This window comes from Microchirus variegatus (assembly GCF_963457635.1).
Source record: "Microchirus variegatus genome assembly, chromosome: 16".
Taxonomy (NCBI): Eukaryota; Metazoa; Chordata; class Actinopteri; order Pleuronectiformes; family Soleidae; genus Microchirus; species Microchirus variegatus.
Window position 1 is genome coordinate 23172598 of NC_139817.1, and position 65262 is coordinate 23237859.

A 65262-nucleotide genomic window follows, 5' to 3' on the forward strand; every position below is an offset into this window, starting at 1 on the left:
TTCATTCTAAATAATTGTATAATATGATCATCTAATGTAACTACACTGTGGCTTTGACCTTTGTTAACTTTAAGATGGAGCTGTTGTGTCTAATAAAAAGTTTTCAAACCAATTAAACTGACAGGTTATATTGTTATAGTTGGTAATAATTATTGAAATGACTGACACAACAAAGATGAGCAGATCAAATGATTGTCATAAGTGCCAAGGCATAATAGTAGCATTAGCTGCTAATATGCATTAAAACTACGGTCTTTCTCTTATCCGTTTCGTCCATTTAAATGTGCTAAAGACAGAATAATTACAAGGAAAACTGTCACTATTGTGTCCGTGTGTACTGTGAGCCATTACATCCCCCCAACCCCCCGCAACCATTCAAAGAGAATATCCACCACACAGCACTTGTTATGATTCTTTTCATTTTGACTATTTGAGAACATTTCAATTAAAATACATAAATAAATCGACTCCTTCACAATTGCCTTCACATTGCTATAATGAGCCCAGCGGAGCAGCATCCCAGAGTTCAGCGAAGCTGCTCCGCTCGACCGGGAAACGGTTCACTTAGCCCGGTTAGCTTAATCCTAGCTAGCTAGTTAGCTTGCACTTCAGCAGCTGTCTTGACACTTGCCCGCGTCTTCATTTCCGCTGACAAAAGCGACGAGCTGCTCAGTGTGAGACGTTTACAGGACACGGGACAGTGGACACTGGTGGGACAGTGAAGACACGACGACGAACGCACACTTACCTTCAGCCCGCCGAGCCCAGCACCAGAACCTCAACAACCTTGGTTTCCCTTTAAAAAACAGCGTTTTCTTAGCAGATGGTGATGCTAACAGCATCACTGACTTCCGCTCTGGATTTTCCAAATAAGATACGCTCGTTCGTACACTTCACATAAAAAAAAACATGTCACCACAAACAAAAGTAGCTGTCATTTAGTGGGAAAATAAAATAGTCTACATAACACAACTTTCTATTTTATTGCTCTTTAATGTATTAGTTGCACATTGTCTTTTGATTTTCGCTAAATTCTTTTTCGTTTTATTTTGGTGCGACCGAAATTGCCAATGAAGTTTAACTGGAATTATATGAAGAATGCAATCACACTGTAACTATTATAAAAATAATTTGCTAGAATTTAATGAACATATCTGTATTTTTAATAATGTAACAATAATGATATTATATGTCAGTAAACTTATGGGTTATGGTGGGTCTTAGTCTCTGCTCATAATAATAATAATAATAATAAAAAAATACATATACAAAACAATACATATTTTAGTTGTACATACTATTTCTTGTTTTTTACAAAATGAATATTAAAGGTGCCATATGTAAGAATGTGGCCAAAAACGGTTACTACATTCAAATTCAAAATACAGAGAACCTTTTAGATTTGGTTTTCTGACGTACCTGGCAACCCGTGGTTGCTCGTCAGCTGAGACTCTACTGACTGCAATGATTGGTAGACGGCTGTAGGTGGCGCCACATGACGCCAAAACATGATTTCAAAACATAAACATGATTTGCAGTCTGCAAAATATTTTTTTAATGCAAATATTTTGTCTGTACTGTTGTTGTTGGTGAGTTCAGTTTGTTATATGAACATTATTCCTGAGTCTCTGTGACATATTAGGAGGATTTTATGATTTATTACATAATGCACCTTAAAGTCAATGGTTTGTTGGCTATAATGTTGTAATAGTTACATAGTAAAAGTAATAGTTCACTATTTGACCAATCTATCCACAGAAATGTAATGTATAATATTTATGTGTGTCACCTTTGTTATTGTTACACTGCAATCCCAACTCTGTGGTTAACATGTTTAAAATATGCTGGGCTGCCACAAATACACTACATCAACGTGGAAAACATTAAGTGTATTTTAGGGCCGGTTTCAACGTCCATCCTGAGAGATCCTGGTAAAAAAATGGGTGATAACTGTTATTAGTATTATTGATTTGTGGTCTCTGTCCTCTTCTATTTCCTCTCTTTGTAAATGTGATGTTTTTTTTGTTTTAATCTTATTGTAAACTTATTTCTGTACACACTGTAAACACTTACTGAACAGGGATCCCGCTAAGGATAGATAGTCAAATGACGCATTTTGCATCACAGAAGGGCACATTTTGAAAATGGAAAACAGATTTTTTTTTACAACTCAGTGAAAAACTGAGGGAGGGAAGCACATTTTCTTAAAAAATACTACTGCTATTCTAGCAATACAAAGCCACATTCAAATCGGTGAAGTATCCCTTTAATCACAGTGCATCTTGTAGTGTCACTAACAGAAACAGTTATCACCCTCTGCTGGATTAATGTGTTCATTGCAGCAGATAATGACGTGACACACATTTACCATTTACATTTGCTTCCTTTGAAGTCATGCACAGTTCACACATTTGAACCACTAATCCTTAAAGGTCCAGAGATTCAGGTCAAATCATTCCCATTTGGCAGACACGTGTTTGCACGGGATATAAAGATAAACATGCATAAAGAAAACACATGATTAGGCTAGAGTTGTGTCCTCACTCCATCAGTTTTAATGAATTGGCAAAGCTTTTCTGCATGTTTTTGCATCCAAGGAAATGCATTTTCAGAGGCAAACGACAAAACAAAACATTTCGAGTTCAATGATTAATGAAGGCCGCTATTGCTGGAGAAGGCAAGGGTGAGGCGAGAGATATTCAGCAGCAACGTATGAAACTTCTTCACCGTTCGTTAGATTTTGCTGGTAATCTTCTGCACCGTCAGTACGACTATAAATACTAGTCAAATGTCTCCTTATCCTCACGTGTTCAAAAAAAGTGACACAAAGTGATTACACATTGCAGTCTTTGTGATCCAAACTGTTGGGATATTTGAAAATAGTAGTAAAAATACTTATGTACTCAGTGTATCCATATTTTATCCATATATATATATATGTATATATATATATACTTACATAGGTCATGTTACACACCAGCCTTTATAGTAACAGAACCATCTGTGTTTATCTGTAAATAACAGAGATCGTGTATGACATCATGTACCTACAGGAACCGGGGATTATAACGTTCATTCTTGTTTTACTAAGCAGCTTTGAGCGGAATTTACTCGATTTGATCTGCAAATCTTGCGGACAACGTTGACTTACGGGGGGGGGGGGGGACCGTAGATGTTGAGAACAGACGATATTAATCCTGGTGAAATGTACGTATGGAGAAATACATTGGTGCCTGCTGTTACTGGGTCATGAAATAAGAAGAAGCAGAAGAAAAAAAGCATTGATACAGTTGGTAAATCTTTCTTCTACATGACAGGAATGAAGCCTTTGAAGTGCAGGGCCAGATACATGATGGAACTGTTTTGTTGTTGTAAATATGACGTGTGATTGGTTGATCACATAGTCGCCTGTTATTCAGTGGGACAGTAATCTGATGTCCAATAAGAGGATTCGGATGCAAGCACAGTTTTGTTGTTGTTTGTTATAAATCCTAATTACTTTAACCGCCTGTTAGTCGAGGAAATGTGTGATAATTACTTCCTTCACTTGAGAATCCTGCACCTGCCTTTATCTTCTTTTATTCGTCCACCAGCCTTAATGTGTTCTCCATACACTACAATAATCATTAAACAGCATCATAAAGAGTTAATAATAATAATTTATCAACACTAACGCAATGAAAGACTCACATTTGTGTTTTCCAACCATTGTCTTCCAATGTGACATCCTTGGTTAATCTGCAGGGATTTCAGAAAGATTAATGCATTACACAGTGACCACACATTCATAAACGTGTGTACTGAAAACAGAGGCCATAATTGTTGACGCTATTGTTGAATCGCTTGTGTCGCACCGCAGATGTAAGTCGTTTTATTAAATAGTTAGAAATAGTAACGGTGGGTGAACTCATGGGAGGCATTTGTTGAGATATATGCCCCACAGCTCGCTTCACGTCAGCCAGACAGATCAGGAAGGGATAATGGTATTTAGATGTCCTGTAAGCATGCGGATCCTCTCAGTCAGCAACATTAATGGGGCCATGAGGCATCCTGCTCATGTCCTCCACGCTTAAGTAACAGGGATATTAGCAGTAATGCTGTCAGGTCTGAGTGCTCTCTCTGCTGTGGAGCCTGGGGGCATCAACATGGGCAGCACCAGCAAGGTGGCCAACTTTTTGAACCGAAGACAGAGTCTCTTCCCAAACTACAAAGTCGCAGACTCGGGTTTAAACCGGAGACCCTCTGATATCGCTTACCCGTTGGCCAAGGAAAGCTGCGTGAAGACATGGAACTCCATGCAGGAGCTGAGCAGAGACATATACGACATTTACGCCGAGTACGATTTTGACGCCGACGACGACGACGACATCGCTCCGTGCACCTTCTCCAAGCAGATCCCGCTCAACAAGAAGAACTACATGATCAACATCAATGTAGGAGGGAAGCTCTTTCAGATAACCTACAAGATGGCGGCCAAGTACCCCAAGACCAGAATAGGACGGCTGGCCACCTACACCGACCACAACATGAAGCTGGACCTGTGCGACGACTACATCGTGACCAACAATGAGTACTTCTTTGACCGGGACCCGGACACCTTCCACAGCATCTTCAACTTCTACAGGACCGGCGTGCTGTGGATCAAGGATGAGTTGTGTCCCCGCAACTTCCTGGAGGAAATCAACTACTGGGGCGTGAGGATCAAGAACACCCACCGCTGCTGCCGCATCTCCTTCGAGGAGAGGCAGGACGAGCTGAACGAGCAGCTCAAGATCCAGCGGGAGCTGGAGGCCGAGATGGAGATCGAGGAGAACGAGGAGCTCTTCCATGACATGTTCATGGGTCACAGGCGCCGAGCTATCTGGAACCTGATGGAGAAGCCATTTTCATCTGTGAAGGCCAAGTTGATGGCTGTGGCCTCAAGTCTGTTTGTCCTCATCTCCCTGGTGGCCATGACTCTCAACACAGTGCAGGAGATGCAGTACAAAACCCACTCGGGTCAGCTCAGCGGCAAAACATACTGGGAATACGTGGAGTCCATGTGCATCGCCTTCTTCACCATGGAGTACTTGCTCCGCCTGGTGTCCACCCCCGACGTCAAGTCCTTCTGCAGGAGCGTGCTGAACACAGTGGACCTGATCGCCATCCTGCCTCAGTACGTGCAGGCAGTCCTGGAGTTCTTTGACAACCAGGAAAACTACGTGAAGCACGAGGCCGACATGCAAGCGGTGGGACAGGTGGGGAAGTTGGGGCAGGTGTTGAGGATCATGAGGCTGATGCGGATCTTTCGCATTTTGAAGCTGGCGCGACACTCGACGGGGCTGCGCGCGTTCGGTTTCACGCTGCGTCAGTGCTACCAGCAGGTGGGCTGCCTCTTCCTCTTCATCGCCATGGGCATCTTCAGCTTCTCTGCCATGGTTTACACTGTGGAGCATGACATGCCACAGACTAACTTCACCAGCATTCCTCACGCGTGGTGGTGGGCAGCTGTAAGTACACCACCTATGTAAGATTTGATACTGTGAAAGACTGTGAGTGAACTAAAGGCTGATATTTGATATATTAAAAACAAAAGTCTTGACTGTATAACTATAATTGATATGTCCTTCAGTTACTTTCAAGCTGACAACTTCATGCACGTGACTTATTCAAACAGCTGATACCACTGTACAGAATTTCTCTCAGCACCTGGTCAGAATTCTCTGGTTTATGTCTCTAAAGCATTGGTTCTCAAAGTGCGGCCCGGGGGCCAATGGCGGCCCGCAGAAACATTTATGGCGGCCCCGCAATGAATTACAGTTGATAGCTTTAATACAGCAGCGACTAAGCTTGTTAAATGTTTATTGGACATTACTGGATACAGACCAATAAGTGTTAACAAAAATACTGGGTATTTACCTGGTTTCTATATGGTGAATTTTAGTGTATTATATAAGCAGGTAGCGAGTAAATATAACAGAAATGTGTTACTTGGTATTAACCTGTAATTAGAAGGTAAGAAAAATGGCCAAAATACTGGGTAATTACCCAGTAAATTATAAAGCGTTATTATATTAATGCTTAAATTACATTATATTAACGCTTATATTACTAAACGCTAAACTGTAGAACTGCAATCTGGTCATTAAAATGATTACAAATGGGATTACTTTCAGTTTTTTTCCTTTGGCGGCCCTCAGTCCAATGTTGGGTTCCTAAATTGTCCCTCAGGTATCAACACTTTGAGAACCCCTGATCTAAACCATGTTCCATTCATCAAATCCTCTTTCCCCACATCGATAAATCCAATAACAGATTGTTCCATGGCGCCAGGCCGAGTGGAGAATGCTACCTCTAATCCCGGGGAAGAAAATGTTAATCCTTGTAAACATTGGAATGGTTACAGGAAAGGAACTTAAAGCAGCACTCACAGCTACAGCAAACCCCTGCTGGAAAAGGACAATATTCTCAAGGGTTTTCCAAACTGTACAGTGCAGATATCAGCTCTGTTAAGAGTTTTTAATGATATCTTTTTAGCTTCTGACTCTGGTGGCTCTGTCATTCTTGAGCTTTTCAAACTAACTGCAGCTTTTGACTCAGTGGACCATGAGATTATGCTCTCTCGTCTAGAGCAGTGGTTTTGGCATTAGGGGTGCATCACTGGAGTGCTTCAGGTCCTATATTCTGACTCCTCTCCTGTGTGGTTCCTCAGGGCTCAGTTTTAGGCCCTCTTTTCAGCACCCACTATTTAAGCAGCGTGGCATTTCCTTCCACTGTTATGCAGATGATTGTCATCTATGCATGCTGCTAAAAAAAAAAAAAAACACTAATTCCTTCCAGCACTCTCTTAGGTGTTTTGGCTTGGATGGCTCTTAACCTTTTAAATTTTAATGTAAAAAGTCCACTGTGATTGTTTTAAAGTGCTTTACAAATAAAGTTGGATTGGATTGACTCCATATCACAACATCTAATGTAGCAATAAAATGATCAGGTCACAGTTATTCCTACATCCTAAATACAATCCCAAAACATGGTTGACAGGTCTTGAGAAGCTGGCAGCCAGTTTGACGATATATATATCTTTGCAAGTCTCTTTCCTGTTCTTTCACCCTGTTTTTGCCTCCACTTCACTGATTCTGTCCAACGAAAGGCAAAATGCCAAAAGAAAAGATACAAGAAGCTGCAGAAAGATGTTTCTCCTGGTGCAGCTGAAATAATAACATTCTGCATAGTCATAGTCATGGTGGAAGCTTGAGTCCTGGCAAATCATGTGATTATTTAAAGGTGCATTATGTAATAAATCATAAAATCCTCCCAATATGTCACAGAGACTCAGGAATAATGTTCATATAACAAACTGAACTCACCAACAACAACAGTACAGACAAAATATTTGCATAAAAAAAATATTTTGCAGACTGCAAATCATGTTTATGTTTTGCTGTCATGTGGCGCCACCTACCGCCGTCTACCAATCATTGCAGTCAGTAGAGTCTCAGCTGCCGAGCAACCACGGGTTGCCAGTTAGGTCAAAAAACTAAACCTAAAAGACCTCGATATTTTGAATTTGAATGTAGTAACTGTTTTTGGTCTTGTTTACTCATAAATACCAAGAATGTTCTTCGCACTAAAATGATGAATCTTATGTCTTTTCATAATTGACATACATTCTGTTTTAAATCTGTGAATGTTATTACAAAAATAACAGCTCCTGACTTGAGGCAGTGATGCAATTTGTCCTGGTTTTGTAAGAGCTGCATTATTTTTCATATTTACTTGTGGGTGAATCAAATACATCCCTATGATTTCTACTTTACCGTCTTCATAAAGGTGCGAAATGCTCCAGTTTAATGGGAAGAAAATAACTTTTATGAATATGAAATTATCTTGTTAACCGCTCTCCCCACTCCCCTGCAGGTCAGCATCTCCACGGTGGGCTACGGAGACGTCTACCCAGAAACCATACTGGGCCGTTGTTTCGCGTTCATCTGCATCGCGTTTGGAATTATTCTCAATGGTCTGCCCATCTCCATCCTCTTCAACAAGTTCTCAGACTATTACTCCAAACTCAAGTCCAATCAGTACACAGCCAACGTAAAGAATCGAGGGAAGGTGAGGTTCTCCAACAGGACGGTGAAAAAGCTCAGCATCTGCTTTGGAAGCCCAGATTGTCCGGCTCACTGATTGTTTTCAAATGTATGAAACATAATATTGTATGTGATGTGTGTGGCAGCTTCTGTGTTTGGGAAGAGCAAAGACACACGTCTTATCTCTGTCATCTATCGCCAATGCCTAATGAAGAGAACTTGTGCAAGTATAATACAATAATATGTTTACTTTTCTATGAATAAAATAATATTTTTGTTACTGAATAGTCAGATGAATGGAAAACATTAAAAATGAGAATTAAATCATCAAAACCTATGTAGTTGGTCTTCAACCACACACAGATCATTTCATAGATTTACGCATTTACGATGTCAGAAAGGAGAAATATAAACTCAGACAAGGTTTGATGCCACAGTCTAAATTAAATGGCTTTGACTATAAATAAAACTGACCTAAAATAAAGAAACCGAAAATATTGCCACAATTTGCACACATCTATACACCATTTAACTCCAAAAAGTGGGTGAAGCTGCACAAATATGGCATATTGTTTGAGCCAATTCTACAGTGTTTTTGAATAAATACACTCAACAAAAATATAAACGCACAAAGAAAAACCTGTAGTTATTGTTATGTGACAAAACAGAGTAACTATCCAAAAATAACAGTACAACTTTATCAATAAAGTGGCTTTAAAGGTGAAGTAAGTAGTTTATAGTGCCATCTAGAGGAGAGGCTGAAATTTACAACAAAGAACTGCTCCTCTGCTCACCCCCTCCCTTCCCTGAGCGCTACGGTGTCCTCAGCCGTTCAAATGTCGTCCTCATCGTCTTTCTCCGTGTCAGTAGATGAGGTTCGTGAGGCGAGGGAGAGTCCCTTTAATTTGCGAGCATTAGGATCAATTTCACAAACAAAAGTCCTGGAGTAACGTTCAGGAAGAACACAACGGGGGTCAATGATCCAAGTTCACAAACTTCAATAACGTGCGTGTCCAGCATTAGCCTCATTAGCCGCTACACCGGCGACGCATGGACATCACTAAGTTGTCAATCGTGGCCTGGAATTAACGTGGAATGATGCATATTCAGTTGTACCAATGGCACGCTCCCTCATGATTTGAGACATCTGTGGCATAATTAACAAAAGAGTCCACATTTTGGTGTGCCCTTTTATTGACCAGACCATAAGAAGTGTCTGTGTACTGGTCACGCACATTGACCACCACTCTGCCATGCTCCATGACTCTCAGGAGTTGAAAAACTCAGATCTGAGATTGTTGTCAAAAGGAGTGGCCGAGTGACACTGAACTACTGGGTTTGAGCAAAACAAATCATTCCGTAAACAAATCAAGCATCAAGAATCTGAGCAAATGGCATGAGCGTTTATATTTTTGTTGAGTATAATATAGTGTGGCTTCAGTGAAGATGTTTTTCACCAGAATCTGAGTGACTTTTTTTTTTTTTTTACTTTTCTGTTTTGTCCACCTGCAGCTGCATCAGTGTGCTTTCACAGGTACAGAGAAGCACAGCGGGCTGTTTTATAAGCAATTTTCCACTCTCAGTAGTTTTGCCTGCAAAGTATGAAGTGTTCATTACAACACCATGCAGTAAAAACGGCCTGTCAATAAACTCTGTACTGCTTATTAAACATTTCTCCTCATTGACTTCATAAAAAAAGTCAGTTGTACTTTTTCTTCTGAGCACGTCTCTACTGACCTCTTGTGGCTGAGTTTTGTGAGTGCAAAAATACATTTTGATGGAAAAACCATATTAAGTAAATGAGCTGTATGTATAGCTGTGTGTATATATATATATATATATATATATATATATATATATAAATAAATATATATGTGTGTGTATATATATGTGTATATATATATATATATATATATATATACATGTGTAATACATGTAAGCATAACTGTATATAACATACTATATATATACATATATACATACATACATATAAACATATATTTATATATATATATATATACACATATATACATATAGACATATATACATATATATATTTTCATAACTTTCCCTCAGGTGTATTTCCATTTCTCTTCAGAGCCTGGGATTCAGCTTTGATCACTGGCATCATCTCAGGCAAAAAGGAGAATATTAGTTGTTATTATTATTATTGATAGTAATATTATTAATATTTTACATCAAATATAGAAAACAATATGAATATCACCTAACAAATGTAAACTTTGTAGAGGACATAACCTGCAAGGACAGCACAGTCCAAAAGGTGGCAGTACCAAATTAATGAGCCCATTGGCTGCTTTGTCACAACAGGGAAGAAGAAGAAGAAGAAGCCACGCCTCTCCTTTTCCCGTCGTCCTCTGCGCTCATAAAGTCACCTCTGCTGCTGTTGGCAGTTCGTCTCTAGATTGTTAAACCATGGCTCCTCCGGTTGCAGTGTCACCTTTGATAAAGGTTTGTGTCTTTTTCGATGTAGTGTAAAACGTAACTGGTTGTATTTCACCGCAAAAATCGCCGCTGCAGTCGCATTTGTATTAGTTTCGCTGCTACCCAGAGCATGCTAACATGCTAATCAGGAGCTAGCTGCATGTTATTGATGTGACAGAGGTTCAGTAGCTACTGCAGTCAAATGAATCACTGCTGTTTTTGATCATATAATAACACATGGTATTTATTTATGTGCACTGCGACACACATTGACGTAAACTCTTTGTTATAAGCGATGAAGCTAAGCTAAGCTTATCAGAGAAACCGCGTCAGCTGCTGCTTGTAAATAACTAAAACATCAACAACATAAGTGTCACTGATCTTGGAGCGACATATATAATGCAGAATATGGCAATCAGATAGATAAATAACGCAGGAATTAGAGACAAATACAAATTAACTTAAAAATACAAGCTCTTAAATGCCCGGATGTCATTCATCTCAAAGCAAGAAATAATTTACTCGCAAATAAAGTAAATACATTGTTTATAGATATACAAGGGGGGCAACATAAAAAAGTACGTTTGTTTCAATGTCGGCGGTTAAATTACAGAGCAGAGTAAAAACGTAAATAAGCTTAAAAGAATATACAAAATACAAGGTTTAAATAAATACAAGGATGAAAAACAGCAGTTTTGATGGATATGGTTGAGTTTAAAGCCAGATGTATTTTTGTGTCGTACTGAGAACATTAACAACTGTGTATAAAATACTGTATGTAGATATTTAGTGATGGGATAATGTAAAGCCTATAAACTGAGTTGTGTCTAATAGGAATATAGTATGTACAAGTTCATACTTTTTGAAACGTTCCGACATGTAAATGTTGTGCATGTTTGAAATAAACTATCTACGACGTTTCGCTTTTGCATCATATGACATCTACCGTCGTGCTAAGAACTGTAAACTATTACTTCAGCTATTAGACGCGCGTTTGTCGACCTGAGTGATTCTTGCTGCTGCAGTCCCGTGACACTGTTGGATGTGTGTATTTATTCCAGCCTAACGTCTGAATATGCATCATTTTCACACTTCTTCTCTTACAGACAGCCAGGTATTCAGCCTTGATTGTCGGCATCCTCTACGGCAAAAGCAGATATGGTGCGTCATCATGTTTACGACAACAGTGCACTGATGTTAATCCACTGTATTGTTCCTTCTTTACAATCATTAAGGGCTGCAACAATGTATTGAATATTAACCGATTGTCAACTATTTTGATTATTGATCAATCGGTGTGAGCGTTTTCTTTTCTCTCTGATTTTTCCACCTTCTTAAATGTGAATATATTCCTGGTTTCTTTGTGCTGTATAATAACGGAATCATTAAACCATCATTTCGACTTTTGAGAAATGCTGATCAGCACTTTTCAAAATGTTCTGACATTTTACAAACCGGGCAAGTACTCGATTAATCTAGGAAAATCATTTTCAGATTAATCGGTTGTTAAACTTGTTTGTTACAGCGGCCCTACAATAATTCTTAAACTAACCTTGCTAATTACAAAGTAAAGGCAATTAAATTTTCTAAATTTACTCAGAACACCTGAAGCCTATCGCTGCTGAGGAGAAGAGGATTGAAGAGGAGGAGAAGAAAGCCCGTGAGGAGACGGAGCGTATTGCCAAGGCGCTAGCAGAGGGTATTCCTTCAAGATCATTCATAAATAAATATACGTTTCCAGTTTGCACATACAGTCGTTTTCATATAACTGCTTTGTAATGTGATATTTCATATACTAATTTCCTATGTTTAACTTTTCTCCCTTTATAGCAAATGAAGACACCATTCTGAAGTAGAGCGTGTGAGGAGGACGTTCCTCTACATGTGCAATTTCCAAAGTCTTTCCTCCTTTTTTTCCCCGGAGTAACAATGAAAAAGTCGAGTCGCCACCAGTCGGAGACTCCTGCGTTGTAAATTAGTTTGCTGTTAACATGAATAATACAACACTTAACTGAGTTCGCCAGATGAAGCGGTTTCATTTGAATCGCTAGTTAAAGCTCTTACACACACCCTGCAAATTCAGCCGCATAAGTTATTTTCAACTTTGTAATGGAGCAACGTCATTAATACAGATGTTACTGATCACTGTAGTGTTTGTCGTCATTTACTAACGTGTTGGCAGCCCATGGCCAAGAGGAAATTGGGCTTGTAACAGGACGGTCGCTAGTTCAATCCTGGGACAGGCTAAGGGCTGGGATGCCCCTGAGCAAGGCACCCAATCACCCCCATTGCTTCCCAGGTGCAGATAAGTGCTGCCCACTAACCTGGCCTATGTGTGTTCACTGGTGTGTAATAAGGATGGGTTAAACACGGAGAATAAATGCAAAAATGACCCATTTCAAGCCATTTTTCATTTGTCTGAACAAGATAAACAAATGACAGGTCAAATTTTGTGATTTTTTTTTTTAAAAAGACGCTAAATGTACAACCTCACTAGAATGTTAATTGTCAACTGATAATAAATGTTAATATGATGAAATATTTTGAAGTGGAAAAAAAATCCAGAATTAGACACAGCCATGACACGATGGTTATTTATGCTTTTTCAGGTTTAGACTTACACATTAATTACTGATTAATTTCTATGATTAATGTGAGAAATACTTATTTTAGGCCGATAATTTCACTGGTGAACTGTCTAGGGTGTACCCCGCCTATTGCCCTATGTCAGCTGGGACTGGCACCAGCGGGGTCCCCCCCCATGTTGAGGATAAAGCAGTAGAAGTTGAGTAAGTGAATTTAACATTTCCCAAGATAATGTTTAATGCTGTAAAAATTAAATCGGTAAATTTAAGTGCCAACTACAAATAGGTTTAGAACTATTTAATTTACATGTCATATGCTCTTTTTTGTGTAACTGTAAAGAAAAAACAGACAAGCATTTAAATTATATGAATGTTTGACTGTGACTCCAGCACAAATTCTGCTCAGGTTGAAGTTTACGACTGCTGAGCAGCTCAGGATACATTTACTGTAGGTTCTAAACTTACTTGATGTCCTCACGACAGGCTGTTGTTATTATTAGAGCAGCAACAATACCAGGGCTGACCAAAATATAAGTGGACTTACGGTCAAGCATTCACCTTAACTCACATTTACTGGAGTTCAAAACAAAAATATCACCACAGACTGGTGACGGGAAAGGGATTACTGTGATCTACTTACATCGGTTTATCCTTACATCACAAAAAAAACAACAGGAAAAACATTGCTGAGCTTATGATGACTAAATAACATTTTTGGTTCAAAAACATGTTCGCTCCTCATCAGCGTTCCAGTTAAGAAAATTAACAATTTTTTCCTACTAAAATTATTTTATTTTTTATACTGAGCCCAAAATTAATTTCCCTTCAGGGATGATAAAGTATAATGTATCAGAGGAAAATGGGGGAAAATCCCCATAAATTTAAAGTGACGGGTGCAACGAAAACCTAAAACGGTTCCACAAAATGTAACATTTTAGATGATGAGATTCAGATGGATACGTGGCATCAAAAAGGAAAATATACAAGTTCATACTTGGTGTTTTGTTGCAGTCTTCTGATGATGATGATGATGATGATGACCACGTGTTCTTAACTTCCTTGAACTCACACCAGCTGCATGTTTCCTGTATGTTAAACCCAGGGTTATAAGATGAAGCTGTGGCTGCATGATATCAGTGCTCTTTAACCGGGTGAGTGACACCAAACGGGAACATGTGACTTTCTGCTGACGTTACATGACAGGAAAACATGACTAAGTGCTTTTCTCCAAGATGTTTCATCACTGAATGTGTCTGTGACGTTTGTCTCAAAGGGAATAACATGATCTGTCCTTAACTTTCATCGAGGTTGAGCAAAAACACCCCCCCACCATGAATAAATAAATAAGAATGGAAAAATAATAAACACGGGTGGATGTTTCTCACACAATTACTACACCGTTGTAAAAACAGGACCTGAACTTAATAGTTGTTGGAAATGTGGGTGCCTAAGCGTCCTTAATATACACTTGATTCAATTATAAGGTTCCCATGTGATCTTACAGCCCAAAATATACCCCATTCACTCTGTACATCACTGAAAACAAGTACATAAACCACACACACACTGCTAAATGTGAGGTTTCAACGGCTTAAAAACAGGGTTTTGGTTAACTGGATTAGTGGTAGATTAAACGTCTGCATTTAGGTTCATGAAGTAAAAAAAACAACAGTCTGTGCATCAAGTATATAAGAGGGACTCACCTCAGCTCAGACACCGAAACATCTCTGCACTGAAGACCTTCCTGCAGCTTTGCTCCACACCTCAGGTAAGGAGATGCAGCTCTGTGTGACCCAGCTAGAGATGTCACAGCAATGATCTGGTTTTCCTTGAACAAATATAAATAGAAGATCACACTATTAAGCAAATTGACATTTTGGTTTTTTCGTCTAGAATGGATTTCCAAATCCTTACCCTGGTGACGTTGCTCCTGGCCTGTGTCGAGCAGAGCGCGGCCTCGTGCGTGGTGGACAGCTTCACAGTCAAAGGGGACTTCGACCCACAGAGAGTGAGGGATTTTCTTTCACAAACACTTAGGGAGTCCTCGATTAAGAGCGGAAGCCAGCTAATGTGTGTGTGTGTTTTCATCTTTTTAATGTCAACAGTACGCAGGAAAGTGGTACGCTCTGCAGAAGAAAGACCCCGAGGGTTTGTTCCTGCAGGACAACATCTCTGCTGAATACACTGTTGGAGAGGATACTTTAACCCTGTATTGAACAAATACGTGCTTATATTTTTCCCTTATTGTCTTTCATGTTCCTGTCATTTCACCTCTGTTAACTGTGTCTAAAACATTACAATTTTGAAGAGACGTTTCAAGGAAATTGCGAAAACTTACAATGCTACTCTCTACCTTTGTTTTTTTAAAATTTGTTTTATATGGCCGACCACACATTTAAAAATCCAAATTAAAAGATTACAATCGACAAAACTGAGGTCATAATGTTTCCATTATGATGGGATGTGATGGGGAAATCTTCACAAGCCAAAACACAAGGCAGAGCATCGGAAATGAATGTGTTTTTGTGCTGGTAACGTTTGCTGATGATTATCTAATACAATTCTTCTCTTTTATAGAATTATATTATCCAATTACATTCCTAAACTCAAATACTAATTAAAATATACGATGCCTATCTTATGTCAAACAGGGCGTCAGCGTAAACGATGAATGTTTGCTCATAATGGGACCGCGCAGACGACGAGACTAACTTAATCACATGACGTTCTGAATAACAAACGGTACAGTGTGCACATTCATCTCTATAAAATGTATTTACATTGTACAAAACAATTCAGAAAAACAATATTAATGTGAATAGAATCAGACGAGACTCTGGTCTAGTGCTGCCCTGAATACTTCTCTGGCAGGGAATACGCTCCAGGCTTCCTCCAGTAATCCACAGCTCGAACTCTGTACACGCCATCGACGTCTTCATCCACTACACAACACCAAAACAGTACAAAGTGTTATTATATGCGGCTGGACAGAGGTGTCCACACACTAAGTCAATCCTTGAAGGAATTCCCACACTTCCTCTCACCTGGCGAGTGGACGTACGACGTAAAAATTACGTCTCGTCTATTTATCCTGCTGAATGTTTCACAGTCTGTGGAAAATTCCACTTCAAATGTCTTGATGCATCTGCAAACACAAAGACAGGACATTTCACGAGACGAGGGATTAAGGTCATGAACTATGGGTTATGACCGAAAGAACAAGATCCCGGATACAAGCGGCTGAAACGAGTTTTCTCCGCAGGGTGGCGGAGCGCTCCCTTAGAGATAGGGTGAGGAGCTCTGTCAACCGGGAGGAGCTCGGAGTAGAGCCGCTGCTCCTCCACATCGAGAGGAGCCAGCTGAGGTGGCTCGGGCATCTGTATCGGACGCCTCCCTCGGGAGGTGTTCCGGACCTGTCCCACCGGGAGGAGACCCAGAGGAAGACCCAGGACACGTTGGAGTGACTACGTCGCCCGGCTGGACTGGGAACGCCTTGGGGTCCCCCCCCGGAAGTGCTGGAGGAAGTGTCCTGCGAGAGGGAGGTCTGGGCGTCCCTTCTCAGACTACTGGTTTATAATCCACGATTATAACATCTGCAGAAGATACAGTTTCCTGCTTTGACAACAACATAAACATGAAAAGAATCATTTGTGTGCACTTACTTGGAATCAACACAGTGGTCAGACCAAATAATCAGGACCTGGCCTTTAGTGATCCCGATGAAACGTAATCCATTAACCTGAAAGCAAGAGAGAAAGATAGATATAAATCATGTCAAAAAAACATCTCAAATTCTCACTTTACAAAGAACAATAGCTGGTATATATATAAACATCATTTTTCATGTTGTGGTCCTGACCTGGTCTGGCACAGCTTTGGGCTGGGCACAAACATGGATGAGGAGAACAGAGGGAACAGGCAGTTTGGCTGTGATAGACAGAGCGTCTCCTGCAGGAACATCCCAGGGTCCATCGACACGTGGCTCCTGACAGTAATGATGACATCAGTGCGTTAGTGGGTGACAGCAGACATGACTCCTACGTTTAGAGAAGAAAGGCTACCGACAAGGTCAAACAAATAATCCTCTGCAGCTGCTCTATGAATACAATAATACAATAAGTCATATATTTACAAAATACAAAAAGATTATATGGCTTAAAGGTGCCATATGTAACAATGTGGCCAAAAACGGTTACTACATACAAATTCAAAATACCGAGGTCTTTTAGGTTTCGTTTACTGACGTAACTGGCAACCCGTGGTTGCTCGGCAGCTGAGACTCTACTGACTGCAACGATTGGTAGACGGCGGTAGGTGGCGCCACATGATGCCAAAACATGATTTCAAAACATAAACATGATTTGCAGTCTGCAGAATATTTTTTTAAATGTAAATATTTTGTCTGTACTGTTGTTGTTGGTGAGTTCAGTTTGTTATATGAACATTATTCCTGAGTCTCTGTGACATATTAGGAGGATTTTACGAACAGTTGCAAAGATTTACTACATAATGCACCTTTAATTATACAAGGCATGTATAACTCTCAATGTTATACATGTTAATAAATGGTACCAGATCCCAGCGATCTGAGTGTTTCAGAACTGTTGATCTAAAGCATATGTCAAACTCTTGGCTGCAGATGTGGCCCGCGAGTGATTAATTGGTCTTAAAAATCTGTGTTAAAATAGGTCTATGCTGCTTTAAAGGTGAAGTAAGTAGTTTAAAGGACAAATATCCAGTGATCAGCAGACCAGAGGAGGTCAGAGGAGAATGGACAGACTGGTTCAAGATGACAGAAAGCAACAGTTCCTGAAATAACCACTTGCTATAACCGATTTATGCAGAAAACCATCAGCTACAGCAGCAGAGGATCACACCGGGTGTGGCTCCTGCCACTTTGTACCTGCTGTTAATACACTAAAGTGTTTCCTCCTCCTCCTCCTCCTAGCTTTTAACCAGGAGAAGACGTCATCAGGTGGTGGTACCCAACAACCCCATCTTCTCCTGGTCCCCAGCTTAAATCCTCCCTCCCGCCAACAAGAGGCTCTCTTGGCTGCTGCCTCCCCCTCCCTGTTTATCCCAGAGCTGTGAGCATGTTCCACACAGACTGTGCCCGGGAAGCCTGAACCTTCACTAGGAACAGCCGGGCCGGTCATCCTTTGTCTCTACATTGTTGGACCAGGTCCTGATACTTGGTGGCTCTCCTCTCTGAGTATGTATGAGTGTATATTGACTCAGTCAGGTTTACCTGTGCTCTCCGGAGCCGTCTGAAGTGTTGGGCTGTGGGGTAGTCAGGGCTGCCCATGCTCTTCCACAGCTGGTATGGGCTGCTTACATTGTTGTCCATGTAATATGTGACATACATGAGACCTGGATACAGGACACAGGCAGGAGAGTAATGAACGTCTCATGGGCAGAAAGAACTGTTGGATGTTCTGCTGTTCTGAACTCACCCTTTCGTGTGGCCAGTCCCTTCAGTGAGATGGTGACGTCATCGGCCTTGGCGGAGCTGCTGTTGTCGTCGCTGTTGTAGACCAGCACGGTCGCCTGCCAGCTGTCCGAGCCGCCGGGCACCGCGGGCGCGTGGCTGCTGGCGAGAACTCCCACTGTGCCGTCGTTGGTTCCTGCCGTGTTCAGCACCTGAGCCAGGACCTGAGTCTCTCCTGCATGATAAACCAGGATAAACCAGGATAAAGGATTTTAACGTAGGCACGGACGAATCAAAGAACATCATTGTGCTTTAGCTTTGATACGGATTTAGTTACTCCTTACATTTTTTTTTTTAAGCAGAAAATGAATATGCAAAGACAAATTTACCTTTGAATCTTTAGTGTTAAATCCATTCATTTAAAGGGACACTGTGTAGTATTTATGGGTTTATATGAACCCCAAATCCACTTTTTTATACATATTATGTGCTCCTGCATTGTCTAGTCGCTGTATAATAGTTTTTGTTTCATTTTCGTAGTGTTTCAAAAAGTCATGTAAAATAACATGGTCGCGGGCCGCGGTTGCATAGCCACTGTTAGCAGCGAGACGCCATGTTTCTACCGGAGCCTGTAAGGACAAACGCGAGAGAACAAATCAAGCGTCTCTTTACTTGTAGCTGAAGTCCCGCCTCCACTCTCTCCGCTTCGTCTGCTACGGCCGCGGTAGCTCGCCCTCTCCCTCGCCTCACAAACCTCATCTGCTGACACGGAGAAAGACGACGAGGACGACATTTGACCGGCTGAGGACACCGTAGCGCTCAGGGAAGGGACGGGGTGAGCAGAGGAGCAGGTTCTTTGTTGTACATTTCAGCCTCTCCTCTAGATGGCACTATAAACTACTTACTTCACCTTTAAACTTTATACTGCATAGTTAAAATTATTCCTAAACGTTTTTTTTGCGACTATTCATTGCACTGCATATGATAAGATATAAACGTTCCTCTTGGATTGTTTCGTATTGATAATTGTTTTAAATAATCTCTCATTGGCAATTGTCCATATTTTTATTTTTGCTTTGTACATACTTTGTATTGTTTTGGAATATTCTGAATCTTTAAATTTCAGTATATTTAGATGAATAAATAGTGATGTCATGATTTCTATTTTAGCTTTTCACTTGTAAAGCCTTGAATGGTCTGGTCCCCGTCTTACCTCAGTGATCTTTTACATCCTTATTCTCCGTCACGATCACTGGCGTCTGCAGAAAGGTCTCTTCTTGTGTTACCGAGATCAAGATTAAAACACCGGGGAAAATTAAACTTGCTCCCACACTGCATGTTTTTAAATCTCAACTAAAAACCCACTTCTTCTCCTCGGTGTTAAGTGGGTTTAGTTTTAGTGTTTTTACATATATATATATATATATATATATATATATATATATATATATATACACACTTTCCCTTTTATATTGCTTTTAGTTTACATTGTTCCATATCCTGTCTGTTTTATGTATTTATGTGATGTATGCGCTTTGTGTGCTAATAGATTTTGACATTGTGGCTATTACTTATAATTGTGGCTTCTATTTATTGCTCCATCACAACTCAACTCTACTGAGGACACCTTACCTAGCAGAGCCAGCAGGCCCATGACGGTGAGGACGGGCTTCCTGATGAGCTGCACGTGAGGAGGCTGCGTGTTGTTGACCTGGAAGCGAGCGGTCAGTGTGCGCTGCGTGAAGGGGTGCGGGTGGTAGCTGAGGAAAGCATTGTCGTTGCTCAGCAGGGTGTAGTTGATGGTGCTGTTGGGGTCGGAGAGCAGCAGATCCTGGTGCTGGTTTATCACCTGTTTAAAGGGAACGGGACCAAGGAGCGGTTACGGGGAATGCACTGTCCTAAAGATTTTTGTCATGTCAGTTTTACATATATGATCTACATACATAATACACTTTGCATGCTTTCTTATCCTTTATAACCAGACAAAATGTAAATTATTGACCTCCATCAGGAGGTATATGTTTTTCGCCACAGTTTGTTTATCTGTCCGTTAGCAACATAACTCGAAAAAGTCCTGGAAGGATTTGGATGAAATGACCAGGAACAAGTGATTAAATGGGCGTGATCTGTGCATGCTGTGCGCCGGCGGGGTGTATTTTGTAGGCACTGAGCTGCCTTGGTGGAGGTCTGCGCTCTCCGAGTGCTTCTAGTTTTATTTGAAATTTAGCATTTTAATGTTTTAATTAATTCCAAATTTCCGAATGGCGCTGTGGAAAAGGCCCGCACAAGCCCACATCTGACAGGGAAGAGAGCCGATACTGCAGGGTAGCACCTGGGGTGGTGAAACAGTATAGTGCAACCCGATTATTAATGGGTATTTCGCACACTGGGGGAATGTATCCTTTTCTATTCCACTAAAAGAGCCAGATGCCAAATGACATTTGAACAACGCTATAAGAAACACATATTTTAAAAGTTACACACACAGTTTTAATTCTGAAAGTTCATCTTCATCATCTAGTGTTTAATATGATTTTATTATTATTTTGCACTTGCACTACTCCTTTACTTCACCTTCACTACCATGGCAGCATAGGTCACATCAGCTCTCCACTCCTGAGGTCTGGACCAGCCAACCAGAGGATCGGCCTCATCGTTGTAAACAGGGAGGCTGCGGAATCGTGGGAAATGCTCCTGGATCTCCCCCATCGTCTCGATCTCCTGCTGCAGGATGGGCAGGGAATATCCTCCTCCCTGGAGGACAGAGACAGTCAGTCAACTTCCAAAGAACTACATGTGTTTTATAAATAATAATTGTTGGGACGTTGTCGTCGCGCCACAGAAGCTGCTGGCAAACATCTACTGCTGTGCCCTCGTGGCCATAAGACTCCTCAGTGACCCTCCCATCGCAGCCTCCACTACACGTTCCTCTTGTGACATAATAAACTGTTAAACTCTGGATAGCCTGACCGTTACACCAGGGACTGTAATGACTTATTCAAATACATATACAATACTTTAATATAGAGTCTGCTAATTTGTTGTGACAGGCTAATAACACTACTTTCCCTGTGCTTGTTCTTGAAGTTTGAATATGCCCCATATTCATTAATATGCCCGAGTCCAGATTAAAACCACCCACCTTCTTGTGCAGGGCGATAAAGTCAATCCTGACCCCAGTCTCTCCGGTGAAGTAGTTGGTGCCGTTGTAGCAGTGCTGCAACATGGCCCAGCAGTACGGCGAGTGTGGGGGGGAGTGACAGGAGTCTCCTGGACCCCCAAACCTGAGGAGAGTGCTGGCAGTGCGCAGACCCTCAGAACACGCGTCATAGTAGTTTAGAAATCCTACAAAAAAGACGCAGCAGTGTCCAGTTTGCTCCAACAACACATATTCTATATAATGTAGGCAGGCAACACTGCTGTGAAACATAGGCTTTCACTAAAAACATGTGTGTCATACTGCAGACAGAAAATAGTGATTAGCTTAATTTTCACTTTATGCATAAATGCATATGTATAAAAAGGTTTATGTTGGATGTAATGGATTTTTTTCTTTTACCTTGAATGGACACGGTGACATTATCAAAATCGTGGTTGTTGGGCTCATTCCATGTTTCAAAGTTCCATTCAGAAACACTTCCCAGGCCATATTTATCTGTGATCAGCATAAAAATCAATGTTAAAATAATAAAATCAAGGTATTTAAATGATAAAATCTGTAAAACAACGGCACTCTTCTCCACACACTCACCGATGTACCTCTTGGCAATGAGATAAACCAGATTCCTCCACTCAAAAACTTGTGATTTTTCCTCAAAGTCAGTGAAGTAGTTTGAGACACTGCCCATCAGTTCAAAACCTGAAAAAAAGCAGTGAATCAAACATTAAAGATAATAAATCAGCTCCGACCTGAAACCAGAGGAAAACATTACGACGAGTACGATTTATGACTTTAAATACGCATCATAAAGTATTAATATAGGATATTTTCACAGCTCGTACCTGGTTGGAGTCCGTTAATCCACAAGAGTTCTATCAGCTGGTCCAGTTTAGTGAAGTTGTACTGAGGTTGTCCTTCAATATCTCTACAACAAAATCAGAAAGCTGGGATTTAAAAAAAACAAAAACAAAAAAAACACAGCAGGTACTTTGACACAGCGAGCTGCAGCTATGGATTCAAAAATGCAGCACATTAGCAAAACTAAAAAGCCTCACTGCCCCTCTCAAAAACATCTAAACCAGAGAAGAAGAAAAACAAGGGTCTGTAGTGGAGATGCATTACAATACAGAGAAGACTGAATTTGTTCATTACAGTGGCGTCTTTTTGTTGGTTCACTTACTGTGCAGTGACCAGCTCCAACATCCAGTGGATCCTGACCTGCTGGATTCCTCCATGAGGGACTGAGCCCACGTAGGCTAGGTTCATCTGCTGATCGACGCTCAGGTCAAACAGGTGAGCCTGGGTGTGAGGGAGAGGAGGACTGCACACAGACAACAACCTTGTGTTACATTTTCAGCTCATAGATTTGATCCAGGTTTCCCATGAGCCAGCTATAACTGTAAGCTTTATCAAAAAGGAAGGTTTTAAGTCTAACTTTAAATACAGAACTGTCATTGGGAGCAATTGCAGCGGTTTATCAGTTGGAGCAGGGATCCACTTTGCAGAGAATTCCTCAAAGAACAACCAGTACGTTTACAGCTACACAAAGACAGTTACAGATTATTTTACAGATTGGTTCTAAACTGGAAATTTTGTTATCTCTTGAGGATTATGCCAGTCTGCCATTAAAAACTGACACTTTAATAATAACAATAATAATAATAAAAAAATACGGACTTTCTTAATGATGCCGACTTAATCTCAAATTATTATTATTATTATTTTTATTTATTTTTTTTTTAAATCACAGTGGTCTTCACGTTGAATAATCGTGCGTAGGTTAGCGGGAGGTTTAATATTTTCTCAAAAAAATCAAAAAAAATCAAAAATCAAAAAAAATATATTTTTGTTGATTTTTGGTGAATTTATTTAAATATTTAATTTCATACTGTTTCATACGGTGGCCCAGAGGTGTCAGGCCAAATACAAACGCCACACAACAAATACAAAAGCCACACAAATACAATTTATCAGGCTTTTGTATTTGGCCTGACACCTCTGGGCCACCGTAGTTTCACAATAATGGCAGATATCAACAAAACGTCACCTGTAGTAAGTAGCTGCCTACCATTGGCAACTACTACAGCAATAAGAATGGGAAAATATCTATTTGTTGATTGAGAAAAAGTCTTTCGAAAACGAATATCCAGCTAATATCAAACATTCTGCTAACTTATGCACACTGATTTCTACTGACTGACTGAATATTGGACCCACCAGAATCCAGTGCTTCTCCAGAAGTGTCGCAAACCTCCCACTGGTCTCCCCACATCGGCTGTGATCACATACGACTCACCGGACGTTCCTGCGACGTGTAGCATTACAGCTAACAAAGTTCGCCACAGCATGTCTGCTGTACTGCTGCCACCTAACAACAACAACAACAACAACTACAACAACTCTCTCTCTCTGCGTCTGTGGCGTTTCATTCACTGGCCATAAAGACACATGTTTGTTTGTTTGTCTCAACGTCGCCACAACATGCGTGACACAGACGAGTCACAACACTTCAAATACATTTCATTCGAAATGCTCGAAAACAAAACTTTTACTCATCTCCACTCCCGGTAACCATCATGCCAGTGACGAGTCAGCTGATAGTGATGACGTATTTTACACGCGACACTGCCGTAGTCTGTATAAGGTGTACTTGTATACTTGGTTAGTACTCGAGGGTCGTTTCTCAATACCCAAGTAGTATTTGAGTAGTAGTAGTAGTAGTAGTTAGCGGAGTACGCAAGTACGACTGGAGTACATACTCGACAAGTACAGAAGTTTACTTCCGTGTTCTACTGTTGTCGTTTGGTGTATGACGGGTGACGCCAAGCACGTAAGCCTCATTACCGCCACCTACAGTGTTGATGAACTACTGAAGTGAAATACTTTTAATAAATGCATATAAATATGTATATTTGTTTGTATATTATAAATATTAACTTGATTCATTTTAGATAGATACACATCGATATAAAATTAAAAATTAAGATAAATAAAACATTAATTAAATGACTAATTTCTCCCCTCAAACAACCTCAAAACTGCATTCCACAGGACACAGAAAAAGAGGTATTTGAGGATTATGTGCGTTTTCTCTGCAAGAGTTCCGGCGAAATGCATTCTGAGATACGTGGTTTTCCCAAGTGCGCTCAAGTCACCACCAGATGCATACTCGCTAATTGCGTACTTGTGAATTGGATGAGTACTTGTACTGAGAAGTATGTATATTGAGAAACGGCCTCCTATTGCAGTTTTCAGAAAACCGGACTTTAATCTGCATTCATTTACTCAGAGCTACACCTATGTTACGTATGTAGTATAATGAACAGTAACAAATAAACCAAACGTAAACTAATACACGCATTCAAAGTTTTTGTATATTATGCTTTCAATTGTGTATCCGAGGAAGAGCAGCTGACACTAACGAGGATCCAAATAAACAATACAATAAATGGGTTAGTTACAGAGACTAGTTACTAGTTATGTAAAATATCGCCTCTTACGAACAGAGATAACAAACGGTCCCACAAACAAGCACAGTGACATTTTTAAACACTTTTAAAAAATAGAAGAAACTGGTCAAAGAAACAAGAAGCTATTAATGGGACATTTATTTTAAAAAAAAAAGTTGGGGAGAATCAAAGGGCATGAACAGAAAGAAAAATTCAGATGTCATTTACAGTTGAACTCAATGATACTGTTTAACAGCAACAGTTATACACATCCATTTACACAACCTGTACAAATATTTTCCCGCAAATTTGCAATTTAAATTCAAAATAACTTAAATAGGTTTTTTCTATGTAAAAGTGCAAGTCCTTGCATGTTGGATGTCTGTAAGACCACGGCGACAGCTCTACGGTTTGAAGCAATGACGTATGCAACACCTTTTAATGTTCAGCATCCGTAGCCACTGATCACATGTCCTTTTTCCATGCAAATCAATTATGGCAATAAAACGATCTCGACTCTTGTGATTTGACAGCGAGCACCTTCTTAACTGAACCACGTCCGACCCTGAATAAAACCAGCAGAACATTTCAGATTTCCTCTTTCGCGTGTTGTAGTGTTCTTGGGGCAAAGGTCAGCCTTTCAGCACAGCAACAATATACCATTACCTGTTTAGTAGTGTTATAGTTTAGCATTAACAACAAAATAAAATAAATCACAGTTACTGGAGGCCATACTGTACATGATAAACCCAGATACAGTAGGGCAGTAGTAGTCTGTAGCAACGAGAGAGTGTGTGTGTGTGTGTAGAGTGGATGATTCTCCAGTCACAAGGCATGAGACAACAATGAAGAAGAAACCGTTAATGCTGATGCTTCAAAGTCTCGACAAGCATCCTTTAGATTGGTGAGGGGGGGGGGGGGGGGAGGGAGAACAAACCCACACACGCTTTTGGGCCTTACATGCTTCTGTAGTAACAACATGCAGCTGATGGCAAAAAACAAAAGTGTCACCATCATGAGTAGGAGAATATCATACAGCATATCTGCTCATTAAACACTGGTCACCATGGCTTCTACAAGAGACTGGAAATGTGTTTGGTAAATAAAAGATGTATAGGCATTTGCAATACAAAGGAGGAAATAACAGGCACCAAGTCCTTTTTCTGTGTCTGTGTCTGTGTCTGTGTGTGTGTGTGACACGGGTAACTACGACTTCTGCTCGGCTCCTGCAGCCGTCTGAGCGGCGCTCTCTGGTTTAAGGATCTGGTAGGTGATGAGGTACTCTGGGAAGGCCTGAAACAAAGATTTGACACGTGTATTTTGGCCTTTTTTTTAGTTATTATGGGATTACAGAAGATTTTGCGTGAGAAGTTGCGTTTACCTGCTCTCCTCTGTAGATGACGTACTCGGCGTAGGCTAAGCCGTTAACACTGGGCCGCCCGATCACCGAGTGATGTCCCGGGGGAGCGTGGGCCATCTTCATGGCACTGAACTGCAGGAAGGATTTGCCCAGGGTCACTCGGCAGAACAGCATTTGCCTGACGGTTGAGGAGAGAGTGTGAAATTCCGCAATATTTCATTACATAACCTCAAATTTGATTGAACAGACCGCGGCGCGCGCACAGCATGCTAGCTAGTGGTGCTCCATAAATTCTCCCCAGGAAACACAGGTGGCCTACTTTAGTTCCGTGTTGTAGTTATGTTATCGCATCCTCAAAAATAGAAACAATAGAGACTGAAGTTTATGCATGTTTTAAAAAAAAGCAATGTTAATAGATTTTTAAGACCTTTCAAAATTCTATTTAAGACCTTTCATGAGATTTTAGGAGAATTTAAGACATTTTAAGGCCTTAAATTCAAATTATTGGATTTAAGACTTTTTAAGACCCCGTGGATACCCTGAACCAAACCATCAATCAATGTTGTGATTTAGTTGGAAAACACAACATCCTAAATTAAAATTTAATTAAGAACAAATACTTTAGATTAAATACATGTTATTAAATGCTATCATTCAAATTATATTTGAACGAAACTGTTTAAACTAATTAAACGACTGTTTGTAGATGCTAAATCAATTGGTATAATAACTAATATAAATAATAATCTGTATCCCGTCTCTTTATTACAGTTTAATTTATCCTCATCTTTTATACTGTATTGTACTGATTGGGAAGTACATTTCCTACTACCATAAACACAAGATTGGTCCTTCAGAAAGGTTTTGTTCAATTGGCAACATAATCAGTCTAAGAGCTGCTCTTTAGATTAATCTTTTTATTGGACCATACCATTTTTGTGTCTGGGGACGCACTCCATCTTTTTAATCTGTCCTTTTTGAGTGTTTTATTGTGAAAACGAAAAAAAAAACCTATGAACAGTCCGAGTCAAAATTACCTGTGGCACAGGTAACAGGAGCGGTCTTTGTGTGTCGGGCAGCCTGTGCCTCCACCAATGCCGTAGACGTACTGGTTGCTCTTTGAGGAATTCTCTGCAAAGTAGATCCCTGCTCCAAACATCCCTCCTATGTAGGCGTGGCGCTCGTCAAAGCCTTTGTGGATGATGGCGTTGATGAACGGAGAACCTGAAGGCAGATGAGGAAGACGTGCGTTGAAATGCAGACAACAACGCGTGACTCACGTGAACACACAAAGCAAAACTCATGGTGTGTGTTACCATGGAACAGCATCCGCTCGTTGTGGTGATTGTGGTTCTCGTCTGCGATCTCTTTCTGCCGGTGTGTGTAGCGTTCCCTCAGCTTCTTATTTACCACCTTCTGAATCTGTGGGCCACAATATGACACGTCAAACAAGATGCTTTTGTTGTTGATGTTTTACCAATAGAAAAAGTTCCTATAAAATATGTTCAGTGATCAGTGGATTATCAAAACAGGAAGTAGAATTAGACTCTTGGCTCTGACCTTGATGATGTTGTATCTGCTGAACACACCGCCAGCGTTGCCTCCATCTCTGTGCTCTCGGATGGTGCTCTGCATCTAAGTGATTCAACAAAAACACCATAATAGCATCAGGCATGTTGTTAGGAGCAATCGACCACTGTTCTGTCAAGTTTTATTGTTTTATTATCTGCTGGCCGCAGCTAAAACCACACTATAAATAATACTAATACTATATAATGATGCTAATAAACTAATTAAGTCAGGATTCACCTCCTCCTCCACAGACTGATACTCCTTGTCATCTGGGGCGAGGTCTATCAGGATGGTGCCCTGGCTGGCACAGTGGAATGTCAGGTATGGGTTGGAACCTGGAAATTAAACAGCAGTCAAATGGTAAAACTTCCTTTCCCCCGTGTTTGAAAAGCAAGTGGTAATAAAACAAGAATAGAAAACAAATAACGATCCAGGATGCATCCCGACCTGGTTGGCCGCCCAGCAGCCTTTCAACACCCTTGATGAGCTTGTGTCGGTGGCCGTAGGCGTTAATTCCGATCTCCTTCAGCTCCTCGTGACCCATATCAGCCAACACATCCAGGGTGATCTAGAGGATGGAAATAATGAAGCGGGTTGAGAGATGTTCTACAGCTAATGCAATCAACTCAGATTGGTTTCGTTTGTCTGTTTGCACCAATTATCAGTAATATTACATTTGAGCAGACACCACCATGTTATTCTCATCTATATAATCTTCCACATATTGATTATAAATTCATCTCAATGTCTGACAACCAGCAGGGGTTTGTCTCAACCCACTGCATTTAAAATAAATGCCGCCTAATTAGCGTGACTAGGTGACAGACATCGAAGCACTAATATGAGGCGATTCATGCTTTAAAATATAGTGTCTTAACTTCAGAACAACACAAATAAATCTGTGTCAAATATAAATCACTGTCAAATGAGTTAACATAAAGCTGATTAAGCTTTCAGCAGTTTGACGGGATTAATGCTACTTGGCCCCACTCGCCTCTGTGCTCTGTGAGTCCATTTTCAGATGCAGCATAATAACAATATTTACATCATTTCTGCTCAAGAAGACTAAACAAAGGAAAGAAGACAACATCAACATATGCACTGCAGCTTTAATTATATTAAAGGTAGCTCACCTGCTCCCTCTCAAAGATATCCCTCAGGTGCTCCAGGCCCAGGCTCTTCATGAACTGACTAATGTTCATGTCCAACATTGTCACTGTGAAAATGAACGAAAAGGTGAGCCACAAAGACAATGACACATTCCGTGTTTACACGCGTTGTCGTTTCTATTTTAAGTAGCAGCACACTCACTTTCCCCTTCCTTGCGGTCACTGCCTGTGGCTCCATCTGCCACGCCGGAGGTGCCGGCAGCTGCAGAAGCAGCCAGCTCAGTGAGCGGCCCGGCCAGGTTGTCTATGCTGCTGGCGGCCGACAGACAGGATGGTGTGGAAGCGGGGGAGATGACGGAGGCGCTGACTACTGTGGCCTGGGGCTTAAAGCAGCTGGGCAGGGCATCTGGTGGCATGGCATCCATCAGCAAGGCCCGGATATCATCAGCCTGTCAACCAATAAAACAAGGACCCAATGACTACCTGATTCTGCAATGCATCTATTTCCACAAGGTGGCAGCAAGCATTTAATGAGTGGACTACATGTGTGTTTGCAAAAGTATTGGAGTTTCTGAGGGTCATTGAATGCATCAAATATAGGCATTGTTCCATAATTTGTGCTAGCCAGGAGCAGCCATGTTTTTTAAGCCTCCATGCAGAGCCGTGAAGTGTCTCCACATGACAGACAGAAGCAGTGTAGGCATTAGGCACAATTGTAGCCAGTGTCCAGCCAAAATGATAAATTGGACAATTTTTCCTATTTATAATTCCTAGGCTGCGATAGAGGCTGTTACCGTGGCCAGGTCAAGAGCCGTCTGGCCCTCTTGGTTCTTCATGGTGGGGTCGGCTCCATGAGCCAGTAGCAGTGCACAGAGCTGCGTGCGACCCTTCTGTGCTGCCTCGTGGAGAGGTGTGAATGCCCATTTGTCTGTAGCATTCACACAAGTATTGTACTTGATCAAAAGGGCTGCAATGTCCACATGCTGTGAAGAGGACAGGACACAGAGAACATCGTCTTTTTCAATCTCGGAACCAAAATGAACGGAAAATAACTGAAGCTGAAGATGAGATCTTTAACAACAGTGCAATTCAGACATGATGTGGTTTGTGCATCAGAGGCCATGTGATCTGAATTTGATGCAAAGTATTTGTATTCATGCTGTTGACACTGACCCCATAAGAAGCAGCATTATGCAGAGGGATCAGGCCGCCTTTGTCCTGGGCATTAACATCAGCCCCATGCTCCAGCAGATACTCTGCCACCTCAAGGTTGTTGTAGCCAGCTGAAACAAAAGCAAAACAAAAGCATGAAGATTCTGCACAAGTGGAGTATGTTAATTACACTTTCTAAAACAAATGTTGAATCAAGTCATTTTATTTATTTCAAAACATGTTTGTTTGTCCGTTAAAAGCTTTCCACTTTACAACATACCCACATATATCAAAAACCTTTTATAAGAGTGTGTTCTGTTTGGTACAAAGATGTCAAACTCAGTCACACATTAGAGCAGCTAGTACTGATTACCTGCAAGGTGGAGTGGTGTGGAGTTGCGTCCCTGTGTGTCTCTGCAGTTGATATTTTCAGGGGAGCAGAGTTTCTGGACTCGGGCAAGACAGCCTTTCTTGGCGGCGTCCAGCAGGGCGGCGTCACCTCTCAGCAGGTCCTGGATATCAGTGTCTCCATCTTTCACCATATCCAGTGGCATGTTGCCATCACGGTTCTTCTTGGAAGGGTCTGCTCCGTGCTGAACCAATCAAACAGTTAATAATCATACATTAACAATCAGTGACAGAGGACAAATACTAATCTGAGACAACACTTTGGACAGTAACGGGTCCTCACTTTGAGCAGCAGTTTGCAGATCTCGTATTTGCCTTTGGCAGCAGCTTCATGAAGCGGGGTGAACTTCCACAGGTCGGCCACATTGACTGAAGCTCCGTGTCTGACGAGCAGCTCAGCCACTTCATAGTGACCATAGGAGCACGCATTGTGGAGAGGGACCAGACCACTGGAGGGAAAACCACACGAGTCACAGTTTTAACATGAAGAGGATGGAGTGTCTTTTCAATTTTAAACACATTTAAAGATGATGTATGAAGAACTCACCCCTTGTCTTTGGCATGGACATCAGCTCCATGGTGCAACAGGTATTCAACCACAGCCACTCGATTGTAACCGGCAGCAAAGTGAAGAGGAGTGGAGTGGCGCCCCTCTAAGTCCCGGCAGTTTACGTTCTGAGGGGTGCAAAGTTGCTGCCATACACAGAGACAATGTGACAAATTAGCAAATCAACCGAGGAGTAATTGAACAGCTTTACAAGATAATTAGCATGGGTCCTCAACATTCATTTTTAATCTGCTGCTACTGGTGTAAAAATTATACTCGAGTGAGAAATAATGATGATAATGAAGTAATTATTCTCTGAATAAGTTAAACAATCTCGTCTGCAGCCATGACAACAAAAAACACTGTGAACTTACTTGCACCGTGTCCAGGTCCCCTGCTTTGGCTGCCTCAAGAAATCTGTAGTCCACATCAGAATTACGTGTGGGAACGTTTTCTGAACAAAGGAAAAAAAAAGAGACATATTTATATCTTCATTCCTAGACTGAACAAAATTGAACATGTTAAAAAGTGCAGTGGCTTTGATTACCGTTTAGAATCTGTTGTACGGCTTCATTGCCCATCTGAGCAGCAGTAAATCCCTGCAGGGATACGATGGAGGGGTCAGCACCGTAGCTCAGCAGCAGCTTGCAGGTCTGGATGTGACCAGCCAGTGCAGCTCTGTGCAGAGCTGTCTGACCGAGGGTGTCCACAGCATTTACCTGAAGTCGGAGGAGGTGAAGAAATACATTTTTACAAACTTTAACAACAGAGGTTCATGGAAGACCTGAATAAAATCAACCAGGGATGCCCTCTGCATCTCACCAAAAGCTGTTCACTGTTGAATGAAGATGGACAAGGAAAAACGCAGAAGAACAAAATCGTAGACGTCATTCTTAACGAAGTTAACACTTCTGGTATGCAAGTGGACTCGCTATCTTTGGCATGCAACAGACTTTATGTAGTAGGTAGTAAACTACATTGCAAGCTGTACGGGAAATGGGAAAATGACTCCTGGCGCAGTGACATGTCCATTGTATTACATCTGATGAGCTTGGATTAATATTACTGTTACATTTACTGCTGTAGATTTTAGTTTGGGCTCAAAATTCTCCCTAAAGCAGTTTGAGGAATGCCTACAATCAAATGACCACATCATCTTCAAATAGTTTCAGAACCTGTAAATAACCCAAGATGTCCCTCGATCTACTTGTTCCCTGATTTGCCATGGCTGGCCACAAATGTGTAAAAAGTAAATAAACAAACCTTTGCTCCGTGTTTCTGCAGCACCTCGAGTATGTCGTTGTGAGCTCTCTCAGCAGCAACATGCAAGGGAGTCATGAAACTGGAAAACATAACAGACAGCAATGATCTAGTCAATGATCTAGTCCAACAGAAGGCTTTTTTGTTTCCCCTTAGCATTTTATGTGCTAACACATACAGGTATCCTTCTTGTTATTAAAAATATGTTTTTTAATAATATAACGTATTGCAAAAAAAAGTGCACTGAACTCACTCTTTGTTCTTCTCATTGATGTTGGCACCTTTACGCAACAACAACTCAGTCACCTGCTTCCTCTTTGGGTGAGGGGAAGCCACAGCACAGTGCTGAAAGAAATCAACATTAGATTACTGTGCTGTCAAAGAGCTGCTCGTGTTCAAGCTGGAAAATCTTTCTATGTTAATGTTTGTACATCGTACAGACCACAACTGGCAAGACTTTTACTTTGCACAATTAAAACTGCAACACATGCACAAGACGAGGCCTAATTCTTACCAAAGCCGTCTCGTTGGTCTGAGGATGTTTGAAGCTGATTATCTCCAGAGCAAGCGTCTTCTTCACTTTGGCCATGTCTGCTTCCCGAGCTGCCTGTAGCAGTGAGTGACCTTTGAACTCATCTACATAAAAGAAATAAGGAAAAATACTTTTGAGTCTGGTGACTTGTTTGGGTGCATTTCCTCAAGATGACTTAAAACAAAACAAGGGTTCAATTGATTTTAAGGATTAAGTTGACATTTTATCAACAGTTTCCTCCATGAAATGGCATCAACCCCCTTGTGTGTATGTGTGTGGTGATGGGAACTTACAGGTGAGCCTTTCTTTAAGCTCTGGGGTGGGGGCCATGTCCACAGCACTCTTGCTGTGGCAGTTCAGCAGGGTGGGATCGGCCCCGTGGCTCAGCAGTAAGGAGCAGACCTCCACTCTGTTCTTGGACGCTGCCTCGTGAAGAGGAGTGAACTGCCACAAATCCATGGCGTTCACACAAGCTCCGTGCTGCAGAGAGAAAGCAGCACGTCACGGCCAGGAAAATTAAACTTACAGCTCAGAATTTCCTGGTTTAGATGGTAAGGGTGGGTAAGGTGTGCAGATTTTTCATACCACACTACCCTACCATGCTCAGAAAACGTCAATATATTATTATTATTATTACACCCTTTCCCCACTGAATCTGAAGTTATAATGTAAATATAACTAAATAGCTGCTATTAAATTAACGCGACTTGATCCATGTGCGCATTCTCAGGGCATGAATAACCTCTGACTGCACGTCCCCCAACAAACCTAAGTTTATAGAACTGTGATGGCAGTATATATGCTGTGTTTACTTACGTCTGTGTCCATGGTTAAGATAATCATTGCTGTATTTAACAATCGAGAAAAGGAAAAACGTGTGAAATGAGACTTCTCTTACTTTCAGCAGAAGCTCAGTGACCTCAAAGTGACCATAGGAGCAAGCATTATGAAGAGGAACCAGGCCCCTGGAGGGGAAAGCAAAAACCAGGTTAATGTCACTAAAACTGGCAGAAGGAAGTGTCCACTCTTCACGTGTCCTTGAGGTCTCACCCTTTGTCCTTGGCATGAACATCGGCTCCGTGCTGGAGGAGGAGCTGAACAATGCGGACCCGGTTATAGCCAGCAGCCAGGTGGAGGGGCGTTGACTGAAAAAATAACAGATTGTTAGTATACACACATCTCTAGTTACTTTAGGGTGAACTGCCTTCGATGGCCATGGGAGCAGGCGGCTGATTAGAGCCAAAAAGCAAAGTGCTGTGGCAGGCTATGCTCTGTGAGTCGCAGATGAATGGATGATATGATGCAAGGTCAATAGATTTTGTGGGCCAAGTCAGCAAAAACAAAAAAAAGGTTAACCCTAACCCTGACCTAAGTAAATAACAAAAGGCTAATTTAACAACATTACTCATATGCCTCAATGTATAGATTTTTCTTTGGCCAATATGTTTTACATTATGAGCAAGGACAACAGGAAATTCAAAATGGGTGGGAAGAAATTATGGTTGGGATACAATAGCCAGTACTCATTTAGCTAAATTAAAATCTATCAGGCATATTCACTTCTGACAATCTTTGAGCTTTGGCTTAGTATGTTACTGAAAGTGATCAAAAGCTTGAATAAATAAGATTTAATCTGTCTGTAAATCATCTGTAAGTGGAAAGGCTTGACAAAATGCTATAGAACCCCAAACGTAATAGGATGCAAAGGTATAACAAAAAGGTTAAGTGTCAGAAAGCATATCTGCAAGCTGTTAAAAGATAAATGTTAGTCTAGCAAAGCTGCAAAATTCATTAAAAAAAATATTTCCATTCAAAATTCTAGGTCAGGTTAAGAATCAAAAAGGAGGCACATCGTTCATCTCAGGGTGAATTCCAATTCCTTGCTTAACCCTCAATCTCAAAAATGCTCTCCCTCTAGTGCAAGTTCTGTCCCCATTCTCAGAAAAATTAAGTTGAGGGGCGAGTTTAAGGGCTGTATTGCCCTCAAAATTGAGATTTTCCAAGACCACCCTTGGGAGCAAGGGCTACCCAGAATGCATTGCGTGTTTTCACATGAGAAAGACGGCGTCGAAAGCAGCGAAGCGAGTGCGATACAAATGAAGTATTTTCTTTGTTAAAAGAGATATAAAAATGATGAAAACCGTGGTTGTGGTATTTGTATGAGTATCATCTTATAACTAACTGACAACCTAATAACTTGACTGAAATAAAATAATAAATAAATAATTGTGACGTAAATGTGTTGTTCTTCTTCTTCTTTTTTAAAGTTGACAGACTGGACGCAGCTTTGGCGTTATTCTGCCCCCTACAGTCTGAAGACGTATCTGCATTTAAGGGGTGTCCCATTTCTAAGTGACAAAATAACCCTCAACACTTGGTTTTGAGGCCAGTTAAGATTAAGGGTTGAACTTGAGGGTTAAGATAGGAATTGGAATTGGCCCTCAGTTTGCATGCAATGATAAAATGACTAAAACCCAGAAGGTCAACTGTTAGATCTCGAGCCACAGTGATTACATTAAATGGATCATGGAGGCAATGTGGGATAACTCGAGCAATCAAAAAGCAATCAGAGGTCATTACCATACAGTGTAGCATAGCATGAGAATGACAGGTGAAATATAGTCCATTCATTACAGCACAACAACAACAACAACAACCGATCCAACAGGGAACATGAAGTAGACACAAAACTCACAGACACATTTTCAAGATTCGCTTGACAAAAATGCAGAGGGGCAGGCCATCAGGCATGCATGAGTGAGTGATCGTCGTGGAAAAAAAAAACATAAACCAAATCAGAAACGGACGGAAGAGCAGTGTGTGACTGAAAGGTGAAGAAGTGTGGGTGAGTGTGCAGGAGAGGACAGACGCTGAGAAAGCAGGAAGTGGACATTTTGAGCTCCTCTGCACATAATCCAAAAAAGATGAGTCTTCACCATGACACCAACCCAACTCGCTCACTCACTCTGACACACACACACATACACACATACACACACACACACACACACAGAGGAGCGTCAGGGGAAGATAAATGAGTGACCCGTACACCGAGGTCCATGATGTGCAATTAACAAGTGACAGCCAGTTTAATGATAAAAAAAAAACCAATGAGTTAAAAGGAAAACAACAAACAAAAAGATCACAACAGTGCATCAATCAAAGTGGCCGTTATCAAGGTGAACTTACCAGCATTTTTTGGGATGTTGACTGATCGACAAATGTTGCCAGAGTCACACGGAAAACAAAATGAAACAAAAATTACAAAATGACAGCATCTTCAAACAGCAATTCTTTCCTCCCTCCCTAAGTCTCAGAAACACAGGCTCTAGTTATAATCACCGTTTGATCCTTCAAAAGCTAAATTAAATGTGACTCAGGGTTAATAGCTGGAGGGTGAATGTAGCTTCTGCTGCTTGATTTTCATCCAAGGCTAAGTGAAAAGGCAAATAAGGTTAACGGCACCCAGACTAATCTTCACTGGTGTTCTGGTGAGACCAAGCTAAGTCTGAACATACTGCAATAAAAGAAAGACATAGGCGATAATTAAACTCCTGTTGAAGAAAATGTGTTAATGCTGTATTTCAGCTGTTTGTGACAAGGGTTTTTAACGGCACGATGGAGCTGCAGACTATTTTGTGAGCCATTTCCAAAAACGGTAGGAAAAGGTAATTTTGCCAGATAAGACAGCAAATGCCTTACATTCTGAGAACAGTAATGCATGACAGACAAGAGAAATCTGACTCAACGTGGGAATTAAATAACATTCCTACACCTGAATGCTGATGTCAGAAGACACATGTTAAGTGCTTCTATATTAGGTGCACTTTAGTGCCATTTTTGTTTAGTCACCTGCCAGACATATCATATGATGACCTCAATAAAGCCTTTGTTCATGGAGTAATTGAAGAAACACTAGAAATGACATAGAAACGAGATGCAAAAAACTTAACTACTTAAATATACAAAGACCGGAGGCTTTTCTTCTGATATTTGGGGCTGGTGTTGTCAAATAGATTTTAAGATAACAAATAGCTTCGCTCCAGCACCTGGCATGAAAAAGAGAACAGATGCTCCCTCTCTAGACGGCTGATCCAAACATGATTAACCAAACCACTTGGCTGTGAATAAAGCAATGGTCTGTCTAATTCCTAACTCCTGGAAGAAAAAAACCGAAGGGAGCTGAATCCCATTCCACACAAGCCGTTAAGAGATCTTATGCGGTTAATGAGTCTCATTAACAGCTTTCTACAAATCCACTGACATAAATCCACTTTGCATCTGCAGCACACAAAAACGATCCAGCGATAATCTCACAATACTTATGCTATTTTTTAAAATAGAGCACTATGACTCTGCAGCATGGTGTTCTCAATGTGTGTCTGCTTTAATGTGGTGTGGTTTAAGTGGCTCGTTTACCTTGCGGCCATCACTGGCATGACAGTTGACATTTAATGGAGTTAGCAGTGCCATCAGTTTTTCTTCATTTCCACTCCTGTAATTACAATGAAAACACTGGTGTCATTCAGTACTCAAAATACAAACAACAAAAAAAAACACTGCTTTTTGTTAATCAACACCAATATAATGAAAGTATAGCAGCCAGGATAAACCGGTACATTTAATGTCAAGCAATCTACTTATATCATATATTAGCCATACACAGCTAAGAATATGCAAATACTAGCATTTAACGGTCAGTGTGATGGTCACCTTGCTGCTTCCAGAAGTTCATCTTTCTTGTATTCACCTGAGTACAAAAATAAACAAGATTAGAGCAAGGCAGGCTAAATATCCATGTTTACAAGTGATTCTGTGTTTTGCATGTATGTCAACAGTTACTGGATTACTGCTCCTGTTTGTTTGATAAATGGAATTACTCTAGTTTGTAGCAATCTTTTAATGACAGGCTACGACCACAATGTGAGCCTTTACACTTTGGTTGGTCGCTGATAAAGACAAAAGGTGTAGACCAAGGCTGCAACAATTTGTCGACGTAATCGATTACATCGAAGAGTCTCGAAAACTCCGACCCAAAGTTTCCAAAGTTTGGGAACATTTCCCTGAAAATAAACCAGTTTTTCAGTCTGAAATGTTAAACGCAATCTCTATGAAGCTCAACTCTGATTCCACGGTAGCACTACGGCGATGCACGAACACCTTAAAAGCCGACACCACGGAGCCGCTGTATCGTCACGTACCGAAGAGAAGTGAGTTCACAAATAACGTTGATACCTCGTGGATATTTTTAAATCACATGCTCATTTATTAATTAACCATCAGCCTATGATGCAAATACATAATACGTTTGTAATGTCAGTTTGTAATGTACGTCTATCAGTTTCTTAGCAAACGCTAGTTCACTCACGTTAATGCATATTTTATGGCAGTAATCAGTGAATTACATGTGAAGTTGACATACTTCATTTCAGCCCCTGTCGATACCAGCGTTCATAATGAATTGTAAACCTCCTTCACTTATCAAATGTGTGATTTGGAGCATACCAATTCGACATTTAAGCTTTAAGAAATCTGTGATAATTTGTTTGAGGTATTTAACTGTGATAAATCTTGTGTTATTAAAGCACACGTGTGAGTCCACTGTATGTCGGCTAAACAGACGTCCAAAATAGGTGCCAACGAACACAAGAATAAAGAGGAGCACATGATCAGAGGACCTGGGGGTCATTCTAGGCCTATGTTACTGCAAAATGTCTGATGCAGTATAGTCTTCCTGGTGTCGGGAAGAATCCTGTGCACTTTCTTGTGAGTGAACGAAGAGCTCGCAACAGTAATAACAACGTTACAAATGTGTGGTTATATTTAATCTGCTTTTTGATCATTTCAGTTAAATGACTAAAATTAAAATGTGACAGATGAGCCACTGAGGGGACTGACCAGTGAGAACAGCTTTGGCTGATGGGTCGGCCAGATCCAAAGCTGATTTGCCATCGGTGTTGCGGATATTTGGATCAGCTCCATGTTGGAGTAACACTGGATGAGAGATGTAGATAAAAAATACATTAGATGGACAGAAAACCAGTCAGTAAAATACAGGTTTATATTGTGCCACTATGACTATTCACTTCAAGCTTTTAAAGAACATTAGCTAATTTGCACATAGTTGCAAGAGTTGATAAATCTCTAAAAGACATTTCTGACAGATCTATAGAATTGCCGATGCTTGGACATAATCAGCAGGGACCCTTACCAATGCACACATCTATCTTTCCCTTGATGGCAGCCTCATGTAACGGTGTGTAGTTCCAGTTGTCTCTGGCGTTGGGGTCTGCACCGTGACACAGGAGGAGGCTAACAACTTCTGCGTGTCCAAAAGAGCAGGCGTTATGCAGCGGAATAAGTCCTCCGTCGTCCCTGGCGTGAACATTGGCCCCCGTCTGCAAGAGGTGCTCTACCACATCTTTCCTACCAAAACCTGAAACGGGATTAAAATGTAGTCAAATTAAGTCAGACGTTGGGAGAAGTGAATACACCTAACCCTGGCTACACAATCTAAAAAGGGTTACAAAATAAACAATATATTCAAAGTCTCTAGGGTTTACAGAGGATGGTCCGTTCAAGAGAAAACATTGATTGTGGCCCGTTTCTCGTTCTTCGCGGACAAGTTAAAAACCTACAAGCATCGGCTTCAGCAGTCGACACCGTGTGCTGCCTCTGGTCTCCAAAGAACAGAAATATGAGGCTGCAGTTCGGAGGGGCTCATCAAAATTGGACATTAGACTGCCAAGTCCCAATTTTCTTCTTCGATATTCTGATTCTGCATTAAGTTGTAATGGTTCAGGCTGGTGGTTTTAGGGCGCTCAAATGATCCATTCGAACCAAAAACTCTAGTTGGTTTCGTTTTCGTTGGTGTGAAAGCATCAATCGCACTCGGGTCCGCACCAAATCAAGCGGACCGAGACCGCCAAAAAGAGGTGGTCTCGGTCTTAGTCTCATCGTTAGCACAACCACATTCATGAAAATAGCGCGTCTCCTCTGCCTGAAATGACGCGCTATACGTCTTCGCCGACTCCAGTGCATCAGCAGATTGTTCTCCAGACGCAGCCGCGACTCATTCTCAAATTGGATATTTTGACAAAAATGGCCAATACAGAGAATGTAATAAACGAAGATCAGAGCAAGTAGCAATGTGCGAACGTGTTGCTCCATAGTGAGTCAAAATTGGCGCTTTTCTACCGGAAGATATAAATACATTGATGAAACGTCAATCGGGCCAATTTTGGTTCATTTGCTGGTGTGAAAGTGGACCACACTGGAGTCATATGTTACATAATAACAATTGTATTGCCTGGTGCGGATCAAATAATCAACTAGTGGTGTGAAAGCACTCTCCAAATGAGCACCATTTAAAAGTCACATCCTACCCAATGATGGGTACTTCCAGTAGGATAATGTGTCATATGGCAAAGCTCAAATCATCTCCGAGTGGTTTCTTTGTCATGGCAAACAGTTCATTTTACTCAATGACCTCCAGAGTCATCAGATCTCAATCCAAACGAGCGTCTCTGGGAACAGGTAGATTTGCATGTGCAGCCGACTGATCTGCAGGAACTGCCGTCACGTCAACACGGACCACGATCTCTGAGAAACGTGTTCTGCACCCGGCTGGATCCATGCCATCATGAATGGGCCATTTGCGTAGCAGCCATTTTGACAAGTTTTAGCAGAAAAAAAAACGCAGGTGTGACCGATCACAGTGACAATGCCTATGTTCGGTTCAAACAGAAAGGACAAGACAGTAACTGAGGAAACTGAGGAAGCTAAATGGAACCCCACCATCAGTCATTTGTTTATTTACAACTGCCAAAATGGCTGCTGTGCAAGGGGCTCTTTAAGGCTATTGAGGAGGAAAAAGGAGTCCAGCCCGGTACCAAGCAGAACCTGATGAAGTGGCAGCTGAGTGTAAATATTCAACTTGAGAGAAATAAACCTGTGATGCAGTGTAATTATGACAAAGCCTCACAGCTACATTTCAATAACAACACAGTGGGAACTCAGCAGAGCCTAATCTAACGCAAACCAGACACGCTACATTTTACGCTGTAATTACACATGAATTGACGTCTTCGTTGGCTTCGTACGCTAAAGCGAGCACTTATTTCATGGGACAAATTCGGTTAATGTCGATGATCACAGTCTGATGACGAAACAACTGCTTATCTCAACCAGACCATTACTTAATTGAGAGGCGATAAACCCGTGTTTTACAACATGCGAAAGGAAGAATGACAGGATAAGGCCGAGTGCGTCAACCAAAACACAACAACTTAGCTAATTAGCTACGTCACCAACGTAGCTAGAAAAACAGTGTTTTTATTTTTATTTTTATCATTAGCTTAGCTCTTCGTTACCCGCAGCGAAATGAAGCGGAGTTGATTTTCGCCCAGCCATGTCCTTCGCATTCACGTTTACGGAATCCACCAGTCGTTTCACCCTGGAAACATCCCCGTTACGACAGGCCTCGAACAGCTCCCTGAACGCTCCGCCGATGCCGCTGCTACCGTCCGTGGGACTAGAGGCTCCGGAGCCGGGGCTCGAGATGCTGCTGCTGCCGCCGCCAGAGGTTGTCGTAGTGGAGCTCGCACTGCTCGCCAGGACAGGGGCTGGTAGGTCCGGGGAGGCCAGAGCCATCTCGATCCCTCCGCTACATTCCCTCTCAATCTCTGGGCTTCCGACGGCCGACGAGAGCAGAGTCATCGGCGGAGAGGCCGGAGGTGGGCCCGAAAGAGAGCCGTTTCTTGGTGGCGATTGTAATGTACTCTGCTGCTGCTGCTGCTGTGAGGAGCGACGAGACACCGCCATTACAGCAGCTCTCAGGCGACAACAAGAGCTGCTCCTCCTTTCCGGTGAAAGTGGTCGCGTTTCCTGTCTCAGCTATTTACTCTCATTGTGGAAAATTCCTGAACGTCCTTCCACGTTCAATAATTTACTGTGGCAAGATTTTAATAACTATCCCAGATATGTATTATACGTACCCGTAATTTAATTTTCCAAAAAAAGAGGCGCCATTCTTCCCCTCATTTCAGATGAAATGACGTATTTATTTATTTTTTAAAATCTCATTAGTTTGATAGAGCGCTGTCTTGTAAGTGTCAAACTTAAGGCATGTTGAGGACGTACAATACTTCAGCAAAGTTGAAAAGATATTCAAAGATTCGAACTTCAGGGATCAATAACTCTTAATTAAAACGGCGTTGCAAGTGTTGGGTTTTCCAACTGTAGGCATCGGAAGTACAGTAAATGGGCACATTCGAAATTATGTCCATTATTCAGCATTTTTTTCTTGAGTTGCCAAGCATTGTCCCAAAGTGTTAACTCAGGCATGCAGGTATGGCAGCCATTAACCTGTGCCAATTACCAGAGAAACTTGAGCAGACAGAGATTTTTAAACAGTTCCAATTTTCATGGACGGTTCACATTTCACTTTTTAAAGGCATTCCTTCGTTTCGTCTTTGCAGTGCAATTTAGCTGCACATGGTTAAAAACAATTTTAAGGACATACATTTGAGCATCCATTCATGCGTCCTTGATATCAGACCTGCTATTTTCCCCGCACTTGTTGGTTTCTGACAGCAGGCATTTGGTCAACTGGTTGCACCATTTAAGCATTAGGGTTGTTGTACTCATTCATTTTCATCAACTTTGCACTTTTATTGAACTAGCTTGAACTCTTGTGGTGTATCTAGCATAGCACACAATGTACAGTAAGATATAAGAACAACATGCATTAGCTATACCCAACAGAATCAAAACATTGGCCAAGGTCCAAAAAAAATAAAAAAATACAAGCTGCAAAATCACTCAGCAAAATTCCATTGCTGATGTGAGAACTCACATTGACTACGAACAGGCTTGAGAAATATTATTGTGTGAATGAATCACCAAAAAATACAAAGGCCTTTAGTCTCATCAACTGTTAACTATCCTCACGAAACTGTAATGTGTTAATAACACATGTCAATAATGAATCTCTCATTAGTTAAAATGAGTTGTAGACTTTCTGTAGTGCCTTTCACCACAGCTGGTTCTGTTGTGACCTGGTCAGTTTTGATGGTGTAGTTCAAAGGAAGAAGAGCTTGTCTGATAGCTGGATGGCTGGCTCCGAGTGCAGGTACTGGCCCGACAGGAAAGCCAGTTTGTGGGCATACTTGCATGGTGCTGGAACACGAATGGTCCCTGGCCAGTTCCAGTACAAATGACACATCTTGAAAGTCAGCCTGGTGAAGGACCAAAACAACAAGGTTACATTTGTTTGGCATGTGCACATTAGACTTCTTACTCTTTAGTAGGGATGGGGCCGATCTGATCCAGTATTGGGTTCCGATACATTCCGATGTGTCCGTGCTTTAGTGTCTGCTGAAATGTCTCCACAAGCGATTCCCTGACTGCTCTGATAGCTGGCTGCAAAACATGGAATGGATTTCCTGAACAGAGGCGTGTCTCAATGAGCGGTGTAATGATGCATGACTCCGTTCAGGAAGTCCATTCCACTGTTTACAGCCAGCTAGCAGGCGAGCGTGTTTGACCAGAAGTTAACCAGGAAAATCAGCTCCGCTGCAACAGACAGCCGTCACCGTATTTTAAGGAGAACAGTACTAACAGCAGCATAAAAACAATGAAAATCACACTCCTCCAAAGCCAGGGTTTACAGAGTTGGTATATGCTGGCTTTTGGCCGTCGTCACGTGAATTTGGATTGTTTTTGTGGTATTTGCACTCTCACGTACAAGCACGTATCACTCTGCAGTTACTGTGCTCAACAAGCAGCGTGTGGTCACTCAGGCTGGCTAATGAATCGCGCATGTGTATGGCCGTGTGCTGCGAGACATGCAAGAAAGGTAAATATAGCTTTAATTTCTTAACTATCCATTTGGCAACATGTTATATTTGTTATACTGAACAGACCGATTACTGGGGGAAAAAATGGGTTAGCAATTGTACCTTTGCAAATGGTCTGGTGTGAGGTTTGCCGTGTTGTACAAAGAGATGTAGTGTGTAGGAAGTCCACAGCCCTGGCGAATGTGATGTGCCATCAGAAAGAAGTCCACCCTGAGGGGGAAAACAAAATTATTTATATTACAAGGTTTGAAAATGTTTAACAGCCAACATAACAAGCCTTTGATGGTTTCTTTATCAATATGCTTGGATTTATTACTGTTGCTATGAGTGAGCTGAATTCTTTTATATGTGCACCAGCTAAAAGATAAGGTAACCCTTTTTGGGACAGTTAAACTGAGACTGACCAGTCTTTTTGAGTGAGGGTGTGATCCAGAATGGTCCCTGGAGGAGGGGTCCCAAAATCGTTTGCACACCAGGAGTACAGGGTGGTGCTGATGCGCTTCTGGACAACAATGAAGACGAGCTTGGGCTCATAACCAGGGAATATCTCAAAGCATTTGATCAGCTGTGGGATCTCGTGCTGCTCCACCACCTTCAGCTGGCCATCGGACACACCATCCCGATACACCACAATCTTCTCTGGCAAGTTGTGGTTCACCTATACAAACATCAAGACTGCAACGGTTTTTTTCTGGAGGAAATGATGCACTCTGCACTTCAGTGCTTTAAAGCCATCATGTCCATTTACCTGTATGACCAATTATTAACATTTTCGTTTTTTCCCTCCCTTTATTTCATGATTCATCACTTTTTCACTCCCCCTGTGTAATTGCTAGACAGGACGTGTTCTAGTGATATCTATTTTTTTCATACTGGCTTGGTTACTTTTCGTTGACAGTAGTTGGTAACTAGCAATGAATACCAGCGCAAGAGAGGTGGGAATAGGACGTCATCATTTCCCTAAAGTAGAGTATTTGCTGACTACAAGAAAATGTGAGGCCAGCACTTTTACAGTTCTGCTGCCACCAGCGAACAGCATGAGGTCAGGACAGGAAAGGACTCCGTCACCCCCAAGTCGCTGACAATAACCTTCGCTACAGGCTGAGACAAACCCAGTGCTCCAGATGGATCCTGGCATTTAAAGACTTTTTATTCTTTGTAATTGTGTATTGTATGTTTTGGGTAACTTCTACTGCACGTCTGACCGTCCAAGGAATGGATCCCTCACCTGTTTTTCTCCCTAAGGGTTTTTTCCCCTGGTAGTTTTTCCTTACCCTGGTCGAAGATCTAAGGACAGAGGATGTTACCAACCCTGTGAAACTCCGTGAGACAAACTATGTTTTGTAAACTGTGGACTATACAAATAAAATTTGATTTTCTCACTCTGGGAGGCGTTTTCAAAATATACCGTTTCAGGTCCCCTAAAACACCATTTCCATGTGGACGGAACGCCTCTCCGAAAAAATTTATGCGTATTCACCTAAACCATTTCTGTGTGGACTTACCCCTAAGTGGGTGTGGTGGGTGTTGCATTTGTGTGTTTTACCTCATGGTACTTCTTCAGTGCAGCCAGAAAGCAAACTCTGAAGCCACTGATTAGTTCCTCAGTGGGTGTCTGGAAAGTTACTCTGGAGTACCAGCGGGTCAGTGAGCTGGTGAGAAAACACATTTTTTTGGATTTATTATTGGGAACATTGTTAGGCAGTAATTTGTACAACAATAACAATAAAGTTTCCTCATATATTGCTTATATACACACACAGACAGGTTTATGCAGCTATTCCCATTACCCCGGATTTCCACCGGGCGCGTTACAACAGCGGCGCGGTGCCTTGGGAGCCAGCAGTATTCACGGAAGATCGCGCCGTAATCTCGAACAGACTGTGTGTATAAAGTAAACAACCCAGCTTCTTTTCATTCTTCCGACATGGAAGAACTGTTGACCTGGTGTCATACATGCTTTTATGTTTCTCCACTTCAACAACCAGTTTCTCATCGTACCTTATGACTCTTCGAGACGCTCTGATTAACTGACTGTTGGCCTGGTAGCACCGGTCACAACGTAATGTTGATGTGAAGTTGTGACAGGCTATATGACCTGCGTATTGTGTTTTATTTTGAAAGGGGGGCAGCGAGTGTTTTACTTTGATTGTCGGACTTGCTGTCTGGTGCGATCTGCTCTGTTGAGCTTGACGTGACTCAGCAGTGGGAACAGCAAAAATAGAACTGCTAGCTATCCATATCGCTGCGAGTTGCTTCTGGGACGCTGCTGAGAACTATTTGCAACGGCAACCGTGCCGCTGATGTGCCGCGGCGGTAACGCGTCCAGTGGAAATCCAGCGTTAGAACACTGCACTGATTTTACCAGTAAATGCTTCACCTAAATCCTAATCACATCATGCTGCTGCCCTCTACAGAAAGGGTAAGAGCAGACTGGGGGAAGGGGGCCTTCTTCAAGACTCTGTGCATTGATATCTTAACAGCAGACAGGAAGAGACTGGAAAGACTGATAGGAAAAGCCAGCTCGGTCCTAGGAGAGGAGAATGATAATCAAGCCATCATCTCTGATGAAAACCTGCCCAACCCCCAACAGGACACCATCACAGCACTGTACACCTCCTTAATTGACCGATACATCCTAAATGTCTGAAGGAACAGGAATCACAGGTCATTCCTCCTTGCTCTCATCAAACAATGTTGACCCAGTATCGTGCACTTCTTTACAGCAGTGATTCACCTGAGAAATTATTGAGCTCTCCAAGTACCACATTATTGCCAATGTTAAAATGCAGTGGTGAAAATAGGGCGTCAGCTACAGGGTTTTCACAGTTGGCAGATTTATTCTCAAGAAGGTAATTTGCTCTCTCATCATCATCCTCTTCCTCACATATACTTCAGACACTGGTATAGTGAAATTAAATAAAGATGGAGCAAGAAATAAGGTGACAATACAGCAGTCAGCAGAGAATGGCAAGTGGAGGAGAAAATGAAAGGTTCAAGGCTGCACCGTCATCCATTAAATCCACCGAGTGGCTCCATTAGCGTCAAATGTGGCAGTAACAGAGCAAATCTAGTCAATAAAACACGTCTGTAAAGAATGTTAGAGGAACACTGTAAATATTAAGCTCATTCTGTATATATTCTTGTTCATCAAGTTTATACTGCATATACTAATTCCTTATCTTGATATTCAATACTTTTCTGCATAGACATTAAGATGCACATTTTTCTATTTACTTTATTCTTGAGCGAACTTTCTAAATTTGCCAATAAAGGACTATGTTATCTTAGTCTGGACTTCATATACATTTTGGATACTCACATACAAACAGTACTTTGTGTTTAATACTAAGAGAAAACATTCTATATAAACAAAAAAGTAATAAAAAAGTTTACCTGTTCACACTTGCAACAAAGCCCATGACAGACTGATGCTTTTTGCTGGTGTCATGGTGGACATCAACTCCAACCACCATCAAGTGTTTCTAAGAAAGAGTGCATGATTATATCCTCACCAACTGCAGTGATGTCACAAACTCTTATTTGCACATGAACTTCAGTGTTGTTTTTTACAAGCAGTCTAATGAGGCACAACGGGTTTTCTCACAACAGAGATAAGGTACAATAGATGCAAAATGTTTGATCACACAGACTCCTACAGGCTACTTTTGCTTCACTATATAACGTTAATTCAATGTATGTGTATACGAGTGACTCCCTTCCCGCAGTAAATATAGATGGATCTTACTTGTGTGGCACAATTGTGCGTTCTCGTAGTATTTAGGTTTATGACAGAAAGTTGCTGGATGTCAAATATTAAAAATTAACAATCGCCAGGGGTCTCTAAAGTCGCACAAACCATACTTGCCTGTATAAAGGAGTTTATTAAAGCCTTATATAAAATCAACAATAATGATAATATTAAAGCAAACAGAGCATCCGTATCGGCATAGTATCGGTAGATATCCAAATTCAGGCATCGAAGAGAAAAAAGTGGATCGGTGCATCCTGATCACTGAAAACTCCAGTCCCCTCTCTATACTCACCAGAGGGATGTTGACTGTCCACAGCTCTCCCCCCAACTTGCTGTTCATTTGCAGGAGTATCTTGTGGGCAATACTCTTCAACTTCATTGGGTTGGAAATAGTCCGGATATTGATGGCCTAAAAAAAAATCTCCATCAATTGGGAGACAATATTTGCAAGTGTAAAATCAGAACTATGACACCCTTCAACTATAACACAACCATGCATAACTCATTTAAGAAATCACTACAAACCTGAGATGGGATGGGGCTTTTGACACAGCACAGCTTCTTTATGGCACTGTAGAGATCATCTCTGTTGCCAACCATGATGCACACTACAAGCTGCATGTTGGGCTGCAAAAAAAGAATGGACAGAACTAAGAGGGTTGCTTATGACGGACATAAACACCAGCTCTGAGAAAATGTCCAAGTACACAAGGGACTCATTGTTCCTTTAAGCAATTTAAATTTCGATTTTATGGGCAGAAAAATCACAGATTTTACTACAAAGGACTGCTAATGTAAATAAACAAGTCTGGAAAAGCAGCGTCTTATCGTTCATTTTGGATTTCTTACTTTTTTATTTTGTTTGCAAGGGGAAAACACTGAATTATAAATAATTTGTCAATAAAGTCAAAACATGGTTTGACAGTTGCTATTGCAACAACTCTCAGTCATTTTGTGGTATAACTTCTGCAGCAACCACTACTTTAAAGTTAAAAATAGAAAGCCAACAAAAGTATGGATCATCAGTGAATGCAGGAAGCACGGCATCATATTTTAAATGCCCACATCTAATAAGTGCCACACATTTGCTGAAAGTTGACGAACACGAAAACATTCCCCATTAATAATTTCGATTCTACATTTCAGCCTCACCTCATCTTCTAAACTCAAAGCACCGAAATCACAACTTTGTTTGCCAAGTACACAGAGTTTATGCTCTTTTAGCAAAGTATTAATAAATTACAAATTTTAATATCGTACTTCACTGGTGAGTTGGTAATGGATGCTCTTGACGTAACTCTCAGTGCGGTCGTCTCTCAGCTCCACAAACATTGGTTGTTCCAGTCTCAACCCTATTGGCCCAGCCACCTTTTGAAATGTCTCAACCATCTGCTTGGCCTGGTCTGCACAGCGCCGAGGGTAGAAGACAGCCCAGATGTTCAAGGGGATCTAGGAAAATGATGGGCCACATGATGAGCAAAGCACACTGGAAAAAATAATATTCATTCATTCATTCAAACCTTTGTTATTACAATACAAACCTCTGATTACAATACAAATACAAAAAATGTATATATATATATATATAAAAAACAGGAGGAGCAATAACTTATTTAAAAAATTAGAAACAAAACAAAAAAAATTGCTATACAAGCCAATCAGTGGAATGAATATACAAGTGCAATTAAAAACTTGCGCAATATCCAGAAAATTAATGGTCCAATGTAACTTTATGCATGTTTTTCATTTGAACTCGGCTTACATTTTAAAAGCCAATTTCTCAGTTTCAGTGCAAAACACGCTGATTGCATAGCAACACACTGATGCGTGCAGACGTGTGATTACATTAAGCAGGGATTCTCACACCTTGGTTGACATCAAATTCAAGGAACTATTAAGGACTTTCCATGCCAAATTCCCTCAAATTAAAGGGCCAGATGTGCCGACACAGCTTAAGATGGGAGGGCAACTTGTAACCTTTGCGTGTGGGCATGGAATCTCACCTTAACGGTAAAGAGAAACTGGGGAGTGCCCACAACACCACCAGTAATTATGACTCGAAATTTGATCATCAACAAACCAATGCATCAAGCAATTCAGGATGCATGAAATGGGTGGTGTAACAAGCAAGGGAGACATTTAACCATCATCTGAACATCTTTCTTGCACAAAATTCAAGTACTCGAGTGCGACTAGCACCGAGTAATATGACTTTAAATACACTGAAAAAGAAGGATTGTATGTCCGGCTGAATTTTTTCCATAAACCTTTGCCTTCAAAGTGACTGTAGAGCTTGAGGTGTGGACTGGAAAACGCAATGGAGAACGTTAACAGGTTAAAAAGTAAGAATGCATCACAAAAAAAGTTCTCCCTCCAACACTCACAGAACTAATGGAAGATTCCCTGCCAATCTCCCTGGACCAGGATAAATCACTCCCAGTGGCAAACGATGCAGACTGAAGGCAGATGGTTTCAAGGGGTAGAATTCTACCTTTAATCTGTAACAGAGGAAACAAATGCATAATGGCCTGTCAAAAATGCTGGTCGATTTGTAGTTTTGGCAATGCTAGAATGACCATACAGTACAATTATTTCTCACTTTATTGGAATACATCCTGAAAATATGGGAATAATGAGAGCAGTTCTTTAAAATAACATTTTCAGTAAAAAGAACAAAGAAACCACAGCTTCTACAGGTTTAAGTGGTCAAGGATTCAGTGTGACCCACCCTTACCCTTGAAAAATGGCACAACCCTGGCTCTCTTAATACTCAAGTGGAACCCTAATTAATGTTAATGGTAAAACTGTGTTTAAAGCCTGCTGTTGAAAAGGTCTATTACATCAGGTTGACTTACTTTTTAATCACATGGTGGCATTTAACTGCCATGACATGGTTTTAAACGCAATACACACAAACGTGTGCCGTGTAAAGCAGTTGTTTTCCGTGTACTGAATTAGAATTAGACTGTCTATTAAAAAGATATGTTCACTCAGCCCTGGGGATCACCGCTTTGGGCATTGCAGTCGCTAAATACACCAGACTCCTCTATTAAAATTGAGATTTTAGACACTTGTTGGCGATTAATGCATGTCTTCAGGATTTTTAAGTGTTTAAAATGGCTCTGCAATTTAGCATCGTTTGATTTGTGACATTTAGTATCAGCTCAGCTAGCTTGTAACCTTGCCAGAGCAGGTACTAAAAAAAAGCACCAAGTACCAGGTACCATCACTAATGGAAAAGGAAAAAAGAACAAACTGTGTTGACTTGTGCTGGAACTGCTAAGCGGAAAAGCATTAAAAGCTGGTAGTGCCCTCAGACCGCTTCGTACTTCTTACAGCTACACTTCAAACCTGAACAATTGCTTCAAGCGATACATACTTACCAAAGGTATTTCTGACTTAATCTCCAGTCCCCATCGGCTGAGTTCCTTCAGACTCTCAGGGTTGGTAATGATGTTCTTCAGAAGCTGCTTTATTGAGTAGGAGTGCTGGTGACTGCTCACATTGATGTGCATGGTCAGCTCCTACAATTTATATACACACACAAACAAAATACAAACTCGTGATATCAAGGTTTGTAAATGTTACTTGTTTTTTCTTCAGAAAAACCTTATAGTGCTGAATCTTTTGAATGGAGTTCAATTAGGCAACATTATCAATTTATATCACTTTAATATGGGGCCCTTCTTTTGTCAAGTATTGGTAAATGTACAGACAAATGACATTTACCTTTAAAGATTTGAAGTCCTTCTTCGTTTTCTCTGGGATTCCCGTCATGAAGGAAAGCTCCGGCACCAAAAGAATCTCTCCAGTAATGATTTGCTGCAATAAACCAGTAATGTAACATTTCACATATCCTCTTTGCAAAAGTATTCATTTTTAAATGACAAAATGCATGATAAGTAATAAAATGAATCTTAATTACTTAATGACTGTCATTCTCACAGGAAAAATGTGCTATTAACCACCTCGCTTAACTTTGATGATTAAAAAGTCACTTGGCTCATAAGCGCTGGGGCACGCTCACTGGAGGGGCTGGACACGTGCTTCAGTGCAGACCAAAGCATCTGAACATTGCCCAGATTGAATTGAACTGGTGTGATCTGAACCCTGGTGTGTTATGCACACCAAAAAAAAGAAAGATGGAAAATAAGGCGGTCTCAGACTGCTTGCAAGTGAATCATGGAACAATTCATCACTGGTGTAATTGGTGAGACTGAAATGAAAACGGCACATTCATCCTTCGTGTCTGGCAGGTCTCCTCAGCCATTTCCCCTCCACAGGTAAACTAGCACATTTAGCCGAGCTCCACCCGAAAACTCCCACAAAACCGCCAACTTGCTTTTTCACAGTTGTGTTGTGGTGGTCTAGAGTGATGATTCTGGCTCCGCTAAATATGCAATCTTACCTATGGAAGAGGAACAGCTGGAGGCCTGAGGAAGGATACCATTTAACAGCATCGGTCCTACATCTCTGCTCTGACAGAATTGTTCTCATGGTTCTCTCAGCTAATCGCTGGGGAATGTGGAGGACAACACCAAGGCTGAGGGTGTTTCACTATGCCCGCCCACCTGCCGTCCTTTGGGGCACTGCTCAACACCAGTTCATCAAGGCAGATAAACGTTTACCTGCTGATGATCCATGATGTAGAAATTGAGAGGGGTTTGTCTTTTTACCAGCCTCCGTGTCTGAACAATGACTGGGCAGTATTTAGCACATGACTTGTGTTTACAATTTTATAAGAGGTATCTTAGGTATAAGATTTGTCTTTAAGGACGTGAATTAAACATTTTATCAAATTTCCAAAGTGGATTAGGTGTTAACATACCCTTACCCTGGATTTCCACTGGACACGTTACAGCCGCAGCACATCAGCGGCGCGATCGCCGTTGCAAATCGCTTCCATTCTAATCAATGAGAGCATTTCCAGTGGCCGCGCTGCGGAACGTCTCAGCAGCATCCCAGAAGCGGCTCGCCGCGCCAAAGCACTTTCAATAGGTAGCAGTTCTATTTTTGGGGCAGAAGACGAAGCAGAAGTGCGTCGCTGACATGCCGCGGCTGTAACGCGTCCGGTGGAAATCCGAGGTGAGACATGGCCAAAAATCCTGAACAGAAGACCTGAGAAAAAATGTTCAGTTTGTACTCCACAGCTTTTTTTCTCTGCATTGCTTTATATGCACTATGTTGTCCAAGCAGGTTTATCCAACAAAGGGCCCATTTTTAATTTTGCCTTGCATTGTTATTGGTAACTGGCTTATTTACAAGACCTACCATAGAAGAGAATTAAATACCTATTAAAGCCACAAGGCGGCACTCCGATACAAAAATTAATATCAGTTTAGAGTGTCAAGAATTTGTTATCAAAGACAGTTAGGATTAAAAATGTATATATAAACAGGACAAGAGACTATAGCATCTTTAACATTAATTAATTGTAATGTTAGTAATGTCATAATGTGCTTTTACCTTGCCCCCTGGCTTAGACCTCTCTTTTGGCCGATGCATGAGCAGAGGTTGGTCCATCTCTTTGACGGTGATGCCGTAATTCTTGCTGTTAAAATGTGAAAAACCCATGCAACACAATGAGGATTTAATTAAGACAGAACAGCCAAATAAAAATAAAGATTTTCAGTGATGCCATTATCCCACAGCAGGGCTTTTCTAATTCAGAAGTGATTGGGCCAAAAAGGAAAATAACTGGCGTTTGGTGGGCCACACATTTAAAAAGTAATAACAATAAAAATAAAAGGTTTAAAGCAACTACAGCTAATATATTGTCCAAATCAGATGAGAGTCGTTGAGACTCAGTTACCCTTCTTAAAACAGCTCAGAGGTAAGTTTTATCATAAAGTCAGCTTCATTTACAGTTCACCCGCGGGCCGGATAGGCCTGCCCTACAGAGTGTATGGAAGACGCAATCTCACCTGTAGTATTCCACAAACGTGGTCTTGGTGCCATCCATCAAAACGAAGGTGTCTCTGGGTGACTTGTTCCACTCAATGCCATCAATACGATAGGTGCGGTTGTTGTAGCGGGTGATTATGATGCTGCCGATCAGTTCTTTGGTGCATTCATCTTGGAATTTCTCCCGACTCTGTTGGTACAATGTGTTCCTAGCAGACGGGAAGAGCCAAAACTCAAAAATAAATATTCTTGGTTCTTTGTTTGAACATACACTGCTCATTATTAAATGCTAGACATATTCAATATTTTATCCTAGAACCTGCTACTGTTGATTTGCTGCTTGTGTGAACTCACATGACATCCAACACAGTTTCATTCCGCAAGACTTTGTGGGACACATCCACACACAGGTACAAGCCTCCATCTGTACGCTTGATTGCAGTTGAATAGCCTGGCCACACCTGAAGGCTGAAGCCCATCCCCACACAAAGAGCATAATAGTCAAAATGAATGCTCATTCATCTGTCCTATGATGTAAAAAAAATTAAAATTTGGTACTAACCCCTGACTTTTAATAATGACTGCACTCTCTGGATCATAGTGGTTTCGTCCCACCAGCTTTAGTCCGATGATTTTCATTATTCTGGAAAAACAAGAATAAAACTGCATCAGTACTTGGAGGGGAAAAATGGATACAGTGAAATGCTGCCGTATTCTGTGTGTGCGCAATATATCACATTTCAGACAAACCTTGTAGTAACAATGGACTCTAATGAAAACTATTCTCTGAGCTATAAACCAAGGGAGGCAATAAAATGCTTACTGAGAGCTCCCAGCTTGAAATTTTAAGGTTTGAAATGTAATTAAGAAATGGCAGTAAAGAGGTAATGATAAAGTCAACACCTGGGGGACCAAGAAAGCTTTCAAATACATTTTAGCTGACAAGATTTGTGTGCCTTTCAGCTAGGCGGCAAAGTCTAAAAACAAACTTAAGTAATTTCGGAAACACGTCCCCCCCCCAAACTGTTTTTAAGTACCTAAACTTTGTACGAGCGATAAATGTATTTTCTCAAACTTGTCAACACTGTCACATGTCCTGCTTTATAAACATTTTTTGCAAATAATGATCTGACCTCTGACCAACGTTTCCCATACACTCAGTTATCACAATACACCAGATAGACCTAAATATCTAATGACAAGTCAAATGAATTAGAAAGACAAAAATGAACTAGCTCTTGAAAATGTTGCTTAAATAGGGAAAACCAAACTTAAGTATGCCTTTGAAATACCTTCTGAGCACAACATTGTAGAATGGGATGCACAGATCTGAGTGGGGAGGCAAAATCTTTGTCAACTGAATTTTTATTTGTATTTCCTGATCATCAGTCCGCCTCACACTCTTGAGGACAACCTGTTAAAAAGAGAATTGTGACATTGAAACTGATCATCATACAGTTCAGCATAATGAACATTTAAATAAAAATAACTAACCGTAAAACAACTTGGACAAAAATAATCACTCACATCATTCAGCTTCACAGGCAGGTAGAGTATGGAGCCATCAAAAGCCACAACATCCCCCGTGGTTGGGCGGTGATCTTTCATCATGCCAAAACGCATCGCCATTGATTCGACATTTGGACTGAAAGATAAGATTAAAAAGCAAATTACTTTGTAGACTTCTACGATTATTACTTACCATTTTAATACAGACTGACAATATTGGTTCAACAGTGATTGCACTGAAAATAAGCTCATTTAAAGTTAACTTTTTGATCATTAGATTTATTTCACTTTGACATCTCTGTTTATTAGTTGTTATTTAACATTTCTGCCAATGTTTTTGTTTAATCAAAGAGAAATGATACTCACGTGAACGTAACATGATACTGATAAACGGCTTCATTCTTGCAGGAAATCGGGATGTGGTTTGAGCCAATATTGATGGAATTTCCTTTTGTTCCAGCCTTATTAAGGGGCTCTCTGACAAGACGACACATGCACACACACGTCACACAAACATGATTAGTAAAATTGTCTTACATGATGCTGTGCATTCGTCTAAATGCACATAACATTTACTTGCTTCGAGGTTAAATAAAAACAAAAAAACACACATTTCAGTTCCGAGTCATTAAATAAAGCATTGTTGTGAAATATTTGCAAGACTGGCAGATGCACTTGCTTCATACTGAAGAGTCGTGTTATTTCTTTGAACACAAAGGAGGATTTTGAGCATTTAAAAGTACATTTTATTTACATTTTCAAAGGCAAAATCTTCATAAAAAATGGCCCCTGGCCTAAGTGTTTTGTATTGGTGACACTGGTGCCCATATACATTCATAATTATGCACATGACTGTAAAGAAGATTAAGGTGTAGGTAAATGTTTGTCTTTATTTGAAATATAAAAATACAGTGTAGCGTGGTCTACAGTAGCAAGTTTATCGTCAGACACTAAATGGTGACGGCGCTTGGCTGGCTAGATAATCAACAGGGAGGGAGAACAATGAGTTTCCTGGGTTTACCAACAGAGAAGAATGCTAGCAAGGTAATGCTCTCTACTGAACTTGCAAACTGAGATGGTCGTAGAAGAAAAAACTCGAACATTGTGCGTCATGATCCGCTGCTCTGCTTTCACTGACATTTAATGCAACAGCCCCTGCTGTGGCGAAAAATAAGTGCAATACACATGAACCACCCAAGCTGTTACAATAATATCTGCTGACTTGTGTGGAACTTTCAATTACCAGTGGGAGTAATGTTAGCATCAGACTCCCATCTTGTAGTTGCAGACAATGTCTTCTAAAGTGGCTCTAGATTCAGGGCCAGGCAGTTGAAAGCACTCACTTTCTTCCGTTTCATTTCACCTTAGATCTATGCTTAGAACGGTGACATTCTACAGTCGGGCATGTCGATCCCAGCCCCCATAACGTAAAAAAAATACAAGATAAGATTTGTATTAACCAGTAGTATCACGTTAACGGCACCCCTGCTATAGCAATGTTTCTCTTCATCTTGAATTACCAACTCACACATCTCATTACTAACAGTATTCATAACTGCTGTACACACAGAGGAAGCAGTGTACAAGAGCAGCTGGAATAGAGCCAATTAAAGGCGACGACCTGACGCTTATGCCTTTAATTGGTTTTGACCATGTCATCCTTCACTGAGTACGAGTTCAGGCAAGTGCGGATCGAGAACATGGACTTTGCGGATGAGATTAGGGGAGATGAAAGCCCAAGACGTACAAAATGTAACTAGTGCAACCCAGAAAAAAAAAAAAAAAAAAAAAAAAAAGAGTTGCACTCTGAAGATTATTGGTCTCACGTGCAACCAAAGTTGTCACACTGTAGGGTCCCGTTAGTGTTGGTAATTAAAAACTCATCTGATCAACACAAACCACAGACATTGCAATTAAGCATCTTATCATTTTTCGCCGAACGGCACGTTAGCACAAACACAATTCCACCATGGAAGTAAAGGCAAAGAGTGAATGATGTACTCACGGGACTGCCTCCATTTTCAGCTTCGTCTTTGCAGGTGAAATTGTAGAATCCTTGACATCTTGAGGGGTGGTCACAGGAGGTGTGGCTGCTTCACCTAAATTGTATGCCATTACACAATGACACAAAAGTGGCACAAACTTAAAGTAACACAATGTAAGATTTGCCCTCGGGTTCCCCCCAGTTTGTAATCGTTTATTACTCTTGCAAAAATATATCAAGGTAAAATGTGCATTTGTTGACAAGCCAATGATATCGGTGAACTCAGATGCAGGGCTACTGACGTACAAACTACCATGCCTTCAGACCAGGTACAGTGGCCTATGTTATAGCATTTCAAACACATGTTCTAGATATTGATTTGATGTTAATGAACAAAGGCAGAGTGACTCAGAGATGGAGACGAGTGCCATCTGTGTACCATATGTATGACCCAAGTTTGTCAAAAAGGTTTTTTATCAACCTGTGGATGAAACTAAGTATTTTATCTAGCAATCCTGCAGCTTTAACTTGTCAAAACTTTTTTTCCAATATTCCACTACCTGTATGGGGAGCCTGAGGGTATCGAGGTGGTTGTGGCTCAGATTTTGGGGAAAGTAAGTCAACATGACCTGGGGGAAAGGAAGGAAATGAAGCACTTCCTCTTCCAAGTTGTGGTATCGCTGCTCTTCCAAGCCCCACCATCTTTTGTGGGGGCAAACCTCGGCCAAGGAGACTGTAATAGATCACCGAGTGAAAATCAGTTTTTCCAATAGCAATAACAATTGTTGCATGCAATCAGCATACTTATACAGGGTACATTGATTTGAGGCTCGATTACATTTCCTGATTTCTGTGACCAACGAGAAACCTGCAACAGTAGAGTCTTACAAAAAGACACTCTTGAAATAAATAAATAAAATAATATAAATTGTTTTCACTGAAGCGAAATCCTAATTAAGTAATTGGCCAGTGATCTTAAACATTTAAAAGTAAAACAAATCAACATAAATAAAAAGCGTTAGTGCCCCCTCATCTGAAGCAGACAGACGGACCTTTTTTTCTGCGCAGGGGAGGTGCGCAGTCTCCAAGCGGGCTCTCCATATCCAACACAGACAAGAAAGGGAGAAGAGAACATCGCAGGGGCGGTGCACAGAACTAAAAGGGCCGTTTGTCTGCACCAGATGAGGCAGATGAGGGGGCACTACCACTTTTTTATTTATGTTTATTTTACTTTTAAATGTGACCATTGCATGGCTTGTTTTAAGATTCACTGGCCGATTACTTAATCAGTATTTAACTTAAGTGAAAAAAATGTATATTATTTATTTAATTTCAAGAGTGTGTCTTTTAGTATGACTCTATAGTTGGTGTAAAAGTATTGTTAATAAAAGTCTTACAATAAAACATGGTACTCATAATTAAACATTTCCTGTGAACTTTAAAAAAAACCCTGCATCTTATGTCATTTTCACATTAAATATATCAAGTTCCGCGCTGCATGTTGATGACGTAATCCGAGGTATACCAGGGCCTTTAGGTCAAGGCGTTATTTGTTTCCCATAAATGGACAGTGTTCGGATAAAAAAAAACGCAAAGAAATTTGCTTCTCACCTGCCTCTACCCATCACCTCTTCAGGTTGGCTGATACTCTCTCTTTTCCATTCGGACATTTCACCAGTCGCTCCCCTTCCTGCAATAAAAAAAAAAAAAAAGCCTGTTCTCAGGTTTTATCTGGACAGGACTCTTAAAATCCAGTAAACACCATGGCCACATAGTTCATACTACTTTGATTTAAAGATCAGGATAAACAACAAAGCATGCAATAATCAGTGTGCGAGTTTAAGCTAACCCAACCACAGCACTTGATTAGTATAACGTGCCAACGCATCAATTATTAGTGTTGATTTTGTCACCCACATGGCACATTCTCTTTGCTCTGTCTTGTTGGTGACAAATATATTTCTTCTGGTTACAAGCATAGAAACAAAGTGAAATGAAACGGAAGCAAGACACAGAGTGCTTTCAACAGTTACTGATATGTCACTAATTAATTAATATGTCCCTGTTCTAATAAATGTGAGTTAATAGCCACGTTTGAATACAGACCAACTGGTGGTGCTCCTCTTCCCCATGAAGCCAGTGAGGGCTCAATTCCCAATCCTCTAAACATGGACACCAGTGGCGATCCTTGACCGAGGTTCAGAATGTCAGTCTGTAAGCATACATAAACATTAATCATGCTAAAAGTGGGTCAGCAATAGTGAAGAAATTAAAGAATATGTATGTAGATGTTTCTTTTTTTCCCCACCTGTTTAGTTGTCAAAGTTGGGGTCTCTTTTGAGAGTCCTTGTGTTGTGGTTTCACATGGAGGTTTCTGTCCATGCTGTGGCTCCAAACTAGGGAGGAGAGCGCCTCTTGCCAACCCTACCGTTGGTTCAGCTGCTGGAAAGAGCAGTCCTCTGGCTCGTCCAAGCACAGGCTCAACGATGGGTGCAGTTGACCCTCGACCTAGAGGGGCATCGGCAAGCGTGGGGAACCCTCTCGCTCGCCCTAAACCACGCCCTTCTGTAGAGAGCAGCAGCCCTCTACTCAGCCCTGAAGGCAGCTCTTCAGGTTGTATACCTCTCCCACGGCCCAGCCAAGGGACGCTTGTCCCATCACCAAGATCAGGCTTGTTTGGATCCATTCAGTCAAATTCTGATACCACCAGATTAATACTGTAATAATAAAATAATAAAAGTTAGTGACAGCAGGGCTGCATGGTATGGTGAAAATAAATCTGCAACAACAAAAAATTATAATTGCAAAATTGGACAATAAGGATTTATTTTTCATCCCAAACTAACATCGGAGAAAAGATGCAAATGTTTTTTTTTAACCTTCATAATGTTGCTTATTAAAAAAACAAAACAACAATGTTCAAATAACTCTAAAGTAGAATATTTAAAGTCATGTACCGTATATCTTTTTTTTTTTTTACTATCCTTTGAAAACCTTTACCATATAGCTCCTGAATAACATTTTATAATTATGGTAATAGGATTACGAACTAGCCCCAACACCAACCTTATAGATTAGTGTATACAGGACACTGTAAACTTTCATACCTACATCTAGGGCTGCAACTGCAAATCACGGTTGATTTAATCTGTCGATGATTTTCTGAATTAATTGAATATTTATGTCACAAAGGTTTCGAAAAAACCTCAAATATGATGGTCTCATACGTCTTCATTTATTCATAAATCAAAATTAATAAATGCAATAATGTATTTGTGATACAGAGCTAAGAAGTGTGTTTAAATTACCACACAAAACACTAATGTTCCACTGAATATGCTGTACAGACCTGGTACCAAACACCTGGTAAAACCTTAAAGAGATTGCGTGAAATGTCATAACAACAATGATTGTAACTACAAAACCACCAGTAATCAGTGTTTAGTTCAAGGACAACAGTGGAAAAACCGTTGGCGACGTTTAAAATGCATTAATTAGCTAATGCGACACGATGGCGCCAAAACGTCAACTTTTCCGTTACCTCCATTTAAACCGTTTCAACTTGACAAAATAACCCAACTGGTACCGTCACGTGTACATATAGCAACTAATTAACTACCCTGCCGAACAATTACCGTAGTTGTCGCTAAACAACAAGAGTTTCCTCTTGAAACAGTGAAAAAGTGTCAGCTAGCTAACTGAACCACGTGTTTTGACGACAGTGACACGTGACCACCACAACACGGGACAATTACACAGAATTAACGATTTAAATTTAGCTTCCGCGGCGAACAAGAGGGAAATATTAGTTATTACTAGTCATTTAATTTCACACATTCAAACTCACCTGTAGTCCACACAATTGAGAGGTTAGATTTGAATCCCTGTAACTGACGCCAGCAGCGGACAGACCTGAAGGATGGTGCCCGCCCCCCCTGAGCTTCTATTGGTTCAAATCAATCAAAGTTGTGCAGTAACGCATTATTGGTTTATTGCACCTGTCAATCAACTAACGCCTGAACACTATTAACTTCGTGGTCCGGCGTGGGAATAGATTTGTCGCCCCCCAGTGGTGACTGTGTCATATTTCATGACTACTGCTACTATGGAAACTTTACCTGGCAATAAACCTGATTCTTATTCTCAGTGAATGCTTCCCCACATAATCACGCTGTTGTTTTGCAAAGTAGTAGCAATTAATCAATCAAAGTGTTCCTGAAGTATCACATCCATTAAGTCACAGATGTTTGAAAAGTGTGAGAAAGTTTGCTGGAACAGCACTATGACTTATGGCCATTAAAGAAAAACAATTAACAAAAAGAAAGAAAGAAAGAAGAAGAAGAAGAAGCAAATAATATGAAAGCAGTGCAACCACAGAAGGTGAAACATGACATTTGTTCTACTTTTTTGTATTTTTTTAAAACTTTGTTTACTTTTGACCTTTTGTTTTTCATTTGCTAGTTTTTAGTTTTTGCAAGTGCTTAGTTTTAGTTTTGTTTTGATCAGTTTTAGTGTTACACTCTTAGAAATAAAAGTGCCAAGTAGAACCATATAAGGTTCTTCGGCTTGTCGAAGGGATTTTAAAGGGCTCTCTGGATCAAAATGGTTCTTACTGGAACCATTAAAGCCATCGAGCCTTCATACTTCTGCGTCGTGGTGACGGATACGCGCTGCAATTTCCCGCCCGATCAGTAGGGGTCGCAAGGTTGCACAAGGTTGTTGTGCTTTTGACTACAGTGAGCAATGGCGTCCGAGAGAGAAAGACTGTTGTTGTTGAAACAGTGGCCGTTTCTCACTTTTCTGTGTCACGGAACGCAGTTTTAAGATAATTTGAGACGAGAAATTGGCCATTTAGAGTCTAAACATGCGCTGTGTGTGTTAAGATATGACATATTTATAGTTTGGCAGCGACATTGTCGGCGGTGATCAGCTCCGCCTCTGTGGACGCTCGGTGCCCACAGTGAGCCGGCATAGAGCAGCGATATCTCGGCCTGTCCTGAGGACCAATCGCAGCTCTTGCCGTCTCCGTTGTCCCTTGACGGAGTGACGGACACTTAAAAAATATTTAGTGCAGTCGGAGACGACGCATGAGGCTCTGCGTAACCTACGTAGAGCACTTTACGCAGGAGTATAAATTGGGCTTAAGCTTGAACAAAAAAGACAAAGAAAAGCAAAATACGTTGTTTTGTAGTTATCTGGATCAAACCCATTAGACACTTGAAAGAAAGCTGTGAGTGATCACGCTCGTCCCTTTCACTTCTTGTTTGCTGGTCACTTGTGTGACCTGTGACCTGTTTTATTGCACGCGGCTCCCGCTCGGTGCTCGCGTGTGTCGCTGTATTAAGGTCACGTTCGCGAATCTCCGGTATGCTGCTGAGAAAACGCCATCAGCCGAGTTTACGGAACGACGGGGAGGGACACTCTCCACCTGTCTGCTGTCAGCTCCAATCTGAATTCAAAGAGCAAACATTTGACTTCCTCTGACTGACTGATAACATTATGCCAGTCCATGTCAAAGGCACAGTCAGACTCCACGTTGACAGAATCACTAGCTTCACCTGTCATGTCGAATGCGGCATGTCGGGGTGAGACTCGTGGAGCTGCTTTTGGCAGAAAAAGACATTTTGGTGCAAGTACAGGTTATAGTTGGTGGAAGCTTGTGTCTTTAATTAAGGTTTAATTAAGGTTCTTACTGCGCAATTATAAGCCCTGCAGTACGGAAGCGTATTGCATTCACTTGACAGACACTGGGAGATAGTCCTGTCTTTAAGTCAGATAGATGGTATTATCATTAGTTTGGCACCTGAGGACTTTGCGGTTGTTCAGAACGAAAAGCCCATTCAGATCTGCTAGACATAGCGATCTTTCTCCAGGATCAGTTGGACAGATATGGCATGCTCCATGGATACAAGATGATGCATTTGAAATGCATTCAGGCTGACTCAAGAGATGATCAGGAGACTGCTGAAAATATTGGATGCCCGCGGTGTGCAGCTGAGGCGCCGGAATCGCCTTCGGCGGCGTGTGTACCATAGCAAGAGTTCTTGATAATTCTGAACAAAATTACTCTGAAAAACAGGGGAATACAAATTTGCACGAAAAACAGAAAAAAATTACTCCGAAAAACAGGGGGGAAAAAATTGCACGAAAAACAGAAAAAAAATTACTCAGAAAAACAGAAAAGAAAATTAGACAGAAAAACAGGGAAAAATTATTCAAAAAATCAAACCGAAAAGTATTTTTTTTTTTTCAAGTGAATGCAATACGCTTCCGTACTGCAGGGCTTGTGAAGGAAAAAATAAGTCACATGGACTCACGTGGGACTTGTTTGCTGGACAGAGTCTTAGTAACATCACATCTAAACTGGCTACAGAGGATGTTTTGGCAGCAAGGGGATCAAAGCTAGCTTTGCATTTTGAGGTGAATTGATTAAACTCTCTCTCTCTCTCCTGTCACACCACACCACCGTTAAAAAAAGAAGCAGAGAGGAATGCACTTTCAGTTTGCGTCGTCAAAGTTAGTCTTGCACCACAAATAGCACCGTATATATATTTGATGCATGTAGAAGCACCATCCACACTTCACACCTTAATGCATGGATTAAATTAATGAACAGGCTTACACGGCTGGCCCCGAGGCCACTCACACATGTCTGTGCTTCGAAATCGATTGATACGTGAATGCCTGGCTGCTTCCACGTGGACAAAATAAGCTCCATTAACTGTTTTGCGCCAGATCTAAGATTCTCAAAATCAGTCACTATTTCTACCAAAGCAGATGTCATCCATACATTTTCAGCCTCTCGTTACAAGGCCTTCAGAATGAGAGAAACTGGCAGGCTGGCAGGTTGCTTTGCATAAGCCTCAAGAGCTTCACTCGGAAGCTTTCTATCTTGGAAGCCTGACCATCCTCTCTGAAATGACATCCATGCATCTATAATATCCTTAGAATAAATGGACCAAATGTTCCCTGACAGCAGGAAGTCTTGCAGAAAGTGCCGGTGTGGTCACTGGCATTAATCTGAAGTGACAATCATTACCGACCTGTCCGTCAGACCGAACCGTAGGTAATAGTCAGTTAAAGGCCAAGGCAGCGGTGGCCGGGCGTGTGGGAGGAGGGGGGAAGCTCTGACAAACCAGAGGGACAGTGTTGTATGGGAGACAGCGCTGAGCCTGAGGGGACAAACCGAGCACAGCTGCTGCAGCCTGGACACTGATGCAAGGAGCCAGAAGCTGAGGGAAGCTTTCCAAAGCGTCCTTGCTGTCTCCCAGTATCTTCAGCGGTGCTGGATTTTCTCTTTTGAGTAGTCATCAGTGCTTTATTTTGAGAGGGAAACGCAACCCAGGAAATCTGCAATATGGTTCGATCCGAGTCATATACGTCACGTCCTCACACCACATATTACCACCACATGACTTGCAAAAGACCAGTGCAAAATAGGGCAAGAAATGTCCCTAGAAAAAGTGACAATGGTGTTTGCTGCCGATCAATTTGATGGATGTTGGCAGAAAAAAAAACTAAAACTTGTGCTCATTCAGCTCTGTATTGTCAGATTATTTGATGTTTATCTCTGGATTGGAGCTCCTGCAGTCATGTGTGAAAAGAACTGGTGAGATCACATTAAAGGCACCATATGTAAGAATTTGGCCAAAAAGGTTACTACATTCAAATTCAAAATACAGAGGTCTTTTAGGTTTCGTTTTGTGACGTAACTGGCAACCCGTGGTTCCTCGGCAGCTGAGACTCTACTGACTGCAATGATTGGTAGACGGCGGTAGGTGGCGCCACATGACGCCAAAACATGATTTCAAAACATAAACATGATTTGCAGTCTGCAACATATTTGTTTTATGCAACTATTTTGTCTGTGCTGTTGTTGTTGGTGAGTTCAGTTTGTTATATGAACATTATTCCTGAGTCTCTGTGACATATTAGGAGGATTTTATGGCCAGTTGCTTTAGATTTATTACATAATGCACCTTTAATCTTACCAGGAAATGTCTCAGTGAAATTAAATCCATCACACAGCATACATAGAATAAATGTACAGTGTGTAAAAATTAGGAACATTTAAAACTGCATGACATGCAACTGGCAACCCGTGGTTGCTCGGCAGCAGAGACTCTACTGACTGCAATGATTGGTAGACGGCAGTAGGTGGCGCCACATGCTAAAAACA

The 65262-nt window shown here is 41.1% G+C and overlaps 4 protein-coding genes across 5 annotated transcripts; 1 reads left to right on the forward strand and 3 right to left on the reverse strand.

The window, feature by feature from the left end:
- Positions 1–4145: 4145 nt before the first annotated feature.
- LOC310937777 (potassium voltage-gated channel subfamily V member 2-like) lies at positions 4146–8163 on the forward strand (the record flags this gene model as incomplete). Its single annotated transcript, XM_083902133.1, has 2 exons — positions 4146–5489; positions 7897–8163. 2 exons carry the CDS (start codon positions 4146–4148, stop codon positions 8161–8163), a joined length of 1611 nt encoding a protein of 536 aa, XP_083758259.1.
- Positions 8164–15917: 7754 nt separating this feature from the next.
- Positions 15918–24391, reverse strand: idua (alpha-L-iduronidase). 2 transcript variants are annotated; one of them, XM_083903276.1, is made up of 14 exons: positions 23902–24391; positions 22865–23005; positions 22527–22609; positions 22276–22383; positions 22084–22179; positions 21667–21869; positions 21099–21278; positions 20157–20373; positions 18550–18759; positions 18345–18466; positions 16956–17081; positions 16759–16835; positions 16141–16241; positions 15918–16038 (listed from the first exon to the last, which is right to left on the reverse strand). In XM_083903276.1, exons 1-14 carry the CDS (start codon positions 24030–24032, stop codon positions 15938–15940), a joined length of 1896 nt encoding a protein of 631 aa, XP_083759402.1. In that variant the 5' UTR covers positions 24033–24391; the 3' UTR covers positions 15918–15937. The 2 variants fall into 2 exon arrangements, with proteins under 2 accessions (XP_083759402.1, XP_083759403.1); XM_083903277.1 differs by lacking the exons at positions 15918–16038; positions 16141–16241 and adding an exon at positions 16263–16689.
- Positions 24392–25274: 883 nt separating this feature from the next.
- On the reverse strand, positions 25275–41932 carry LOC310938613 (poly [ADP-ribose] polymerase tankyrase-1-like). The gene is made up of 28 exons (XM_083903152.1): positions 41446–41932; positions 39285–39509; positions 38972–39067; positions 37787–37823; positions 37493–37568; positions 36263–36283; positions 34124–34218; positions 33972–34038; positions 33367–33553; positions 33056–33177; positions 32795–32886; positions 32545–32623; positions 31829–32000; positions 31656–31735; positions 31282–31427; positions 31018–31183; positions 30700–30919; positions 30348–30457; positions 29969–30157; positions 29377–29623; positions 29199–29281; positions 28513–28633; positions 28303–28400; positions 28054–28128; positions 27810–27915; positions 27531–27717; positions 26515–26671; positions 25275–26426 (listed from the first exon to the last, which is right to left on the reverse strand). The coding sequence occupies exons 1-28, from the start codon at positions 41894–41896 to the stop codon at positions 26340–26342; spliced, it is 3792 nt and encodes a 1263-aa protein (XP_083759278.1). The 5' UTR covers positions 41897–41932; the 3' UTR covers positions 25275–26339.
- Positions 41933–43154: 1222 nt separating this feature from the next.
- On the reverse strand, positions 43155–59769 carry piwil2 (piwi-like RNA-mediated gene silencing 2; the record flags this gene model as incomplete). Its single annotated transcript, XM_083902394.1, has 21 exons — positions 43155–43311; positions 44035–44142; positions 44337–44590; positions 45479–45584; positions 47329–47417; positions 47979–48095; positions 48212–48313; positions 48947–49135; positions 50071–50184; positions 51070–51210; positions 51416–51505; positions 53153–53237; positions 53611–53799; positions 53945–54058; positions 54153–54233; positions 54883–55004; positions 55118–55235; positions 55466–55576; positions 57105–57198; positions 59190–59295; positions 59392–59769. The coding sequence occupies 21 exons, from the start codon at positions 59767–59769 to the stop codon at positions 43155–43157; spliced, it is 2865 nt and encodes a 954-aa protein (XP_083758520.1).
- Positions 59770–65262: the final 5493 nt, after the last annotated feature.

Excerpts from the sequence above, each read along its gene's own strand:
- idua (XM_083903276.1), bottom strand. The coding sequence starts at position 24,032 with ATGCTGTGGCGAACTTTGTTAGCTGTAATGCTACACGTCGCAGGAACG. Across the intron at positions 21,870-22,083 it reads TGTCACCGTGTCCATTCAAG|GATTTCTAAACTACTATGAC; the intron begins GTAAAAGAAAAA and ends TCTTTTTTGTAG. Across the intron at positions 21,279-21,666 it reads TTATCGCCCTGCACAAGAAG|GGAGGAGGATATTCCCTGCC; the intron begins GTGGGTGGTTTT and ends TCTGTCCTCCAG.
- LOC310938613 (XM_083903152.1), bottom strand. The coding sequence starts at position 41,896 with ATGGCGGTGTCTCGTCGCTCCTCACAGCAGCAGCAGCAGCAGAGTACA. Across the intron at positions 28,634-29,198 it reads ATATCTTTGAGAGGGAGCAG|ATCACCCTGGATGTGTTGGC; the intron begins GTGAGCTACCTT and ends TCCATCCTCTAG. Across the intron at positions 27,916-28,053 it reads GCAGATACAACATCATCAAG|ATTCAGAAGGTGGTAAATAA; the intron begins GTCAGAGCCAAG and ends TGTGGCCCACAG.